General features: G+C 41.3%; 3 protein-coding genes across 5 annotated transcripts; all 3 read right to left on the bottom strand.

The window, feature by feature from the left end:
• Positions 1 to 13,104: 13,104 nt before the first annotated feature.
• Positions 13,105 to 17,873, bottom strand: LOC117130392. Its single transcript, XM_033283273.1, has 2 exons — positions 14,854 to 17,873; positions 13,105 to 13,601 (listed from the first exon to the last, which is right to left on the bottom strand). The coding sequence occupies exon 1, from the start codon at positions 15,625 to 15,627 to the stop codon at positions 14,869 to 14,871; it is 759 nt and encodes a 252-aa protein (XP_033139164.1). The 5' UTR covers positions 15,628 to 17,873; the 3' UTR covers positions 13,105 to 13,601; positions 14,854 to 14,868.
• A 12,842-nt stretch (positions 17,874 to 30,715) lies between these two features.
• Positions 30,716 to 35,085, bottom strand: LOC117130390. Of its 2 annotated transcripts, XM_033283270.1 has the most exons (7): positions 34,496 to 35,085; positions 32,778 to 34,404; positions 32,424 to 32,694; positions 32,069 to 32,318; positions 31,679 to 31,966; positions 31,497 to 31,602; positions 30,716 to 31,427 (listed from the first exon to the last, which is right to left on the bottom strand). In XM_033283270.1, the coding sequence occupies exons 1-7, from the start codon at positions 34,522 to 34,524 to the stop codon at positions 30,816 to 30,818; spliced, it is 3,183 nt and encodes a 1,060-aa protein (XP_033139161.1). In that variant the 5' UTR covers positions 34,525 to 35,085; the 3' UTR covers positions 30,716 to 30,815. The 2 variants fall into 2 exon arrangements, with proteins under 2 accessions (XP_033139161.1, XP_033139160.1); XM_033283269.1 differs by having other exon boundaries at positions 32,069 to 32,694.
• Positions 35,086 to 35,365: 280 nt separating this feature from the next.
• Positions 35,366 to 39,036, bottom strand: LOC117130391. 2 transcript variants are annotated; one of them, XM_033283272.1, is made up of 9 exons: positions 38,634 to 39,036; positions 37,645 to 38,435; positions 37,359 to 37,565; positions 37,189 to 37,278; positions 37,004 to 37,111; positions 36,690 to 36,923; positions 36,252 to 36,602; positions 35,862 to 36,173; positions 35,366 to 35,787 (listed from the first exon to the last, which is right to left on the bottom strand). In XM_033283272.1, exons 2-9 carry the CDS (start codon positions 38,419 to 38,421, stop codon positions 35,500 to 35,502), a joined length of 2,367 nt encoding a protein of 788 aa, XP_033139163.1. In that variant the 5' UTR covers positions 38,422 to 38,435; positions 38,634 to 39,036; the 3' UTR covers positions 35,366 to 35,499. The 2 variants fall into 2 exon arrangements, with proteins under 2 accessions (XP_033139163.1, XP_033139162.1); XM_033283271.1 differs by having other exon boundaries at positions 37,645 to 38,433; positions 38,607 to 39,034.
• Between the last annotated feature and the right edge of the window lie 18,582 nt (positions 39,037 to 57,618).

Raw genomic sequence — 57,618 nt, forward strand, 5'->3', positions numbered from 1 at the left:
GAACGACGAAGTATGAGATTTGAGAGCTCTGGCTGTGTATGTGTATGAGAAGCCATTAGAGGCAAAGAATAAGGTCTTGAACTAGTTGAATAAGAGGTCTGATGAAACTAGTATGAACTTGAATCAGAAACAAAGAGACTTAGAGAGATTAAGAGATTAGAGACTAAGAAAGGGGTAGATTAAGGGAATCTGATCAAGAACACACTTTTATATTTATGAAGGAGTTGGGGAAATCCCCCATACTCTCTTAAGAGAGTTACAAACGCCCATGAGGTCTTTATATAGGTTTTACACTCTTGCAAACTCATAAACCTATATCTAATGGATAGAAATAACTTAAGAGGAATGGATGGTGAGGATGAGTTGGTCTTGTTGTGATCTGAGTGATGTGTGCTGATTGGATGAGCTAAGCTGGCTCACTTTAATTCAAACAAGGCTGTGCTTTGATTGGTTCTTCTTAGGCTCCTTTGTATCTGTCCATAGATCAGTCTAGGTGCATGGTCGTGGCTGCCTTCTCTTTACAGCAACAGCCAGCCTGTCCATGCCCCAAAGTAACCAATCAGCTCCACAAAGCATCTTCTTGATTCCCTTTGACTAGATTCAAACCTTGGTGCCTTATCCATATACTATGCACACTCTTCACATCCTGAATAGTGACCCAAATAGTGAATAGTCAACCTGAATAGTGACTAGTGATTCACTATTCACTTTTACACCAACTTGCCCAAACTTCTCCAATCTTACTGTGGTAACTCTCCAAAGTTACTGTGGTAACTTTGGAGTTACTGTCTGACCCAAATCTTCTCTAAATGGTGTCTAAGTCCCTCCTGGACTTAACCCTATCTTTGCACACTCATCAGACCACTTCTGAAGCCTTAAGACTCTCCCAAAGCCTTAACATACAATCTCTGAAGATCTTGCCATGTCTTTGCACAAGCACCAACTCAACTCATCACTTTTGCTTCTCCACTTCTTCTCTTCAAGTTAACACTCCCCCTCAAGCTTGACTCTAGCTGATCCTAAGTCAAGCTTGGAACCTTGAAGAACTTCCTCATTAAAAACCTCACCAAGGAAAACCCTTTGGGACAAAACCTTGATGAGGGAAAAAGAGTAAAGTCTCCAAGGCCTAGGGATTGGCCAGTGAGTCTTTGTGCCTTACCAACAATGTAAGGGACACAAAGACTCTGGATCATGGCCTCTACAATCATCCCACGCCTTGTACTCTCCTTACTGCCTAATCTTGGTCTCTCCCCCTTTCACCTAACCTCTTGTTAGGTTGAAGTGCTCGGACACACCAGATCAGCCTCTTCTTGGAGATACAACTTCTCTTACTGAGTCTTGGCTGCTTCTTCTTCTTCTTATAGAGTCGCCACCTTGTTGCTTGAGCTACATGAGGATGCTTCAGCCACTCTCCAATCACCTCAACACTTGAAGCCGCCTTGGACATTGCTTCTTCATCCTTCATCATACTTCTCAACAGGTTGCTTCCTCTTCTAGAATAACCACCAAGCTCTCTTGGATCATGTAAGCTTCAACACTCCCCCTCAAGCTTGAGACTCTCACAGGAACAAGCTTGAATGGATTGCTTCATGATCCTCACACACACACCATTGCCGCTTCTCTTCTGATCTTGCCATCTTCATGGAATGCTTGTGGAAGCTTCAGCTATCTCTCCAATCACTTCACACTAGAAGCCGCCTTGATAGAGTTGCCTTCATCTTCTCACAGCCAAGAGTACTCTGTCTTAGTTTGAGTACTCTCTTGAATAGACTCGCCACAGCCTAAGCCCGGATGGCTCCTTCTTCAGATGGTTGCAATGGACTTCTTGGATCGCTTGGAAGCTCACTAAACTCCCCTCCTCAAGCTTGGATTGAGTATAGGTCCAAGCTTGCAAGTGAGCTTCAGTGAGACTTCACACCAGTGGCGCATCACCACTTCTTTCTCAACTCTCCATTGCTCCACACAATGGGCAAAGTCTTCCTCTTTCAACTCGGATGGATGGTGAACCAAGAACACCTCTGTGAACCTGAAACATCACTCAAAACTCCAGCAAAGATAAGACACAAGTGCATGGGGTCAACCCTTGATGCATCATCAAGTTTGAACACCAATGTCTTTAAGCAATGCAACAGATTAAACTAGACATTTTCAAGTTCTAATCTTTGCAAGCAAACTCTCTAAGCACTAGCATGATCCTAACAGATTCAATACAAGCTACTTAGGCAATTTTTAAAGCTTCTTTACTCAGCATTTAGACATGAATCTAATGCTTCAATGTAAGGACAGCCATTTGACAGTATGCACTAACCTTAATCAGTTTTAATTCATGAATGCAACAATACAATCCATCACACATTCATTTATAACTTAGGCTAAGCATTACTATCATCACTTATCATCAGACAATGCATTACTTTCAATCTGTTTTCAGTTCATGAGCTTCAAACAATATCATTTCACATTTAGCAAACTCATTACTTAACAGGAGCAAGCATTTTACTCTTTAAACACTAAACAAGCCTTTAAAGCATCCTGGGACAGATTCAACTAATTATATTTAGCAATCACCACATTATCCTCAGGTTTTTCAATCAATACACATCACACTAACCAGGCAATAACACAACACAAGCTCATTATCAAGAAGGTTTTAAGAATCGCTTACACAAGGAACCAGGTTGGTTCCTTAAGCCTCCAAAGGCAATCTGGCCATGATATGGTTGGATTCAAGAGTCTAGGTCGTCACCCAACTCCTTCTCCTTCAGTCCATGGCCTCCTTCTTGTTCTCACACCCAAAGACCCCTCCTTTCTTCATACTTCAAACCGGCTTCTCTTAGCTTCATCTTTCTTGTATCCGGATGTGATAAGCTCTTGGACAAGGAGCTTTGGCTTGAGGTTCATGACGCCTCTCCATCCTCCTCTGCTTCCAAAGAGACACTCTCCATCAGGTAAAGACAGGCACGGTTGAGAGATAAGGAGAACACTCCATGCTTCAAGCTCTTTCTTTCTTCAAGAACTGAACTCGGTGGTAATGTCTTCAAGGGTTTGGTTTGAGCTGAGATGAGAGCTGTGGATTTGCGGAAGCTCAGCTCAGGTTCTGATGAACCGGCTCTGATACCATATGAGATTTGAGAGCTCTGGCTGTGTATGTGTATGAGAAGCCATTAGAGGCAGAGAATAAGGTCTTGAACTAGTTGAATAAGAGGTCTGATGAAACTAGTATGAACTTGAATCAGAAACAAAGAGACTTAGAGAGATTAAGAGATTAGAGACTAAGAAAGGGGTAGATTAAGGGAATCTGATCAAGAACACACTTTTATATTTATGAAGGAGTTGGGAAAATCCCCCATACTCTCTTAAGAGAGTTACAAACGCCCATGAGGTCTTTATATAGGTTTTACACTCTTGCAAACTCATAAACCTATATCTAATGGATAGAAATAACTTAAGAGAAATGGATGGTGAGGATGAGTTGGTCTTGTTGTGATCTGAGTGATGTGTGCTGATTGGATGAGCTAAGCTGGCTCACTTTAATTCAAACAAGGCTGTGCTTTGATTGGTTCTTCTTAGGCTCCTTTGTATCTGTCATAGATCAGTCTAGGTGCATGGTCGTGGCTGCCTTCCTCTTTACAGCAACAGCCAGCCTGTCCATGCCCCAAAGTAACCAATCAGCTCCAACAGCATCTTCTTGATTCCCTTTGACTAGATTCAAACCTTGGTGCCTTATCCATATACTATGCACACTCTTCACATCCTGAATAGTGACCCAAATAGTGAATAGTCAACCTAAATAGTGACTAGTGATTCACTATTCACTTTTTACACCAACTTGCCCAAACTTCTCCAATCTTACTGTGGTAACTCTCCAAAGTTACTGTGGTAACTTTGGAGTTACTGTCTGACCCAAATCTTCTCTAAATGGTGTCTAAGTCCCTCCTGGACTTAACCCTATCTTTGCACACTCATCAGACCACTTCTGAAGCCTTAAGACTCTCCCAAAGCCTTAACATACAATCTCTGAAGATCTTGCCATGTCTTTGCACAAGCACCAACTCAACTCATCACTTTTGCTTCTCCACTTCTTCTCTTCAAGTTAACACGAAGAAGCTGTGCTATTCCCAAACTGGGAAACTGGAATCACCTGATTGAAAGAGGGATAACTTTTTTTCGCCAACTCCTATGAGATTTATTCAACTTCCTGGTGATTCTCCACCACTTTATGTATCCAAATAAGCTTCTCACAAAGTGATTCATCCTGGTTTGATTGGAACGACGAAGAAGCTGTGCTATTCCCAAACTGGGAAACTGGAATCACCTGATTTGAAAGTGGGATAACTTCTTCCGCCAACTCCTATGAGATTTATTCAACTTCCTGGTGATTCTCCACCACTTTATGTATCCAAATAAGCTTCTCACAAAGTGATTCATCCTGGTTTGATTGGAACGACGAAGAAGCTGTGCTATTCCCAAACTGGGAAACTGGAATCACCTGATTTGAAAGTGGGATAACATCTTCATGCCAACTCCTATGAGATTTATTCAACTTCCTGGTGATTCTCCACCACTTTATGTATCCAAATCAAGCTTCTCACAAAGTGATTCATCCTGGTTTGATTTGAACGACAGAGAAGCTGTCCTATTCCCAAACTGGGAAACTGGAATCACCTGATTTGAAAGTGGGATAACTTCTTCATCCCAACTCCTATGAGATTTATTCAACTTCCTGGTGATTCTCCACCACTTTATGTATCCAAATCAAGCTTCTCACAAAGTGATTCATCCTTGTTTGATTGGAACGACGATGAAGCTGTGCTATTCCCAAACTGGGAAACTGGAATCACCTGATTTGAAAGTGGGATAACTTCTTCTTGCCAACTCCTATGAGATTTATTCAACTTCCTGGTGATTCTCCACCACTTTATGTATCCAAATCAAGCTTCTCACAAAGTGATTCATCCTGGTTTGATTGGAACGACGAAGAAGCTGTGCTATTCCCAAACTGGGAAACTGGAATCACCTGATTTGAAAGTGGGAAAAACTCTTCATGCCAACTCCTATGAGATTTATTCAACTTCCTGGTGATTCTCCACCACTTTATGTATCCAAATCAAGTTTCTCACAAAGTGATTCATCCTGGTTTGATTTGAACGACAGAGAAGCTGTCCTATTCCCAAACTGGGAAACTGGAATCACCTGATTTGAAAGTGGGATAACTTCTTTTCGCCAACTCCTATGAGATTTATTCAACTTCCTGGTGATTCTCCACACTTTATGTATCCAAATCAAGCTTCTCACAAAGTGATTGATCCTGGTTTGATGGGAACGACGATGAAGCTGTGCTATTCCCAAACTGGGAAACTGGAATCACCTGATTTGAAAGTGGGATAACTTCTTCATCCCAACTCCTATGAGATTTATTCAACTTCCTGGTGATTCTCCACCACTTTATGTATCCAAATCAAGCTTCTCACAAAGTGATTCATCCTGGTTTGATTGGAACGACGATGAAGCTGTGCTATTCCCAAACTGGGAAACTGGAATCACCTGATTTGAAAGTGGGATAACTTCTTCATCCCAACTCCTATGAGATTTATTCAACTTCCTGGTCATTCTCCACCACTTTATGTATCCAAATCAAGCTTCTCACAAAGTGATTCATCCTGGTTTGACTGGAACGACGATGAAGCTGTGCTATTCCAAACTGGGAAACTGAAATCACCTGATTTAAAAGTGGGATAACTTCTTCATCCCAACTCCTATGAGATTTATTCAACTTCCTGGTGATTCTCCACCACTTTATGTATCCAAATCAAGCTTCTCACAAAGTGATTCATCCTGGTTTGATTGGAACGACGATGAAGCTGTGCTATTCCCAAACTGGGAAACTGGAATCACCTGATTTGAAAGTGGGATAACTTCTTCTTGCCAACTCCTATGAGATTTATTCAACTTCCTGGGTATTCTCCACCACTTTATGTATCCAAATCAAGCTTCTCACAAAGTGATTCATCCTGGTTTGATTGGAACGACGAAGAAGCTGTGCTATTCCCAAACTGGGAAACTGGAATCACCTGATTTGAAAGTGGGATAACATCTTCATGCCAACTCCTATGAGATTTATTCAACTTCCTGGTGATTCTCCACCACTTTATGTATCCAAATCAAGCTTCTCACAAAGTGATTCATCCTGGTTTGATTGAACGACAGAGAAGCTGTCCTATTCCCAAACTGGGAAACTGGAATCACCTGATTTGAAAGTGGGATAACTTCTTTTCGCCAACTCCTATGTGATTTATTCAACTTCCTGGTGATTCTCCACCACTTTATGTATCCAAATCAAGCTTCTCACAAAGTGAATCATCCTGGTTTGATGGGAACGACGATGAAGCTGTGCTATTCCCAAACTGGGAAACTGGAATCACCTGATTTGAAAGTGGGATAACTTCTTCATCCCAACTCCTATGAGATTTATTCAACTTCCTGGTGATTCTACACCACTAAATGTATCCAAATCAAGCTTCTCACAAAGTGATTCATCCTGGTTTGACTGGAACGACGATGAAGCTGTGCTATTCCCAAACTGGGAAACTGGAATCACCTGATTTAAAAGTGGGATAACTTCTTCATCCCAACTCCTATGAGATTTATTCAACTTCCTGGTCATTCTCCACCACTTTATGTATCCAAATCAAGCTTCTCACAAAGTGATTCATCCTGGTTTGATTGGAACGACGATGAAGCTGTGCTATTCCCAAACTGGGAAACTGGAATCACCTGATTTGAAAGTGGGATAACTTCTTCATCCCAACTCCTATGAGATTTATTCAACTTCCTGGTCATTCTCCACCACTTTATGTATCCAAATCAAGCTTCTCACAAAGTGATTCATCCTGGTTTGATTGGAACGACGATGAAGCTGTGCTATTCCCAAACTGGGAAACTGGAATCACCTGATTTGAAAGTGGGATAACTTCTTCTTGCCAACTCCTATGAGATTTATTCAACTTCCTGGGTATTCTCCACCACTTTATGTATCCAAATCAAGCTTCTCACAAAGTGATTCATCCTGGTTTGATTGGAACGACGAAGAAGCTGTGCTATTCCCAAACTGGGAAACTGGAATCACCTGATTTGAAAGTGGGAAAACATCTTCATGCCAACTCCTATGAGATTTATTCAACTTCCTGGTGATTCTCCACCATTTTATGTATCCAAATCAAGCTTCTCACAAAGTGATTCATCCTGGTTTGATTTGAACGACAGAGAAGCTGTCCTATTCCCAAACTGGGAAACTGGAATCACCTGATTTGAAAGTGGGATAACTTCTTTTCGCCAACTCCTATGAGATTTATTCAACTTCCTGGTGATTCTCCACCACTTTATGTATCCAAACAAAGCTTCTCACAAAGTGATTCATCCTGGTTTGATTTGAACGACGATGAAGCTGTGCTATTCCCAAACTGGGAAACTGGAATCACCTGATTTGAAAGTGGGATAACTTCTTCACGCCAACTCCTATGAGATTTATTCAACTTCCTGGTGATTCTCCACCACTTTATGTATCCAAATCAAGCTTCTCACAAAGTGATTCATCCTGGTTTGATTGGAACGACGAAGAAGCTGTGCTATTCCCAAACTGGGAAACTGGAATCACCTGATTTGAAAGTGGGATAACTTCTTTTCGCTAACTCCTATGAGATTTATTCAACTTCCTGGTGATTCTCCACCACTTTATGTATCCAAATCAAGCTTCTCACAAAGTGATTCATCCTGGTTTGATTTGAACGACGATGAAGCTGTGCTATTCCCAAACTGGGAAACTGGAATCACCTGATTTGAAAGTGGGATAACTTCTTCACGCTAACTCCTATGTGATTTATTCAACTTCCTGGTCATTCTCCACCACTTTATGAATCCAAATCAAAGCTTCTCACAAAGTGATTCATCCTGGTTTGATTGGAACGACGAAGAAGCTGTGCTATTCCCAAACTGGGAAACTGGAATCACCTGATTTGAAAGTGGGATAACATCTTCATGCCAACTCCTATGAGATTTATTCAACTTCCTGGTGATTCTCCACCACTTTATGTATCCAAATTAAGCTTCTCACAAAGTGATTCATCCTGGTTTGATTGGAACGACAGAGAAGCTGTCCTATTCCCAAACTGGGAAACTGGAATCACCTGATTTGAAAGTGGGATAACTTCTTCACGCCAACTCCTATGTGATTTATTCAACTTCCTGGTAATTCTCCACCACTTTATGTATCCAAATCAAGCTTCTCACAAAGTGAATCATCCTGGTTTGATGGGAACGACGATGAAGCTGTGATATTCCCAAACTGGGAAACTGGAATCACCTGATTTGAAAGTGCGATAACTTCTTCATCCCAACTCCTATGAGATTTATTCAACTTCCTGGTGATTCTACACCACTAAATGTATCCAAATCAAGCTTCTCACAAAGTGATTCATCCTGGTTTGACTGGAACGACGACGAAGCTGTGCTATTCCCAAACTGGGAAACTGGAATCACCTGATTTAAAAGTGGGATAACTTCTTCATCCCAACTCCTATGAGATTTATTCAACTTCCTGGTCATTCTCCACCACTTTATGTATCCAAATTAAGCTTCTCACAAAGTGATTCATCCTGGTTTGACTGGAACGACGATGAAGCTGTGCTATTCCCAAACTGGGAAACTGGAATCACCTGATTTCAAAGTAGGATAACTTCTTCATCCCAACTCCTATGAGATTTATTCAACTTCCTAGTCATTCTCCACCACTATATGTATCCAAATCAAGCTTCTCACAAAGTGATTCATCCTGGTTTGATTGGAACGACGATGAAGCTGTGCTATTCCCAAACTGGGAAACTGGAATCACCTGATTTGAAAGTGGGATAACTTCTTCTTGCCAACTCCTATGAGATTTATTCAACTTCCTGGGTATTCTCCACCACTTTATGTATCCAAATCAAGCTTCTCACAAAGTGATTCATCCTGGTTTGATTGGAACGACGAAGAAGCTGTGCTATTCCCAAACTGGGAAACTGGAATCACCTGATGTGAAAGTGGGATAACATCTTCATGCCAACTCCTATGAGATTTATTCAACTTCCTGGTGATTCTTCACCACTTTATGTATCCAAATCAAGCTTCTCACAAAGTGATTCATCCTGGTTTGATTTGAACGACAGAGAAGCTGTCCTATTCCCAAACTGGGAAACTGGAATCACCTGATTTGAAAGTGGGATAACTTCTTTTCGCCAACTCCTATGAGATTTATTCAACTTCCTGGTGATTCTCCACCACTTTATGTATCCAAACAAAGCTTCTCACAAAGTGATTCATCCTGGTTTGATTTGAACGACGATGAAGCTGTGCTATTCCCAAACTGGGAAACTGGAATCACCTGATTTGAAAGTGGGATAACTTCTTCACGCCAACTCCTATGTGATTTATTCAACTTCCTGGTGATTCTCAACCACTTTATGTATCCAAATCAAGCTTCTCACAAAGTGATTCATCCTGGTTTGATTGGAACGACGAAGAAGCTGTGCTATTCCCAAACTGGGAAACTGGAATCACCTGATTTGAAAGTGGGATAACTTCTTTTCGCCAACTCCTATGAGATTTATTCAACTTCCTGGTGATTCTCCACCACTTTATGTATCCAAATCAAGCTTCTCACAAAGTGATTCATCCTGGTTTGATTTGAACGACGATGAAGCTTATGAGATATGAGAGCTCTGGCTGTGTATGTGTATGAGAAGCCATTAGAGGCAAAGAATAAGGTCTTGAACTAGTTGAATAAGAGGTCTGATGAAACTAGTATGAACTTGAATCAGAAACAAAGAGACTTAGAGAGATTAAGAGATTAGAGACTAAGAAAGGGGTAGATTAAGGGAATCTGATCAAGAACACACTTTTATAAATATGAAGGAGATGGGGAAAACCCCCATACTCTCTTAAGAGTTTACAATCGACATTATGAGCTTTATATAGGCTTTTACATTTGCAATAACATAAAACCTAAATCTAATGGCTCATAATCTTCTTGGAGTTTGGATGGTTGAGATGGAGAGAGTTATGCTAGTCTTTATCTTCATGATAGTTCTTCTTATTGGCTGGTCTCTCTTTAACGTGTGATTGGATGCTTTAAGGCTTCTCTTCATCTTGCCATGTATCTGTCTAGATACATAGTCAAAGCACAGCTCATGGACAGCTTGCACAGCCAGCCTGTCTTATCTCCAAACGGTAACAAGAGAAAGCTAAAGCCATCCGCGCTCTTCTTGGATTTGAATATCCTCATGGCTCCTTTATACCTGAAGCCACACGAGTCTCTCCTTCCTTGAGACTCAAGTTTAGGTTGATCACAAACATTAGAGCATGTACGGATCATGCCATGTCCGTACACTGATGCCCTAAGTTTGCACCAAGCCTAAGACTCACAAATGGCCGAGTATGCTCCATCTGGTACGTACAGATCCGTACTGCGTCCGTACATGGCCGTACCGGCCTTGCCCTATCTTTGCACACTCGTCCATTTGCTCCTCAACATTCTTCTAAGTCTTTCCTAGACTTTGCCTTTGCATAGAACCACCATAGGAGACTTCTAGCTATCTTAAGACACTTCATAACTCTTGATAGGCAATCTCTTAAGCCCTTGCCCTATCTTTGCACCATCCTCAACTCAACTCACATCCTTTGCTTCTCCACTTCTTCTCTTCAAGTTAACACTCCCCCTCAAGCTTGACTCTAGCTGATCCTAAGTCAAGCTTGGAACCTTGAAGAACTTCCTCATTAAAAACCTCACCAAGGAAAACCCTTTGGGACAAAACCTTGATGAGGGAAAAAGAGTAAAGTCTCCAAGGCTTAGGGATTGGCCAGTGAGTCTTTGTGCCTTACCAACAATGTAAGGAACACAAAGACTCTGGATTTCGGCCCCTTCTATGAGATTTTCAGAGTACCAGTACTTGAGTGATGTAAGAACAGATGAGAGATTGTTGTGTGATGAAGTATGAAGAATAGAAATGAGTTTAAGAGAATCAAAGAGAGTATGGGAGAGACTGAGAACGTGTATGGGAGATTAGAGAGAGACTTAGTAACAAGAGAATAAGAACCAAGAACAAGTTTATGAAGAAGAGAGACTCTCTCAGCTTAAAGGTTTACAAAGTGATCATAAGAGACTTATATATGCCTTTACACAACTTATATCACAAACCTAGATCCTAAGGCTGTAATTAAAAGATAGAATGGATGGTAAGGATGAGAGAAGACTGGTCTTGATGTTTCTGGTGCTAGCTGGCGTGGCTGATTCAAATGGAAGGCTCAGATTGCTTCTTTTGAATGAAGGGAGGAGATGGGTCTTGGCTGTAAAGGTAAAGCTTCTTTTCCCTTTCCAGCCTGTCTCTTGGACCACAAGATGCTCAGGTATATTCCTTCCCTCCATAAGCCTTCAACGGTCACTTAAGATAGGATTGGATCAAAGTAAACCGCCCTCACATTGCTCATCTTTGATTTAAGCTGAACCGGGTGACTTGGGCGTGTGGAGTGGCCGTACGGTTGATGGTACGGACCTCCTGTCCGTACCACAATCCCTAACTATGCTCATTGCCTTATCTCCTTCTTGACTGATCCCAAACACCTTCATGATTCACCCTAGACCGTACAAGGCCGTACTGAACGCCCTATCTTTGCACCACACTTCCATCTTCTCTCTAACTCCTCCAAAGCCTTCACATGATCAGTCTAAGTCTTTCCTAGACTTAACTTCACAAGATAACTACTTCAGAACACTTCTGAAGCTTGATTGAACTCTTCTAGACATCTTCTAGAGCTTGCCCTATTGTTGTACAAGCTCTATCTTCTCTTCTGTTCAACACTCCCCCTCAAGCTTGACTTTAGGAGATCCTAAGCCAAGCTTGGAACTCTGAAGAGTCTCCCTCATTAAAAACCTTACAAGGAAAACCCATTGGGACAAAACCTTGCAAGGGAAAAAGAGTAGAGCTCTTCAAAGCCTAGGGATTAGCCAGTGAGCTCTTGTGCCTTAGAACCAGTGTGGTTGGACACAAGAAGCTCTGGATCACGGCCTAACAGGTGCAGCAACTCTTCACAGCTTTGCGCACACTTCACACTTCACACTTCAGCTTCACCTCTTCATGGAACCGGTTTGAAGTCTCCCCCTCTCAACTGACTTCACAGCCATCTTAGAGAAGCTAGGACACGACCAGATCATCTTCAAAACACTAGTGAGGCTGATCAACACTTCACACACGGCTTGCCCTCTTCCTAGAACTGGTTTGGATCTCCCCCTCTCAACAGACTTCTCAGCCATCTTAGAGAAGCTCGGAACTGACCAGGAACATCTTTAGTGAGGCTCAAGCAATGGTACCTGATACATTATCCCAAAGGTGCATCAGTACCTATCAAAAACAAGAAAATGAATATCCTGCATCACACTTGATGCACACAATCTCACAATTCAATCATAATCATCTTAAGTATCTTTTCAAGCACAAGCAATGAATAAGATGAATGAAAAAGATTGAAAAGAGTTTTAAAAGTCTAAGGGAACTTCCCTTGTGTTTTTGTGAGTTTCCTAACTCGGCCAATGCACCATCTTCATGGCATCATCAACTTCTTGGAACGGCAGAATGGATTCATCAGCTTCTCCTCAATCACCTCTCATTGAAGCCGCATTGATGGAGAGCTTTCTTCCTCACTCTCCAAGGCTGCTCTGAACAGCCTCTTGCCTAGACACGCCACTGACTTGGTCCGGTTGATGATCCTTGAAGAAGCTTTTGCAAAAGACTTTTTACTGACCATGGATCATATGCATTAAGACTCCCCCTCAAGCTTAGAACCGAGAATAGAAGGAGCTAAGCTTGTGATGATCCTATGCATCTCCATGGTCTAATAACGATCATCTTTCATGATAGCTTTCTTCTTGTGAGTTTACTCTCTTCCTTAACCAGGAACTAGGGTGTTTGAATCACCATAGAGAGTCTCACAAGACACACTTCTCATTGCATAATGACCCATGCTACACTTCCTGTAGTCTTTGGACTGGATATGTCCAATGGTATTATGCAATGGCCATCTCTCATTGCATAATCAATCACACTACACTTCCTGTAGATTATGGACTAACATGTCCTAGTGATGATATGCAATGGCACAAGACCTTTGTCACTACATTCTTGGCTGTTGGCGAGTTACATGTATCACTTTCCTTGTGTACCTAACACCACCACAACTCAATGCAAGATCAGATCATCCCATTGGGATCAAACCAAGATAATTTATCCTGTTTGATCACCAATGCTACAGCAGAATATAAACCTTGAAACAAGCCAATCAATCAAGGCAAGAACAAGCAGTTTTCAATCTCTAAAATGACAATGCAAGCTTTAAACAATACATTGACAATTTAGGCTCATTTTTAAATGCATCAATACATGAATGCACAATCCTAAAGCATTAACTATATGAATGCAACAGGTTCAATCCATGAGACATATTAATCAAGATTTAGACAATTTCTAAGGGTTAGGAGGTTTGCTTACAAACAAGAGATCCGAGCTGATCTCTTGAACCTCCATGGGCATGATCAGCTTGCAATGGTCTTGGTTTAAATTGCATCACCCTCCTGGTGATGCTCTTTCTTTGCATGTCGACTGTCCTCTCTACACTCATCTGATGTGTAGGCTATGGTGACTAAACCACCATGGACAGAACCACAAGTCATCTCTCCATTGTCACAACATCCTCTCTACCCTCTTTGGAGCAGGCTGTGGACTTCCCACAGAATGTTGGCAACAGGCTTCATTTTATCATTCTATTGTAATGATAGGGAGGAAACAGGTCTTGAACTTTAGCTCTTCAGGTTGGTCATTTGAATCCCCACCGCAAGCTTGAGACCGAGAATGAGGGAGATCCAAGCTTGAAATGAGCCTCAATGAACTTCAAGACCAGGAGCACATCACCCTAACAGCTGCGCTTAAATCACTGATCCACCCTTTTGCCTTCAGCTTCAAGTACCCTCAGATCACCAGCCTTCCTCATGGCTTAGATGGTGACCTTCTTCTTCTTGTGTGTCTTGAACCAGGAGCTCAACAACCTTGTGGCCTGCGCTTCTTAAACCGGCTTCTACACACAAGAACCTTCCCATTGCTCCACACAATGGTTGGTCTTTCGCTTGTATGTCTTGAACCAGGAGCTCAACAACCTCGTGGCCTGCGCTTCTTAAACCAGCTTCTACACACAAGTATCTTCCCATTGCTCCACACAATGGTTCAGGTCGTCCTCTTGTCTTGGATAGGTGGTGAGTAAAGAACACTTCTTGTGAACCTGAAACACCACTCAAACTCCAGCAAGGATAAGACACAAGAGTATTGGGATCAATCCTTGATTAATCATCAAGTTTGATTCTCAATCTCACAAGCATTGCAACAGATTAAAACAAGTCATTTTCAAGTTCTATCTTTGCAAGCAATCTCTCTAAGCACAAGCATTTTCAGATTATGCAAGCTACTTAGGCATTTTCTAATTGATGCTAGACTTTCATTGATGGATTAAACATAGGCATTAGCATCAGTAAACATAGACATGCTTATGTATGCAAACCAGCTTTTCAAAACATGTTGCAAGCAGTAGAGACATTCTACTCAATTCTACAACACATTCATGATGATTCAAGCTATGGCAACACACAAGACAATGCAATAACAAGACATGAGATTCTGGGACTCTAGACACCACTCACAGCACAATAAATAAAGACACAAGCTCTTATTAAGGGTTAGGAGGTTTGCTTACAAACAAGAGATCCGAGCTGATCTCTTGAACCTCCATGGGCACGGTTCACTTGAACTCGGCAGGTTTGAGGCTTGGATTCAGTATCCAACACCTCTCCTTGGTGTGCCCATCCCTCTTGCAATGCTCACACTTCAGGCCTCTCCTATCCCCCTTCTTGTAAGGCGCCTTGTTGGGCTGAGAGCTTCTTTCAGCTTGAGAAGCAAAGGAGAGTGTTTCCTTTGTTCCAAACAGCCCGATTGTTCCCTCCTCCTTTTGGACTTGGGAACACACTTCTTCAAGTGTTGGGAGCTTCTCAGACCTCAAGATATGTTGAATCAAGGCGCTGTAGGCAGGGCTGAGGGTGAGTAATAGGCCAAACACCTTGTCTTGCTCCCTTCTTTCAATCAACACCTCCGGATCAACAGATTGGGGTCTAAGCATCTCTAGCTCAGACCAAAGGGCTCTGAACTTGCCTAGATGCGCAGTGAACTCCTCATCCAAAAGGGATAGGATGTTGATGGACTTCTTGATCTCAAATACTCGGCTGATGTTGGAGATGTTCCCATATATCTTGTTAAGTGTACTCCAAAGGTCTTTAGCACTCTCACAGTATGAGTATGCTTCAAGGATGGATGGAGACAGTGAGCAATGGAGAATGGATAAGACCTTGAGGTCTTCTTGTTCCCACTTCTCCTCAGATACAGATTTGGAACCGGATTCACCATCTGCTGAGCTTTCATTTGAACCGGCAGTCTTGGAGAGCTTTGGAGCATCCGTGAGGCAATGGCTCCATAAGCCTCTCCCTCCTAGAGCTGTCTTCACCATGCGTGACCAGAGAAGGTAGTTGGGACCATTGAGAGTAACAGCAATGACAATGGTTCTTTTGGACTCTATGTTGAAGTCGGATGAACAAGACTGTCAAAGAACTCTTCAAGGTAGAAACTTGGGACAAGGTGAGCTGAATCTTCAAGGGCGTGAGCTTGGGAGCTTGTGGATGTAGCGGAAGTCTTCACCAGGAGTCTGAGCAACCTGGCTCTGATACCATATGAGATTTTCAGAGTACCAGTACTTGAGTGATGTAAGAACAGATGAGAGATTGTTGTGTGATGAAGTATGAAGAATAGAAATGAGTTTAATAGAATCAAAGAGAGTATGGGAGAGACTGAGAACGTGTATGGGAGATTAGAGAGAGACTTAGTAACAAGAGAATAAGAACCAAGAACAAGTTTATGAAGAAGAGAGACTCTCTCAGCTTAAAGGTTTACAAAGTGATCATAAGAGACTTATATATGCCTTTACACAACTTATATCACAAACCTAGATCCTAAGGCTGTAATTAAAAGATAGAATGGATGGTACGGATGAGAGAAGACTGGTCTTGATGTTTCTGGTGCTAGCTGGCGTGGCTGATTCAAATGGAAGGCTCAGATTGCTTCTTTTGAATGAAGGGAGGAGATGGGTCTTGGCTGTAAAGGTAAAGCTTCTTTTCCCTTTCCAGCCTGTCTCTTGGACCACAAGATGCTCAGGTATATTCCTTCCCTCCATAAGCCTTCAACGGTCACTTAAGATAGGATTGGATCAAAGTAAACCGCCCTCACATTGCTCATCTTTGATTTAAGCTGAACCGGGTGACTTGGGCGTGTGGAGTGGCCGTACGGTTGATGGTACGGACCTCCTGTCCGTACCACAATCCCTAACTATGCTCATTGCCTTATCTCCTTCTTGACTGATCCCAAACACCTTCATGATTCACCCTAGACCGTACAAGGCCGTACTGAACACCCTATCTTTGCACCACACTTCCATCTTCTCTCTAACTCCTCCAAAGCTTTCACATGATCAGTCTAAGTCTTTCCTAGACTTAACTTCACAAGATAACTACTTCAGAACACTTCTGAAGCTTGATTGAACTCTTCTAGACATCTTCTAGAGCTTGCCCTATTGTTGTACAAGCTCTATCTTCTCTTCTGTTCAACACCTTCTTGTGATGCAAGGTAGATCACATCTTCTCTTGCTCATCAATCTTCATCTTGTAATAGCTGAGCCTTGGCTGCTTCTTCTTCTAGAGTTTCCACCTTGTTCTAAAGCTTCATGATCAGATGCCTCAGCCTGTAGTACCAAGGCTGCTCTGCTCTGGCCGCTTTGGAGATTGCTTCACCATCCTCCATCTTGCTTCACAAACCGGTATGCTCCTCTTCTTGAATAACCGCCAAGTGCTCTCATCAAGAAGCCTTCTCAACACTCCCCCTCAAGCTTGACCATGTGGAACAAGTCAAGCTTGGAAGGAGAGCTTCTTGATTCTCTACATTTGCTCACTGCCGTCCACCTTCTTGAACCGGCACCTTTGTGATCATTTGAAGTCTTCTCAACACTCCCCCTCAAGCTTGACCATGTGGAACAAGTCAAGCTTGGGAGAGCAGCTTCATGATCACACCATCAGACCCTTGCAGCACTTCTTCAACTCGCCATCTTCAGGGAATGCTCTTGTGGAACTTTCTTCTTCTGCTCACTTAACTCCCCTCCTCAAGCTTGGATAGAATGAGGGTCCAAGCTTGGAAGTGAGCAGCCGTGAGTCTTCACTAACCAGTGGCTCATAACCACTTCAGTAACCGCTCTCCATTGCTCATGACAATGGGCAATGCCTTCCTCTTTCTCTTGGATTGGTGAAGAACTAAGAACACTCCTTGTGCACCTGAAACACCACTCAACCTCCAGAGAAGATTAGACATAGGTGCATTGGGTCAGTCCTTGATTCCACATCAAGCTTGAACACCAATGTCTCACTAAAGAAATGCAAGACCAAACAAGACACCCAAGTTTCAAATCATTGCAAGCTTAGCTCTCTAAGTTCTAGTATGATCCTACAGATTCATTACAAGACACTTAGGCAATTTTTGACAGCTACTTTACTCAGCATTTAGACATGAATCTAATGCTTCAATGTAAGACAGCCATTTGACAGTATGCACTAACCTTAATCAGTTTTAATTCATGAATGCAACAATACAATTCATCACACATTCATTTATAACTTAGGCTAAGCATTACTATCATCACTTAACATAAGACAATGCATTACTTTCAATCTGTTTTCAGTTCATGAGCTTCAAACAATATCATTTCACATTTGGCAAACTCATTACTTAACAGGAGCAAGCATTTTACTCTTTAAACACTAAACAAGCCTTTAAAGCATCCTGGGACAGATTCAACTAGTTATATTTAGCAATCACATTATCCTCAGGTTTTTCAATCTATATACACTTTTGTGTATTAGAGCATGATTCAATCAATCAGGGATAATCAGATGAAAAGATTAAAGAGATTAAGAGATTTTAGTGAGAGAATAAAGAGAGAGACTCAAAACTCCATTAGATTGATTAATGAGAGAGTTTACAACACATATAGATTAGGGATACATAATTTCGTCCAGGTTCAGTCTAGCTAGGATAAGAGGCATGTGTAGTCAAAGATGCTTGATTCAAACTGGTCAATAAGGTTCCTCACATGCTTGGGTATCTTGCTTTAGCTTTCCAGCTGGTGCCAGCCTGTCTAAAGCTCTCTAGCCTTGACCAGACCTTATCCAAACTCCTCCTTACTTATCCAGACTCCTCCTGGCGTGTTTCACTCTCCAAATGGATGCAAGGTAACTTCCCAAGTCTTTTAACTCAGTTACCACAGTAACAATAAAGTTACTGTGGTAAATCTCCAAAGTTACAGCCTGCTCCAAATCCCTTCCTCTATCCATGTATCAACTCTTCATCTCCTCATCTCAACACTCCCCCTCAAGCTTGACCATGTGGAACAAGTCAAGCTTGGAAACCATGAAGACCTCCCTCATTAAAAACCTCACCAAAGAAAACCCATTGGGAAAAAACTTTGATGAGGGAAAAAGAGTGGAGACTCCATGGTTAAAGGGCTCAGCTCCTGGGAGTAAGATCAATGAGTCCAAGCCTGGATAGTATGGACTCCATTGTCTTCAATCTCGCTGCCTTAGTAAACACATCTGCAAGCTGATCTTCACTTCTTGTATAACATGGCAGAATCACTCCTAAGATAATCATCTGCCTCACCTTATGGCAATCCACCTCTATGTGCTTTGTTCTCTCATGAAACACTGAGTTGGAGGCAATGTGGATAGCTGCTTGATTGTCACAATGCATAGTCATAGGAGTACTCTGCTCAATCTCTAGATGCTTCAAGATCCCCTTGATCCACACCAACTCGTTTATCAGCTTCAGCATGGCTCTATACTCAGCTTCAGCACTTGAACAAGAGATAACCTTCTGCTTCTTACTCTTCCAAGTAACCAAGTTTCCTCCAATGAATGTACAATACCCAGTAGTTGATCTCCTGTCCACTCTATCTCCTGCCCAATCAGCATCACAATACCCAATCACTTCTGTACTGCCATTACAACCCATCCAAACTCCTTGTCCAGCCGTCCCACTCAGATACCTCAGTATCCTATCAACCATCTTCCAGTGATGGACCTTTGGCGCCTGCATATGCTGACTCACTTGGTTCACAGCAAAACATATATCTGGTCTGGTGATGGTCAAGTAGATCAGCTTACCAACCATCTTCCTGTATAGCTTAGGATCTTCAAACAGCTGCTTCTCTTCAACCTCCCCCTCACGCAGAACTTTATATCCCTCCTCAAGGGGTGTCTTAGCTATCTTTCCTCCAAGTACATCAGTCTCCTTCAACATATCCATAGTATACTTCCTTTGAGACATAAACAAACCCTCCTTTGATCTGCATATCTCAATTCCCAGAAAATACTTCATCTCTCCCAAATCCTTGATGTCAAACACAGATTTGAGAAACTCCTTAGTAGCCTGAATCCCTGCCTTATCACTTCCTGTGATAATCAAATCATCCACATACACTAGAATCACAATGCTCCCTGAAGGTCCTGTCAAGGTGAAGAGAGTGTGATCTAGTTCAGACTTCCTAAAGCCTCTCTCATTGAGTGTTGTACTCAGCTTCCTGTACCAAGCTCTTGTTGAGATGAGTTGAGACATTTGAGGTAAAGACACAAAGGAGTTGAGAACATAAAGAGAGCAAAGAGGTGAAGAGGAGGAATGGGTTGATCATCCGTACAAGGCCGTACAAGTGATCATCCGTACAAGGTAAAAGAGACCAAGTAACTATCCAAGTAACTCCCATGTACTGAGCTTAAGTTACACTCGGCCAAGACCTTATCCGAACGTTGAGAGGATAAGGGAGACGCGGCTTGACAGCTAGGACAGGCTGGCAAGAGCTGGAAAGGAAGAGCATCTAGTCTTGGATCAAGAAGATGCTCCAAACGTGTGAAGACACTCATTGGCCGGTTCAAATTAAAGCTTAGGCTCCTCTTTGACTCTACATGCTTACTTAGCTTTATGATTTCGAAAACCCTAAGTGTATGGACCTATATATATGTAATCTCATCCATTAATAAAGATTAGACAGTTCTAAACAATCTTTCTCTTTACTCATTTCACTATGATTCTCCATTAGTCTCTAAGTTGTCTCTTATTCTCCTTCTCTAATCCTTTCTAAACTCAGATAATCCTTTACATTCCTAAAAGTCATAGCTCTAGGTGACTGTTTCAACCCATATATTGCTTTCTTCAATCTCAAAACATTCCCTGGCTTTACTAGATGCTCAAGACCAGGAGGTGGATGCATGTATACTTCATCTTCAAGTTCACCTTGCAAGAAAGCATTCTTCACATCCATTTGCCACAAATCCCACTCCAAGTTTGTTGCAATAGATAACACAATTCGAATTGTGTGAAGCTTGGCCACTGGTGCAAAAGTATCAATGTAATCTTCCCCATAAGTCTGTGTAAATCCTCTTGCAACCAGCCTAGTCTTGCGCCTATCTATCTCCCCATTTGCAAGGTACTTGATGGTGAAGATCCATCTGCTTGAAACTGCCTTCTTCCCTTTAGGTAACTCACTCTCATACCAAGTATCATTCCTGATCATTGCATCCCTTTCATCTCCTACTGAATCTCTCCAAACCTTGTGCTTCATAGCTTCTTCATAAGATCTTGGTATCTCATTCTCATCCAAGTTACACATAAACACCATGTGCTCTTCTGGATATTCTGAAAAGGAACACACGGCTTGAGAAGGATGCTCCACAGCCTGGGCATTGTAGTACACTCTCGTGTTTGCCCAGTTGGAAGCATCCCTCTTTATCCTTGTGCTCCTCCGCAAGACCTGAACCTGATCCTCAGCTTGAACCTCTGTTTCTGTCTCACTCACCTCCTCCGGATCATGAACCTCTCCCTGCTCATCCACACGGACCTGAGGAGCATTCTCTACTTCTTCTGTCACCTCTTGATCATGATGACCTGAATCCCCTTGGTGCTGCTCTTGCACTCCTGATTCAGACTCATTTCCCCCCTCATGATCAAGTGGAGTTGTTCTTTTAGCTTCTCTGACTTTATCTTGGAACATGTTTACCCCAAGCCTTTCCAAGATGTTCCTCAGATTCTCTGCCATGTTTCTTGGTTCTTGAGACAGATCTTCCAAGTCTTCCCAATTCTTTTCTTCATAATATCCCTTTGTCTCCATGAACTTAACATCTCTAGACACCAACACTCTCCTGGTTGCTGGATCATAGCACTTGTACCCCTTCTGAGTTACTGAGTACCCAATGAGCATTGCTTTAGTGCTCTTTGCCTCCAACTTGTTTCTCTTTTCTCCTGGAACCCAGACATAACATAGACATCCAAAGACACGCAGATGATCTATGTATGGCTTGCTCTTGTTCAGCACCTCAAACGGAGATAGATTCTTCAATACCTTAGTTGGAATCCGATTGATAAGATAGCATGCAGTCTGAACAGCATCCCCCCAAAACTTCTTTGGAACATTAGCATGATACATCATGGATCTAGCCACCTCCATCAGATGCCTATTCTTCCTCTCAGCTACCCCATTCTGCTGTGGTGTGTAAGGACAACTGGTCTGATGCACTATCCCATGTTTAGCCAAGTGATTCTTGAAGGCATGAATGGTGTATTCTCCTCCATTATCAGACCGTAGTACCTTCACAGTAGCATTGTAATGATTAGTTACATATGCTTGGAAGTTGACAAAAGCCTCAAAAACTCTATCCTTAGATGGCATCAATGTGATCCATGTATACTTAGACTTCTCATCTATGAATGTCACAAAGTACTTCTGGTTTTCTCTAGACATACATGGGGCTGTCCACACATCAGAATGAACAAGATCAAAGCAATTTGCATATATGGTCTCTGATGTGGGAAAAACAGTTCTACAGTGCTTCCCTAAGATGCAAGCTTCACATTCCAAGTTATTGAATGACATATTAGGCTTAATCAATTCAATTGCACGAGCATGAGGATGTCCTAATCTAGCATACCAAGTAATACTATCACACCTATCAGCAGTACTACTCAAGCATACAGAATCAATAGGGTTAGAGTTCTTAGCTGTTTGGAGATAATATAACTGATTCTTGCTGTCCCCTCTACCAATAACTCTCCCAGTCTTCAAGTCTTGAAACTCAACCTCATTTGGCCTGAATACCACTTGACAATCAAGATCAACTGTGGCCTTCTTCACTGATATCAGGTTTGAAGTGAACTGAGGCAAATAGAACGCAGGTGAGTCCTTCTCAAACAGCTTGAGGTTTCCCACTCCTTCTATTGGGATCCTAGCACCATTAGCTATCATGACACTCCCTGTTGCAGCCTTGACTCCACTTATCAGACTCCTATCACTGATCATATGATGTGTTGCTCCAGAATCAATGATAATGGGTTTGGATGTGGATGCTAAGGCAGGAGCACCCTGTCTCCAGGTTGTAGCCAAAGCATACACATACTTGACAAACCCATCCCATTCTTTCTTTGTGATAGGATCATCTGCTCCTTTGATCTCCTGCTCCTTCATAACCATACTATCCTCCACTGAGTTACTCATATAGGCAGAGTAAGAACACTCTCCTCTTACCACTTGTTGAGCCACCTCCTTGACCATCTTCAAGCTCATCTTATCAGTTAGATAACCAGACTCCCTGTTCTTCTTCCAAGCCTTTCCCATCTTCAGCCACACTCTAGAAAGCTTTCTCAGCCTTCCCTTCTTACAGCTTGTACCACCTTCCCACTGATTTGATCTCTTGTTCTCTTCCCACACATCACACGCCTGAAGAGTGAGAACCCAAATCTCCTTCACAAGAAAGCTAAAGAACACATCTTGTTTCCTCCTTTCCTTAATGACTCTCGGATCAGCTGTGCTTGGTCTCAGCACATCCAGCTCCATCCATCCTTCTCTCAGCCTTCCCACAAGCTGATACAACTCATCCTTTCCTTGTCTCAAGCCACGGATCACTCTCTTGTCTCCACTGACCTTCACAAGTTTGGACCTTTCTTCATAAGCTTCTTCAATCCCACTCTCTAAAGTGGTTTCTTGATCAGCTTCATCTTCACTTTTCAGATTCCTTGTCTGACCTTCTTCAGTAGCCATTTCCACTAAAGGCTTCCCCTTTACATGACTACACCATAACCCACAGCTTTCCAAAGCTCTCTTTGCCCATCTTGACCAATCGCCATCCCTCTCTTCTTCAAGCTCCATGGTTGTACTAGATCTGTGCTTCATTTCCATGTTGAGATAGTTTGAATCCATCAGAATATCTCACACCACTCAGATAATAAAAACCAGAACTCAAAAACACCAAGAACACTCAAGAACACTCAAGAACATCCAGATTTTTATGAAAAAACGAAATCACACTCTCCCCTTTTTAGCAAACTGGCTCTGATACCATATACACTTTTGTGTATTAGAGCATGATTCAATCAATCAGGGATAATCAGATGAAAAGATTAAAGAGATTAAGAGATTTTAGTGAGAGAATAAAGAGAGAGACTCAAAACTCCATTAGATTGATTAATGAGAGAGTTTACAACACATATAGATTAGGGATACATAATTTCGTCCAGGTTCAGTCTAGCTAGGATAAGAGGCATGTGTAGTCAAAGATGTTTGATTCAAACTGGCCAATAAGGTTCCTCACATGCTTGGGTATCTTGCTTTAGCTTTCCAGCTGGTGCCAGCCTGTCTAAAGCTCTCTAGCCTTGACCAGACCTTATCCAAACTCCTCCTTACTTATCCAGACTCCTCCTGGCGTGTTTCACTCTCCAAATGGATGCAAGGTAACTTCCCAAGTCTTTTAACTCAGTTACCACAGTAACAATAAGGTTACTGTGGTAAATCTCCAAAGTTACTGCCTGCTCCAAATCCCTTCCTCTATCCATGTATCAACTCTTCATCTCCTCATCTCAACAATCTATACACATCACAATACACAACTCATCTTATCATCTGCTCATCATTAAGAAGGTTTTAAGAATCGTTTACCACAAGGAACCAGATTGGTTCCTTAACCTTTCATGAAACCGGCCATGCTTTGTTGGACTTGAGAGTGTGGATCGTCACCCACCTCCTTCACCTTCAGTTCATGGCCTCCATCTTGTACCATCAGCTTCAAAGACCCCTCGTTTCTTCATCTCCACTAGGCGCCAAGCTCTTGACACCATCTTCTTTGGAACCGGATGTGTTCTTCTCTTGGACAAGGCGCCTTGGTACAAGGATAGCTAGGCCTTGTCCATACACCTCTGCTTCCAAGGAGAATCACCATCAGGACAGGAAGAGAACAGGATGAGGAACCATGAGAACTCGCCAAGCTTCAGTCTTCTTCTTCATAAGGAGCTGAACCGGATGGAGAGAGCTTCAATGGTTTGGATTTGAGCTGAGGAGAGAGCAGTGTGTTTGCGGAAGCTTCAGCTCAGGTTCTGATGAACCTGGCTTTGATACCATATGAGATTTGAGAGCTCTGGCTGTGTATGTGTATGAGAAGCCATTAGAGGCAAAGAATAAGATCTTGAACTAGTTGAATAAGAGGTCTGATGAAACTAGTATGAACTTGAATCAGAAACAAAGAGACTTAGAGAGATTAAGAGATTAGAGACTAAGAAAGGGGTAGATTAAGGGAATCTGATCAAGAACACACTTTTATAAATATGAAGGAGATGGGGAAAACCCCCATACTCTCTTAAGAGTTTACAATCGACATTATGAGCTTTATATAGGCTTTTACATTTGCAATAACATAAAACCTAAATCTAATGGCTCATAATTATGATTTTAGAGAGTAGAATAGGTATTGAGAGATTAAGAGAGATTTGGTAAGAGATTAAGAGAAGTTTAGAAGAGATTGTGAGAGAAATGGGGAGATTAAGTATGATCCATGATGAACAAGAGAGAGACTAGAGAGAGAGTAACATAACTCGCTTAAATTCATTAATGAGAGAGTGTTTACAATATATAGGAGTGTGATACTAGGGTTTAAGAAGAGACTAAGCATGTGAGGTCAAGTCTAAGGGAGCCTTTAATTTGAACCGGACCAATGAGCCTCTCCACACGCGTGGTCACTATGCTAAAAGTGAACCTTATCCTTCCAGCCTGTGCCAGCCTGTAGAGATGCTCTTCCTCTATCCATAAACGGTCATATGCCTTCTTTGGTCAAGGCAAAACATGATCAGACCGTGAACTTCTTCTTGCGGTAACATTTCTTTACCGCTTGGTCGATACCGTCTGTACGGCCGTACGGCCATGGTACGGACCTGTACGGACCGGTACGGACGGTTCTCCCTAAGGCCAATCCTTCTCCTCTTCTCCACATCACAACCTCTTCAACCCTGAACAACTCTCCTTATATTCCTCAGCTCATCTCAACACTCCCCCTCAAGCTTGACCATGTGGAACAAGTCAAGCTTGGAAGGATCATGAGCTCCTCCTCATTAAAAACCTCATCAAAGAAAACCCATTGGGACAAAACTCTGATGAGGGAAAAAGAGTAAGGACCTCATGATCAGGAGAGTGTATAGATCAGCCCTTAGGCGAAAGATCAAGGAGTCCCAACCTTATGTGAATTGACTCCATTGTCTTTTGCCTAGCCGCCTTAGTGAATACATCTGCCAACTGATCCTCACTCCTTGTGTAGCACGGCAGTATCACTCCCAAGACTATCATCTGCCTCACTTTATGACAGTCCACTTCAATATGCTTGGTTCTTTCATGGAACACCGAGTTTGTGGCTATGTGAATGGCTGCTTGATTGTCACAGTGCATGGTCATTGGTGTTGCTTGCTCAATCTCCAAGTGCTTCAGTATTCCTTTAATCCATACCAACTCATTTGTGAGCTTTAGCATTGCTCTATACTCAGCCTCGGCACTTGAGCATGACACCACCTTCTGCTTCTTACTCTTCCAAGTAACCATGTTTCCACCAATGAATGTGCAATAGCCGGTTGTAGATCTTCTATCTGTTCTGTCTCCAGCCCAATCTGCATCACAATATCCCACTGCTTCAGTACTCCCGTTACAACCCATCCATATACCAAGCCCTTGAGTTCCATTCAGATACATGAGAACTCTTTCTACCATGCGCCAGTGATGCTCTCTTGGAGCTTGCACATGCTGACTCACTTGGTTCACAGCAAAACAGATGTCTGGCCTAGTGATGGTTAGATAGATCAGCTTCCCCACAAGCTTCCTGTATAGCTTTGGATCATGAAATAGCTTACTATCTTCTAGCTCCCCCTCACGTGGAGCTTTATACCCATCCTCCATGGGCATCTTGGCTGTCTTTCCACCATACGCACCAGCCTCCTTCAACAGATCCAAGATATACTTCCTTTGTGAGATGAACAACCCTTCTTCTGATCTGCACAGCTCAATTCCAAGGAAGTACTTCATTTCTCCCAAGTCTTTGATGTCAAACACAGATTTCAGAAACTCCTTGGTCTCCTTGATTCCAACCTTATCACTGCCTGTGATAACTATGTCATCCACATATACAAGAAGCACAACAATGCCAGCAGGTGTAGTAAGAGTGAAGAGAGTGTGATCAAGCTTTGATTTCCTGAAACCTCTTCCATTTAGAGTTGTGCTCAGCTTGTGATACCATGCCCTTGGTGATTGCTTCAACCCATAGATGGCCTTCTTCAATCTCAGCACATTCCCTGGTTTCACCATCCCTTCTAGGCCCGGAGGTGGTAGCATGTAAACTTCATCTTCTAACTCTCCTTGGAGAAATGCATTCTTAACATCCATCTGCCAAAGATCCCACCCAAGGTTAGTAGCCACTGATAGGACTATTCGAATGGTGTGTAGCTTTGCAACTGGAGCAAATGTATCAATGTAGTCTTCTCCATAAGTCTGAGTGAACCCTCTTGCTACCAGTCTAGTCTTCTTCCTCTCAATCGACCCATCAGCCTTGTACTTGACTGTAAAGATCCATCTACTAGACACAGCCTTCTTCCCTTTTGGTAGTTCACTCTCATACCATGTGTCATTCTTTATCATAGCTCCTGCCTCAGCTCCTACTGATTCCTTCCATTCCTTATCTTCCATTGCCTCTTCATAGCTTCTTGGAATGTGATTCTTATCTAAGTTTACCATAAATGCACAATGTGCTTCTGGATATTGAGCAAAGGAACACACAGCCTGAGTAGGATGCTTCACAGCTTGGGCATTGTAGTACACTCTCGTGTTTACCCAACTGGAAGGATCCTTCCTCAGCCTTGTACTCCTTCTCAACACTGGCCCTTCTTGTGCCATCTCTTGTTCTTCTTCTACTTGTGGAGTCACTGCTTCAGTCTGTTCTTCAGCTTCAGCTCTAGCCTCTCCTTGTCTCTGATCTTCTTCATTCAGTTCTTCCCTTGCTGATCCTTCTCCACTTTGGACAGGAGAATCAGTTCCTCTGTTTCCTAGCTCACCGGCCTCTTCTAAGCCTTGGTCCTCTAGTTCAGATACTGATTCACTTCTCCCCTCATGTGCAAAGTGGGATGGTTCTTCTGCTGCAGCTGGAGTAGGTTCTGGACGCCTACTCTGATCCTGGGACACTCCAATTCCGAGCCCCTCTAGGATGTTTCTCAAGCAAGCAGCTATTTCTGATGGCTGGGAGAGATCCTCCAAGTCTTCCCATGTCTGCTCATCATAGTATCCTTTGTCTTCCATGAATCTGACATCCCTTGACACTAGGACTCTCCTAGCTGTAGGATCATAGCATTTGTATCCCTTCTGTGAAGTGGAATACCCAATCATCATAGCCTTGGTGCTCTTTGCTTCTAGTTTGTTTCTCTGCTCGCCTGGTACAAGAACATAACACACGCATCCAAAGGTCCTCAGGTGATCCAAGACTGGCCTGCTCTTGTTGAGTACCTCAAATGGAGATTGATCTGCCAAGATCCTGGTTGGTATCCTGTTGATCAGGTAGCACGCAGTCATCACAGCATCACTCCAATACCTCTTGGGAACCCCTTTGTGGAACATCATGGACCGGGACACCTCCATGAGATGTCTGTTCTTCCTTTCCGCAACTCCATTCTGCTGTGGAGTGTATGGGCAGCTAGTCTGGTGAAGAATCCCATGTTGAGCAAGGTGATCACGAAATGCATGCCCAGTATACTCCCCACCATTATCAGACCTGAAAATCTTAATCTTGGCATGATATTGGTTAGTCACATAGGCTTGAAAATTTTTAAATGCATCAAGGACCCTATTTTTAGTTTTAATCAATGTTAACCAGGTGTATTTGGATTTTTCATCAATGAATGTGACATAATACTTGTAATCATCCCTAGATAAGCAAGGTGCCGTCCAAACATCAGAGTGAATTAAATCAAAGCAGTTTGCATACAGAGTAGATGATCTCTGAAAAACAGTCTTACAATGTTTGCCCAAAATACATGCCTCACAATCATTATTTTTAAACATGACACCTGGTAACATAATGCTTAAGGCCCTAACATGTGGATGTCCTAGCCTAGCATGCCACAGAGCATCAGTACTTAAGGAAGAAACAGAACTAAACGAGAAACAATAACTAGAAATAGGTGCAAGGTCTTCAATCATGTAAAGATCCCCCTTGGTTGCTCCTTGCCCAATCAACTTACTGCTCTTAATATCCTGAAACTTAACATCATTAGGACTGAAAATAACATTGCATTGAAGATCAGTAGTGCATTTCTTAACTGATAAAAGATTAGAGGTGAACTCAGGCATGTAAAAAGCTTTTGAATCCTTATTAAACAAGTTCAGTTTACCAATGCCCCTAATGGGAATTCTATCTCCATTTGCAATCATAACATGTCCAAGGGCAGGTTCTATGTCTTTTATCAGATTGTTATCACTAATCATGTGATGAGATGCACCAGAGTCAATTATCAATGGTTTATGCAAGCTCCTAGCAGTCTTGGTTCTAGATGTTTCATTTTCAGCTTTCAGGCTCTTAACTACTCCTAACAATCTATCAGTTATGCTAGTATGAGCAGTGGCAGTACATGAGATTTTAAAAATGTCTAACAGTTTATCAGAGATACTAGGTAATGTATGAGCAGAGTATGAGTATCCAAGAGTGTTGCCTAGCATTTTACCAGACTCCTTGAGGGCTCGGATGAAAGCCTCAAAGTCAGCCTTGGTGATCACCTCCTGAGAAGTTAGAGCTCTGCCTTCACTTTCACCCGCCTTGACATTTGGACTAGCCCCTGATGAGCCGGCACCACTTGCTTCAGCAGAAAGGTGAGCCTTAGCTTCTCTATCCTTGTTGAACTTGCTAGGCCTGAGGTGTGGATGTAGGATCCAGCACTGACTCTTCTTATGCCCCTGCCGCTTGCAATGCTCACAGCTTCCCTCATACTTCTCATACTTCCTTCCATCTCCACGGTATGCTGCCTTGTTTGCTTGCGCCTCTTCTGCTTTATGAGCCGTGGACATTCCCTTCTTGCCTCCAAACAACCCAAGAGAGCCTTCCTCCTTCTGAAGTTGTGCGCATACCTCCTCCATGGATGGGAGAGTAGGTGATCTCAGGATATGCTTGATCACACCCTGGTAGCTTTCATCTAGAGTCATCAATAGCCCAAACACCTGATCTTGCTCTCTCCTCTCAATGAGCGATTCCTCATCAGTTGTGTTGGGTCTAAGACTCTCAAGTTCGGACCACAAAGCTCCAAACTTCCCCATGTGCTTGGTGAGATCTTCTCCATCTTGCCTCAAGACACTGATGGTTTGCTTCAGATCAAACACCCGGCTTATGTTGGACTTGTTTCCATACCTCTTATGGAGCATGTCCCAAAGGCGCTTAGGAGTCTCAAAGTGCACGTAAGCTTCAAGTATGGGGAGCTCCAGGGAGGCATGGAGCACAGACAGCACCATCAAATCCTCTTGGACCCATCTCTTTGCTTCAGCTACCGCAAGAGTCTTCCCGTCGCCTTCTTCTTCATCTTCTTTGGCCACTGGCTCCGGACCATCATCTGTGATGTGGTTCCACAGCCCTAGCCTTCCAATGGTAGTCCTCACCAACTGGGACCACATCAAGTAGTTCGAGCCTCCCTTCAGTGCAACCGGAACCGTCACCAGTTTGCTAAAGTTGGTCGTCTCCATCTCCTCTTCTTTATCACACAAGAACAAACTCGCAAATGTAAAGAAACACTACAGGAAATAAGGGTTTTGATGGCACCGCTAAAGCGCTATAAGACGCTACCATAGCGTTGTAGAAAGCGCTCCAATATCGCCCGCGATAATAGGTCTCGTACATTTCATAGCGGATTTTTGTTGTGCTATTGATATTTTATTATTAATAGCGGTTCTTGATATGCAATTGTAAATTTGTATTATAGCGTCGCCAAAATGATATTATAAGTTTTTAACTATAGCATTTTTTAAAATTAAATATAGCGATTTGTAATTACTATTGTCGTCTTCTATCAATAGCAATATTTGAACATTTCATTGCATTTTTTATATGCAATTGTTTCATTTTGTTTATAACAAATTTTATTTAATATTTTGATTTTTAAAATAATAGAGAATCAAAAAATGTAAAATAAAAATTAATTCTAATTAAAATTCGAAGAAAATTAAAATATTCGAAAATAAAAAATATATTCAATTCTCACAAATTTTCCATGCAAAAAAAATCAATCAGCAACTATAATTCCATCACAATCATCTCTAACACAAAAACTTTCATCATCAGACAATTGCTCTGTATCATCAAATTCCTGTGCGAGTAATGGTGCTCCGACAACGTCTTCCTCTGTCTCGAGTTCATGATATCCTCTCGGTGGTGCTCTCATAACAACATACCAAGGCGATTCTTCATCTTCTCTAGAGTAAAATACCTGTTTTGCTTGTGATGGTAGAATGTATGGATCTTGTAAATATGGCGTTTGGTTGACATGAAGATTGACAAGGGTGAAACCATCTTCTTCCTTAACACCGTAGCCTCTGTTCGCCCAATTACACTTGAATAAAGGAACGCTGAACATGTGGTAATCGAGAAGAATGATCTCTGTTATCACTCCATAATATGTGACCATATCGGCTGTATGTCTTGTATCTCTTGCAGAAGATCTACACATGCTGAAAGCTTCGTAAGTGACTCCACTATTCTGAGTCTTTCGCTTAACGGATTGTATGTGAAATCGGTTCCCGTTAATGACAAAACCTTTAATGGTATGAGCAGTAAACCTTGGTCCAAAGGCCAACCACCTCAGCTTCGTAGAATGCTCCTTTGAGTTAGAAGGTATCTAACAAGGATGTAAAACTGTGTGAGCTATGTGAATAGAAAAGTGAACAGATAGTGAAGTTGTACAAACCTTATTCTTCACCCATTCAGCAAATTGTTGGGTGTGATGCTTCCATAACAAAGTTTCATTTGTTGCTAATCGAACATCATTATCTTGCAGTTCTTGTAAGTGCATCCTGGTTCTCATAACAAAGTAGAGAGTTATCAGACTGATAAAAAAAATCTGAATTTGAGAGGGACAATAGAACTTACTCAACATAGGGATCCATAATAGCCATATTCATCAAAACATATCGATGTGCTATGTCTCTATCTTTCTCTGAAAGAATAAGCTCTGTTCCCTTTTGCAGTGGTCGACCTTCAAGAACCATTCCATCAGACTGAATATCTTCATTACGGTTAAGTACTTCTTCAACTGGTACAGAATTCTTTAGGAACTCTAAACAAAAGGCTATGCATTCTCCAGCTAAGTACCCCTCAGCCATACATGCTTCTGGCCTAGCAAAATTCTTTACATATGCCTTGAGTGTTTTCATGTATCTACAGCTCAAACAATATAGCAATAGTTACAAACCTCAGTTGATTGGAAAAACAGTTCAGGATATAAACAATTTACATTACGCGAACAAAATGAAAACAAACCTCTCAAACGGATACATCCAACGAAAGTGCACAGGACCTCCCAAACGTGCCTCTCTTGCTAGGTGTAAAGGAAGGTGGAACATGATATCAAAGAGCGATGGAGGAAAGAACCGCTCGAGTTGGCACATTGTCTCCACAAACTCATTTTCCAAAGTTATCAGCTTCTCCGCGTCAATAGCACGCTGACACAATCTGTTGAAGTAGTTACATACTCGAGTTACTGCCACTCTTGGTCCTCTTGGAAGCAACCCTCGTAACGCAGCAGGTAACAGATTTTGGATTAGTACATGATGATCATGGGACTTAAGACTTCCAATCATAGGAGGGTTAATTGAAACAACATTTGCAATATTACCGCAGTAGCCGTCAGGGCCTCTAAACGCAGACAACCTTTGACAAAATATCTTTTTCTCTTCCTTACTGAGCCAATAAGTTGCTGGAGGCAAGTAGAATCTCTTTCCCCGTACCTGTGTGTGCAAGTTTTTCCGGATTCCAATATCTTCTAAGTCCTGTCTCGCTTTGAGGCCATCTTTTGACTTAGCACTCTGCATCAGCGTTGATAATAATGCATCAGACAAGTTCTTTTCCACGTGCATGACGTCGATGTTGTGACGCACCGGCAAATCCTAACACATTGAAAACAGAATGATCAGTTAATGGATAAACAAAATGTGACAATCGTATCTCAGTCTAACAATAGCTATAATACCTTCCAGTACGGTAAATCGAAGAATATTGATCGTTTCTTCCACCTCCATTGATCACTCGTTTCATCATTTTCTTCGTCTTCAGCCACCTCATCTTCTGAGACAACATTTCTCTTCCTTTTTTTTTTCTTTGCTAAAGATCTTCCAAAGTCATTCCTGAAGTTCTTTAGTGTTGCAAATATTTCTGCACCGGTTTGAATCCTGTTTGCAGTCCCCTTCTCCACTGTATTATCAAACCATCCTTTCCTGCGTCTGTAGTGATGTCCAGGGCTTAGTCGCTTCCTATTCCCCAAATACACATACTTGCGACTAAACTTGAGCCACCTATTTGGTGTATCCTTTCCACAAACATTGCATGCTTGTTTCCCTTTAACTTTACAACCTGCCAAACTACCTAGAGCCGGGTAGTCGCTTATAGTCCACAACAACATAGCTTTTAGTGTGAACTTCTCTTTCAGGAATGAGTCGTATACCTGAATCCCCTCACTCCACAATTCTTGTAAGTCTTCAACCAGTGGCTCTAGATAAACATCAATGTTGTTGCTCGGAGCCGTCGGTCCAGGGATCAACATAGTCAACATGACGTTCTCAGCCTTCATACACAGAGTTGGTGGCAAGTTGTAATTGACTAACAACACTGGCCAAGTACTATACTTTGTGTTCTGGATAGAGAAAGGGTTCATACCATCTGTTGACAGGCCGAGTCGAAGGTTTCTTGCTTCACTAGCAAACTCTGGCCACTTATTATTCACTTGAGCCCAAGATAACGAGTCAACAGGATGTCGCATTATACCATCTTCAGTGGCATTGTTGGCATGCCATCGCAAATCCTCAGCCATCCTTGCTGATCTAAACATCCTCTTGAATCTGTCTTTGATCGGAAAATACCGTAGGACCTTTGCAGGAATTCCTTTCTTTTCTTCATTACTGTGCTTATCAATTTCCCATCTAGAAGCACTACATCTTGGGCAGGTTTCCAACTCCTCATATTGCTTCCTATAGAGAATACAATCGTTCTTGCACGCATGAATCATTTCGTAGCCAAACCCAAAAATCTTCAAGAACTTCTTAATCGAATCAGTCGACTTTGGTAGTACATTACCTTCTGGTAGCATGTCATGTAATGCTGACAGTAGCTGATCAAAGTAAGCCTCTGACATTCCACTCTTTACTTTGATGCGGTAAAGGGCCATGATCGCAGAAACTTTGGTATGCTTGCTACATGTCAAGTACAATGGAGTTTCAGCATCTCTCAACTTCTTCCTAAACTCCGAGTCTTCATCAGGTTCACCATGTACAGGCTCTCCTCCAGTGTCATCAGAAGGCGGTTCATCAGGTTCACCACTATCAAAATAAGCCGTCCTTAGCAAACCATAAGCCTCTGTTTCTGATTGAGGGACACTATCAGTCATATCAGACCTTCTCTCACCATGAAGACTCCAACAAGAACTCCTCATATACTTCTTATCCATACCCCTAATCACAAGATGCTCCGTTACTTTGTCTAAAACTTGATGGGAAAGGTTTCTGCAGTGAGTACAGGGACATAATATTTCTGTCGGATCTCCTAACCTCCTCGCTGATGCAGTAACAAAGCCTGTTGCTCCTTCGAAATATTCGAGGCTAGCCCTATATATATATATAAGGAACAGAATCAGAACAACAAATTTGGAACAGAAGAAGAACTCGTCATGAATTAAAATGTCGAAAAGATTACTACCTTGGAAGCCAAACCCATGCTTTTTCCATATCAGAACAATATAACTTCGAGGGAAATCGACTGAAACCTTCGATTTTCGAAAAGGAGGCGTCAGCAAAAGGAACTAAACCTAGATTTGAGTTATCGCAGAAGGAGAATGAACAGATCTCCGATGGAAAGACGGATATTGAAAGATTAAAAAATCAGATCCTACGGCTTCTATGAAGGCACGTCATCTATCCCCACCATTCCTTCTTATTGGTTTATGTACAATTCTATATTAATTTATTTTTAAATTACGAAAAATGCATAAAAATGATGGGAAATTATGTTATAAACACAATTTAAATTTTTTGAATCCCTATATGATGATAGGGTTGAATCTCTATATGATGATATGGTTGAATCCCTTAAATTTGTTACAATAGGGTTGAATCCCTAAATAAACCCTAAAATCTAAATTGTATAAATTTTTATGAACAATTTATTTGTAAAAATTGTGATGGAACACTTAAATTGTATAAATTATTGGTTTATGTACAATTCTATATTAATTTATTTTTAAATTACGAAAAATGCATAAAAATGATGGGAAATTATGTTATAAACACAATTTAAATTTTTTGAATCCCTATATGATGATAGGGTTGAATCTCTATATGATGATATGGTTGAATCCCTTAAATTTGTTACAATAGGGTTGAATCCCTAAATAAACCCTAAAATCTAAATTGTATAAATTTTTATGAACAATTTATTTGTAAAAATTGTGATGGAACACTTAAATTGTATAAATTATTGGTTTATGTACAATTCTATATTAATTTATTTTTATGTAAAAATTTTAAAGGACAACTTATTTTTATAATTTATATATATGCCAAGCCTACATAATCTTATTAGAAATATGTCTTAACAACCAAACAAAATATGTCTTACAACCAAACAAGCAAAATATGTCTTAAAACAAAACAAGCATACTCCGATCCATAAATATGTCTTTGAGAACACTCGATCGAGTACATTTAAACATACAGAATCTTATCATTTGGCCAAGCCACTGTGCTGCCCACAGCATCTGATATGTCTTCCAGAAAAGAGTTTGGTCTCCATAGAGATGCATCTTCAATCAAGGCCACTTCAACCCAGACCCGACTTGCATTGGGACCTAACGGGACGTGATGGACTAAACACAATGGATCAGTACTACTTACTCTGCCTTCTGCGACTTTCCGTCCTGAGTTGTTGTGGTCCAACAAGATGCACTTCTTTTTACTACCTGAACGGGTGGAACTAGTGCTGCCACTTGGACTCTACAAGCACAACAAATACATCACACCAACTACATCTAAATAAGTTTGTAAAAGAGAGAAGTTTGTAAATTTACCAATGAAGGCCTTCTGACACTAGCTTCCCCTTCATCTTCAGGAACTTTAATTACTGATACATTATGGAGCGGCCATGCGATCTTTTCATTAACAGCATCACTCATTGTTGTCATGTCACTTGTTGGCCTCCATAGAAAAGCTTTCCCATTAATCACCTTAGCAACTCTCATAACTACAGCATTCGGACCCAAAGGAACATTGTTCACCATCTCATATGGGTCAGTCGAACCCATAAAACCTTCAGCGATTACCTCGACGCCCTTAACCCAATCGTAGATCTTGCACCTTTCAAGATCATCTACGGTAGTATTCTATATTGACAATGCATATGGTTAGTATCATGTTGAATTTTATAATACAAACGTAAGTATACGTGCTAATGGAATGACCTTTGATCCTAACACATCCGAGGAAACTGGATGGTTGTTCGATGCACTATCTAGTATCAGTTTATCAATTGGCCATGGAATTTTGCATCCCGCTGCTTCCTGAAGATTACGCACATCCGTAGTTGGCCTCCAAACAGATGCCTTCGGGTTTGATACCGACTTTACAACAACCGCCGCGGCGTTAGGACCAATCGGAATACGACCAATCTTGTATGTACCTTCAGCAGAGCAGAATTCTCCTTCAGCGACAACAACATCTTTTGACTCACACCAATCAAGTAGTTGAACTCTAGTTCCTTCTTTGTATACATAACTAGCCTCAGATGGAGAAACACAATCATCATTGTTTTTCTGTAAAAACATAAAATGAATCATTGATTTTATATCAATCAAGGAAATTCTACATTATATAACCAGTTAAAACTAAAGAAAATTCACCTTATTTCCAGCTAAGTTACGGACCAGAATCTTCAAGTCTTTAATCTCGCTTTCCAAGTCGGCAAGTTTGGAGTCTCTAGCTGACAAGAATGCTAGTTTCGTAGCAGTAATCCCTCTTCCCAACCCTCTGACTCGTCCAGGTTTGTCTACTCCCAACACTTGACTAACAGCATCTTCTTTTATATTAACACTGGATGTGGAGTCCATTTGACTATCAAGTGAAATTATTTTTTCCTGAGACAAACACAATATAAGTTATGATCCTTTTCAATACCAAAAAGAGTAACTTAATTAATCAGACAATGAAACCTTACAATGGTTTCAGCAAACTCAGGTCTAACAGGTCTACCATCAGAGTGAGTGTGTCCTGCTATCCAGACCTTGCTCCGGCTAATCTTCTTAGGGTCTTCACTCTTTTTTTTCTACAAGAGTGATATATTGTTTTACTTATCAGTTTGTTCTATCTTCAGATATAATATAATTACATACTGTGACTTACCATTTCACAAGCTAGACGATTCATTCCTCTACGACTAGTGGTGTGAGGAATCTGAGCTCTCCTTAGTGCTCTGTACTTTTCACTCTTTGCCTACAATATCATTAAATCAAATTTGATCAATCAAATCTCCGAAGTAAACACTTAAAAACCAAATGCTCTGTATATTTCACCTTGAACACAGACGAAGTCCTACTCTTAACCCAAGCGCTCCAAACCTGAACAGATCGAATGTTGCTTGGTTTCAGTGCTGCTCTCTCTGTGGAGCTTTTTGCATTTCGCAGTTGTGATACAAGCCTTGACTTTCCAGATCTCCACAAACAGCCCATCTGTTTGAAGACTGAATCTTTTTGCCACTCTTCTTTCAAATCAAACCTCGCCTGCAGTAATGTATGCAAATGCCACACATTATAATCCTTACAAAGATATTATACAATAGACTTAAGGGCATATATATACCTGAATTTCCTCCCATAGTGTGTCCTTTGTCTGCTTATCAAGATTCCTCCAATCATCAAGAAGTACAGTCACATGTTCGCGTACAAGGGGTCCAAGGAATGATGAAAGTGTCACTGATCCAGGACCTACATGTTCGCCAAGCTCAGTGAATGACACAGAAACCTTCTCTTGATGATCCTTGGCCACTTTACGCATCTTTGTGGGTCCTCTTTTCTTCTTTTGTTTTCCATCAGATGGCGATGCTTCTGCTCCTGAAATGCCATTCTCAGTTTCAATGTCAGCTTCTCTCGGCTGAGAAGGTTCTTGAGTAACTCCATTCTCCGGTTCCATGTCAGCTTCTCTCGACTGAGAAGGTTCTTGAGTAAATCCATTCTCAGGTTCCATGTCAGCTTCTCTCGGCTGAGAAGGTTCTTGAGTAACTCCATTTTCAGCTTCCATGTCAGCTTCTCTCGGCTGAGAAGGTTCTTCAGTAACTCCATTCTCAGACTGAGACTGTTCTTCAGCAATGACATTCTCAACTTCAATTTCCACATGTGGATCATCACCATCACCATCACCATCCGCCTCATTAACATCTTCAGAAACCTTTGTCGGGACTTCGTCAGCACTTTCTTGCCTTATCTCAATGTTTTCTTCTTCAATAGCAACTTCTTTTCCCTTATTTAACTTACGCATTTTCGTACTCTTTCTGGTTATCTCAATGAACTCTGTTTCTGCTTCCAGACCTTGGGAACGTCTGCTTCTTCTAACCATTCCTCCTCGTGTCTTCGGCCCCATGTTAATTTGTTCCTAAAAAAAAATCACTTTTGAGATCTATTGAGATAATAAGCAATCGATTAATTTTCATGATTGTAGATTGTAAAAATGGAAGACGATAGATACATATCTATTGAGATAATAAGCAATCGATTATTATCATGATGCATGCAAGTTAAAGAAGACAGAGATCAAAGAAGACAAACCTGAGATCGAAGAAGACAAAGAAGACAGAGATCGATGAAGACAAAGAAGACAGAGATCGATGATTCCGAAGGGGTCTCACGAAGAACACCTTGGGAGAGAAAATGCAGAGACGATATTCTTTTGTTTTAATGAAAAAGTACTAAATATTCTTTGCTTTGGTCAAAGATATATTTCCCACAAAATTTATCATTCGCGGGTTTTAATAAAAAAATAAGCGGTCGAGGATACCATAACGATTATTCTTTCTCAGTGCTATAATCTAAAGATCAAAATCCCAAAAACATGCGCGCTTGCAAATTTCATTTTGCCGCTCCAGATATAATAGCTTTTTACTTAAAGAAACGCTATTATATTTCTAGCCACAAACATACAATAGCACAAACTTCTTTTCCGCTATATTACATTGCTATTAAAACCCTTATTTCCTGTAGTGAAAGGAACAAGGATCTCTCAATACCAAAGCCAACCTGGCTCTGATACCATATGATTTTAGAGAGTAGAATAGGTATTGAGAGATTAAGAGAGATTTGGTAAGAGATTAAGAGAAGTTTAGAAGAGATTGTGAGAGAAATGGGGAGATTAAGTATGATCCATGATGAACAAGAGAGAGACTAGAGAGAGAGTAACATAACTCGCTTAAATTCATTAATGAGAGAGTGTTTACAATATATGGAGTGTGATACTAGGGTTTAAGAAGAGACTAAGCATGTGAGGTCAAGTCTAAGGGAGCCTTAATTTGAACCGGACCAATGAGCCTCTCCACACGCGTGGTCACTATGCTAAAAGTGAACCTTATCCTTCCCTCCTGTGCCAGCCTGTAGAGATGCTCTTCCTCTATCCATAAACGGTCATATGCCTTTCTTGGTCAAGGCAAAACATGATCAGACCGTGAACTTCTTCTTGCGGTAACATTTCTTTACCGCTTGGTCGATACCGTCTGTACGGCCGTACGGCCATGGTACGGACCTGTACGGACCGGTACGGACGGTTCTCCCTAAGGCCAATCCTTCTCCTCTTCTCCACATCACAACCTCTTCAACCCTGAACAACTCTCCTTATATTCCTCAGCTCATCTCAACAATAATCTTCTTGGAGTTTGGATGGTTGAGATGGAGAGAGTTATGCTAGTCTTTATCTTCATGATAGTTCTTCTTATTGGCTGGTCTCTCGTTAGCGTGTGATTGGATGCTTTAAGGCTTCTCTTCATCTTGCCATGTATCTGTCTAGATACATAGTCAAAGCACAGCTCATGGACAGCTTGCACAGCCAGCCTGTCTTATCTCCAAACGGTAACAAGAGAAAGCTAAAGCCATCCGCGCCCTTCTTGGATTTGAATATCCTCATGGCTCCTTTATACCTAAAGCCACACGAGTCTCTCCTCCTTGAGACTCAATTTTAGGTTGATCACAAAACATTAGAGCATGTACGGATCATGCCATGTCCGTACACTGATGCCCTAAGTTTGCACCAAGCCTAAGACTCACAAATGGCCGAGTATGCTCCATCTGTACGTACAGATCCGTACTGCATCGTACATGGCCGTACCGGCCTTGCCCTATCTTTGCACAGTCGTCCATTTGCTCCTCAACATTCTTCTAAGACTTTCCTAGACTTTGCCCTTGCATAGAACCACCATAGGAGACTTCTAGCTATCTTAAGACACTTCATAACTCTTGATAGGCAATCTCTTAAGCCCTTCCCCTATCTTTGCACCATCCTCAACTCAACTCACATCCTTTGCTTCTCCACTTCTTCTCTTCAAGTTAACAAAGCTGTGCTATTCCCAAACTGGGAAACTGGAATCACCTGATTTGAAAGTGGGATAACTTCTTCACGCCAACTGCTATGTGATTTATTCAACTTCCTGGTCATTCTCCACCACTTTATGTATCCAGATCAAGCTTCTCACAAACTGATTCATCCTGGTTTGATTGGAACGACGAAGAAGCTGTGCTATTCCCAAACTGGGAAACTGGAATCACCTGATTTGAAAGTGGGATAACATCTTCATGCCAACTCCTATGAGATTTATTCAACTTCCTGGTGATTCTCCACCACTTTATGTATCCAAATCAAGCTTCTCACAAAGTGATTCATCCTGGTTTGATTTGAACGACAGAGAAGCTGTCCTATTCCCAAACTGGGAAACTGGAATCACCTGATTTAAAAGTAGGATAACTTCTTCATCCCAACTCCTATGAGATTTATTCGACTTCCTGGTCATTCTCCACCACTTTATGTATCCAAATCAAGCTTCTCACAAAGTGATTCATTCTGGTTTGATTGGAACGACGATGAAGCTGTTCTATTCCCAAACTGGGAAACTGGAATCACCTGATTTGAAAGTGGGATAACTTCTTCTTGCCAACTCCTATGAGATTTATTCAACTTCCTGGGTATTCTCCACCACTTTATGTATCCAAATCAAGCTTCTCACAAAGTGATTCATCCTGGTTTGATTGGAACGACGAAGAAGCTGTGCTATTCCCAAACTGGGAAATGGAATCACCTGATTTGAAAGTGGATAACATCTTCATGCCAACTCCTATGAGATTTATTCAACTTCTGGTGATTCTCCACCACTTTATGTATCCAAATCAAGCTTCTCACACAAGTGATTCATCCTGGTTTGATTGAACGACAGAGAGCTGTCCTATTCCCAAACTGGGAAACTGGAATCACCTGATTTGAAAGTGGGATAACTTCTTTTCGCCAACTCCTATGTGATTTATTCAACTTCCTGGTGATTCTCCACAACTTTATGTATCCAAATCAAGCTTCTCACAAAGTGAATCATCCTGGTTTGATGGGAACGACGATGAAGCTGTGCTATTCCCAAACTGGGAAACTGGAATCACCTGATTTGAAAGTGCGATAACTTCTTCATCCCAACTCCTATGAGATTTATTCAACTTCCTGGTGATTCTACACCACTAAATGTATCCAAATCAAGCTTCTCACAAAGTGATTCATCCTGGTTTGACTGGAACGACGATGAAGCTGTGCTATTCCCAAACTGGGAAACTGGAATCACCTGATTTAAAAGTGGGATAACTTCTTCATCCCAACTCCTATGAGATTTATTCAACTTCCTGGTCATTCTCCACCACTTTATGTATCCAAATCAAGCTTCTCACAAAGTGATTCATCCTGGTTTGACTGGAACGACGATGAAGCTGTGCTATTCCCAAATTGGGAAACTGGAATCACCTGATTTAACAGTAGGATAACTTCTTCATCCCAACTCCTATGAGATTTATTCAACTTCCTGGTCATTCTCCACCACTTTATGTATCCAAATCAAGCTTCTCACAAAGTGTTTCATCCTGGTTTTATTGGAACGACGATGAAGCTGTTCTATTCCCAAACTGGGAAACTGGAATCACCTGATTTGAAAGTGGGATAACTTCTTCTTGCCAACTCCTATGAGATTTATTCAACTTCCTGGGTATTCTCCACCACTTTATGTATCCAAATCAAGCTTCTCACAAAGTGATTCATCCTGGTTTGATTGGAACGATGAAGAAGCTGTGCTATTCCCAAACTGGGAAACTGGAATCACCTGATTTGAAAGTGGGATAACATCTTCATGCCAACTCCTATGAGATTTATTCAACTTCCTGGTGATTCTCCACCACTTTATGTATCCAAATCAAGCTTCTCACAAAGTGATTCATCCTGGTTTGATTTGAACGACAGAGAAGCTGTCCTATTCCCAAACTGGGAAACTGGAATCACCTGATTTGAAAGTGGGATAACTTCTTTTCGCCAACTCCTATGTGATTTATTCAACTTCCTGGTGATTCTCCACAACTTTATGTATCCAAATCAAGCTTCTCACAAAGTGAATCATCCTGGTTTGATGGGAACGACGATGAAGCTGTGCTATTCCCAAACTGGGAAACTGGAATCACCTGATTTGAAAGTGCGATAACTTCTTCATCCCAACTCCTATGAGATTTATTCAACTTCCTGGTGATTCTACACCACTTTATGTATTCAAATCAAGCTTTCACAAAAGTGATTCATCCTGGTTTGACTGGAACGACGATGAAGCTGTGCTATTCCCAAACTGGGAAACTGGAATCACCTGATTTAAAAGTGGGATAACTTCTTCATCCCAACTCCTATGAGATTTATTCAACTTCCTGGTGATTCTACACCACTAAATGTATCCAAATCAAGCTTCTCACAAAGTGATTCATCCTGGTTTGACTGGAACGACGATGAAGCTCTGCTATTCCCAAACTGGGAAACTGGAATCACCTGATTTGAAAGTGCGATAACTTCTTCATCCCAACTCCTATGAGATTTATTCAACTTCCTGGTGATTCTACACCACTAAATGTATCCAAATCAAGCTTCTCACAAAGTGATTCATCCTGGTTTGATTGGAACGACGAAGAAGCTGTGCTATTCCCAAACTGGGAAACTGGAATCACCTGATTTGAAAGTGGGATAACAACTTCATGCCAACTCCTATGAGATTTATTCAACTTCCTGGTGATTCTCCACCACTTTATGTATCCAAATCAAGCTTCTCACAAAGTGATTCATCCTGGTTTGATTGGAACGACGAAGAAGCAGTGCTATTCCCAAACTGGGAAACTGGAATCACCTGATTTGAAAGTGGGATAACATCTTCATGCCAACTCCTATGAGATTTATTCAACTTCCTGGTGATTCTACACCACTAAATGTATCCAAATCAAGCTTCTCACAAAGTGATTCATCCTGGTTTGACTGGAACGACAGAGAAGCTGTCCTATTCCCAAACTGGGAAACTGGAATCACCTGATTTGAAAGTGGGATAACTTCTTTTCGCCAACTCCCTGTGATTTATTCAACTTCCTGGTGATTCTCCACAACTTTATGTATCCAAATCAAGCTTCTCACAAAGTGAATCATCCTGGTTTGATGGGAACGACGATGAAGCTGTGCTATCCCAAACTGGGGGAAACTGGAATCACCTGATTTGAAAGTGCGATAACTTCTTCATCCCAACTCCTATGAGATTTATTCAACTTCCTGGTGATTCTACACCACTAAATGTATCCAAATCAAGCTTCTCAGAAAGTGATTCATCCTGGTTTGATTGGAACGACGAAGAAGCTGTGCTATTCCCAAACTGGGAAACTGGAATCACCTGATTTAAAAGTAGGATAACTTCTTCATCCCAACTCCTATGAGATATATTCAACTTCCTGGTCATTCTCCACCACTTTATGTATCCGAATCAAGCTTCTCACAAAGTGATTCATCCTGGTTTGATTGGAACGACGATGAAGCTGTGCTATTCCCAAACTGGGAAACTGGAATCACCTGATTTGAAAGTGGGATAACTTCTTCTTGCCAACTCCTATGAGATTTATTCAACTTCCTGGGTATTCTCCACCACTTTATGTATCCAAATCAAGCTTCTCACAAAGTGATTCATCCTGGTTTGATTGGAACGACGAAGAAGCTGTGCTATTCCCAAACTGGGAAACTGGAATCACCTGATTTGGAAGTGGGATAACATCTTCATGCCAACTCCTATGAGATTTATTCAACTTCCTGGTGATTCTCCACCACTTTATGTATCCAAATAAAGCTTATCACAAAGTGATTCATCCTGGTTTGATTTGAACGACAGAGAAGCTGTCCTATTCCCAAACTGGGAAAATGTAATCACCTGATTTGAAAGTGGGATAACTTCATTTTTCCAACTCCTATGAGATTTATTCAACTTCCTGGTGATTCTCCACCACTTTATGCATCCAAATAAAACTTCTCACAAAGTGATTCATCCTGGTTTGATTGAACGACGAGACGATGAAGCTGTGCTATTCCCAAACTGGGAAACTGGAATCACCTGATTTGAAAGTGGGATAACATTTCATGCCAACTCCTATGAGATTTATTCAACTTCCTGGTGATTCTCCACCACTTTATGTATCCAAATAAAGCTTTCACAAAGTGATTCATCCTGGTTTGATTTGAACGACAGAGAAGCTGTCCTATTCCCAAACTGGGAAACTGGAATCACCTGATTTGAAGTGGGATAACTTCTTTTCGCCAACTCCTATGTGATTTATTCAAATTCCTGGTGATTCTCCACAACTTTATGTATCCAAATCAAGCTTCTCACAAAGTGAATCATACTGGTTTGATGGAATGACGATGAAGCTGTCTATTCCCAAAATGTGGAAACTGGAATCACCTGATTTGAAAGTGCGATAACTTCTTCATCCAACTCCTATGAGATTTATTCAACTTCCTGGTGATTTTACACCACTAAATGTATCCAAATCAAGCTTCTCACAAAGTGATTCATCTGGTTTGACTGGAACGACGATGAAGCTGTGCTATTCCCAAACTGGGAAACTGGAATCACCTGATTTAAAAGTGGGATAACTTCTTCATCCCAACTCCTATGAGATTTATTCAACTTCCTGGTGATTCTACACCACTAAATGTATCCAAATCAAGCTTCTCACAAAGTGATTCATCCTGGTTTGACTGGAACGACGATGAAGCTCTGCTATTCCAAACTTGGAAACTGGAATCACTGATTTGAAAGTGGGATAACTTCTTCATCCCAACTCTATGAGATTTATTCAACTTCCTGGTGATTCTACCACTAATGTATCCAAATCAAGCTTCTCACAAAGTGATTCATCCTGGTTTGATTGGAACGACGAAGAAGCTGTGCTATTCCCAAACTGGGAAACTGGAATCACCTGATTTGAAAGTGGGATAACAACTTCATGCCAACTCCTATGAGATTTATTCAACTTCCTGGTGATTCTCCACCACTTTATGTATCCAAATCAAGCTTCTCACAACGTGATTCATCCTGGTTTGATTGGAACGACGCGAAGAAGCAGTGCTATTCCCAAACTGGGAAACTGGAATCACCTGATTTGAAAGTGGGATAACATCTTCATGCCAACTCCTATGAGATTTATTCAACTTCCTGGTGATTCTACACCACTAAATGTATCCAAATCAAGCTTCTCACAAAGTGATTCATCCTGGTTTGACTGGAACGACAGAGAAGCTGTCCTATTCCCAAACTGGGAAACTGGAATCACCTGATTTGAAAGTGGGATAACTTCTTTTCGCCAACTCCTATGTGATTTATTCAACTTCCTGGTGATTCTCCACAACTTTATGTATCCAAATCAAGCTTCTCACAAAGTGAATCATCCTGGTTTGATGGGAACGACGATGAAGCTGTGCTATTCCCAAACTGGGAAACTGGAATCACCTGATTTGAAAGTGCGATAACTTCTTCATCCCAACTCCTATGAGATTTATTCAACTTCCTGGTGATTCTACACCACTAAATGTATCCAAATCAAGCTTCTCAGAAAGTGATTCATCCTGGTTTGATTGGAACGACGAAGAAGCTGTGCTATTCCCAAACTGGGAAACTGGAATCACCTGATTTAAAAGTAGGATAACTTCTTCATCCCAACTCCTATGAGATATATTCAACTTCCTGGTCATTCTCCACCACTTTATGTATCCGAATCAAGCTTCTCACAAAGTGATTCATCCTGGTTTGATTGGAACGACGATGAAGCTGTGCTATTCCCAAACTGGGAAACTGGAATCACCTGATTTGAAAGTGGGATAACTTTCTCTGCCAACTCCTATGAGATTTATTCAACTTCCTGGGTATTCTCCACCACTTATGTATCCCAAATCAAGCTTCTCACAAAGTGATTCATCCTGGTTTGATTGGAACGACGAAAAGCTGTGCTATTCCCAAACTGGGAAACTGGAATCACCTGATTTGGAAGTGGGATAACATCTTCATGCCAACTCTATGAGATTTATTCAACTTTCTGGTGATTCTCCACCACTTTATGTATCCAAATCAAGCCTATCACAAAGTGATCATCCTGGTTTGATTTGAACGACAGAGAAGCTGTCCTATTCCCAAACTGGAAAATGGATCACCTGATTTGAAAGTGGGATAACTTCATTTTTCCAACTCCTATGAGATTTATTCAACTTCCTGGTGATTCTCCACCACTTTATGCATCCAAATAAAACTTCTCACAAAGTGATTCATCCTGGTTTGATTTGAACGACGATGAAGCTGTGCTATTCCCAAACTGGGAAACTGGAATCACCTGATTTGAAAGTGGGATAACATCTTCATGCCAACTCCTATGAGATTTATTCAACTTCCTGGTGATTCTCCACCACTTTATGTATCCAAATCAAGCTTCTCACAAAGTGATTCATCCTGGTTTGATTTGAACGACAGAGAAGCTGTCCTATTCCCAAACTGGGAAACTGGAATCACCTGATTTGAAAGTGGGATAACTTCTTTTCGCCAACTCCTATGAGATTTATTCAACTTCCTGGTGATTCTCCACAACTTTATGTATCCAAATCAAGCTTCTCACAAAGTGAATCATCTGGTTTGATGGAATGACGATGAAGCTGTGCTATTCCCAAACTGGGAAACTGGAATCACCTGATTGAAAAGTGCGATAACTTCTTCATCCAACTCCTATGAGATTTATTCAACTTCCTGGTCATTCTCCACCACTTTATGTATCCAAATCAAGCTTCTCACAAAGTGATTCATCCTGGTTGACTGGAACGACATGAAGCTGAAGAAGCTGCTATTCCCAAACTGGGAAACTGGAATCACCTGATTTAAAAGTGGATAACTTCTTCATCCCAACTCCTATGAGATTTATTCAACTTCCTGGTCATTCTCCACCACTTTATGTATCCAAATCAAGCTTCTCACAAAGTGATTCATCCTGGTTTGATTGGAACGACGATGAAGCTGTGCTATTCCCAAACTGGGAAACTGGAATCACCTGATTTGAAAGTGGGATAACTTCTTCATCCCAACTCCTATGAGATTTATTCAACTTCCTGGGTATTCTCCACCACTTTATGTATCCAAATCAAGCTTCTCACAAAGTTATTCAATCTGGTTTGATTGGAACGACGATGAAGCTGTTCTATTCCCAAACTGGGAAACTGGAATCACCTGATTTGAAAGTGGGATAACTTCTTCTTGCCAACTCCTATGAGATTTATTCAACTTCCTGGGTATTCTCCACCACTTTATGTATCCAAATCAAGCTTCTCACAAAGTTATTCATCCTGGTTTGATTGGAACGACGAAGAAGCTGTGCTATTCCCAAACTGGGAAACTGGAATCACCTGATTTGAAAGTGGGATAACTTCTTCATGCCAACTCCTATGAGATTTATTCAACTTCCTGGTGATTTCCACCACTTTATGTATCCAAATCAAGCTTCTCACAAAGTGATTCATCCTGGTTTGATTTGAACGACAGAGAAGCTGTCCTATTCCCAAACTGGGAAACTGGAATCACCTGATTTGAAAGTGGGATAACTTCTTTTCGCCAACTCCTATGTGATTTATTCAACTTCCTGGTGATTCTCCACAACTTTATGTATCCAAATCAAGCTTCTCACAAAGTGATTCATCCTGGTTTGATTGGAACGACGATGAAGCTGTGCTATTCCCAAACTGGGAAACTGGAATCACCTGATTTGAAAGTGGGATAACTTCTTCATCCCAACTCCTATGAGATTTATTCAACTTCCTGGTGATTCTACACCACTAATGTATCCAAATCAAGCTTCTCACAAAGTGATTCATCCTGGTTTGATTGGAACGACGATGAAGCTGTGTTATTCCCAAACTGGGAAACTGGAATCACCTGATTAAAAGTGGGATAACTTCTTCATCCGAACTCCTATGAGATTTATTCAACTTCCTGGTGATTCTACACCACTTAATGTATCCAAATCAAGCTTCTCACAAAGTGATTCATCCTGGTTTGACTGGAACGACGATGAAGCTGTGCTATTCCCAAACTGGGAAACTGGAATCACCTGATTTGAAAGTGGGATAACTTCTTCATCCCAACTCCTATGAGATTTATTCAACTTCCTGGTGATTCTACACCACTAAATGTATCCAAATCAAGCTTCTCACAAAGTGATTCATCCTGGTTTGACTGGAACGACGATGAAGCTGTGCTATTCCCAAACTGGGAAACTGGAATCACCTGATTTGAAAGTGGGATAACTTCTTCATCCCAACTCCTATGAGATTTATTCAACTTCCTGGTGATTCTCCACCACTTTATGTATCCAAATCAAGCTTCTCACAAAGTGATTCATCCTGGTTTGACTGGAACGACGATGAAGCTGTGCTATTCCCAAACTGGGAAACTGGAATCACCTGATTTAAAAGTAGGATAACTTCTTCATCCCAACTCCTATGAGATTTATTCAACTTCCTGGTCATTCTCCACCACTTTATGTATCCAAATCAAGCTTCTCAAAGTGATTCATCCTGGTTTGATTGGAACGACGATGAAGCTGTGCTAGTCCCAAACTGGAAAACTGGAATCACCTGATTTGAAAGTGGGATAACTTCTTCATGCCAACTCCTATGAGATTTATTCAACTTCCTGGTATTCTCCACCACTTTATGTATCCAAATCAAGCTTCTCACAAAGTGATTCATCCTGGTTTGATTGGAACGACGAAGAAGCTGTGCTATTCCCAAACTGGGAAACTGGAATCACCTGATTTGAAAGTGGGATAACTTCTTTTCGCCAACTCCTATGAGATTTATTCAACTTCCTGGTGATTCTCCAAACTTTATGTATCCAAATCAAGCTTCTCACAAAGTGAATCATCCTGGTTTGATGGAACGACGATGAAGATGTGCTATTCCCAAACTGGGAAACTGGAATCACTTGATTTGAAAGTGCGATAACTTCTTCATCCCAACTCCTATGATTTATTCAACTTTCTGGTGATTCTACACCACTAAATGTATCCAAATCAAGCTTCTCACAAAGTGATTCATCCTGGTTTGACTGGAACGACGATAAAGCTGTGCTATTCCCAAACTGGAAACTGGAATCACCTGATTTAAAAGTGGGATAACTTCTTCATCCAAACTCCTATGAGATTATTCAACTTCCTGGTGATTCTCCACCACTTTATGTATCCAAATCAAGCTTCTCACAAAGTGATTCATCCTGGTTTGATGGAACGACGATGAAGCTGTGCTATTCCCAAACTGGGAAACTAGAATCACCTGATTTAAAAGTAGGATAACTTCTTCATCCCAACTCCTATGAGATTTATTAACTTCCTGGTCATTCTCCACCACTTTATGTATCCAAATCAAGCTTCTCACAAAGTGATTCATCCTGGTTTGATTGGAACGACGATGAAGCTGTGCTATTCCCAAACTGGGAACTGGAATCACCTGATTTGAAAGTGGGATACTTCTTCTTGCCAACTCCTATGAGATTTATTCAACTTCCTGGTGATTCTCCACCACTTTATGTATCCAAATCAAGCTTCTCACAAAGTGATTCATCCTGGTTTGATTGGAACGACGAAGAAGCTGTGCTATTCCCAAACTGGAAACTGGAATCACCTGATTTGAAAGTGGGATAACAACTTCATGCCAACTCCTATGAGATTTATTCAACTTCCTGGTGATTCTCCACCACTTTATGTATCCAAATCAAGCTTCTCACAAAGTGATTCATCCTGGTTTGATTTGAACGACAAGAAGCTGTCCTATTCCCAAACTGAAACTGGATCACCTGATTTGAAAGTGGGATAACTTCTTTTCGCCAACTCCTATGTGATTTATTCAACTTCCCTTGGTGATTCCCACACACTTTATGTATCCAAATCAAACTTCTCACAAAGTGAATCCGGATCCTGGTTTGATTGGGCCCCGACGATGAAGCTGTGCTATTCCCAAACTGGGAAACTGGAATCACCTGATTTGAAAGTGCGATAACTTCTTCATCCCAACTCCTATGAGATTTATTCAACTTCCTGGTGACTCTACACCACTAAATGTATCCAAATCAAGCTTCTCACAAAGTGATTCATCCTGGTTTGACTGGAACGACGATGAAGCTGTGCTATTCCCAAACTGGGAAACTGGAATCACCTGAATTAAAAGTGGGATAACTTCTTCATCCCAACTCCTATGAGATTTATTCAACTTCCTGGTCATTCTCCACCACTTTATGTATCCAAATCAAGCTTCTCACAAAGTGATTCATCCTGGTTTGACTGGAACGACGATGAAGCTGTGCTATTCCCAAACTGGGAAACTGGAATCACCTGTTTTAAAAGTAGGATAACTTTTTCATCCCAACTCCTATGAGATATATTCAACTTCCTGGTCATTCTCCACCACTTTATGTATCCAAATCAAGCTTCTCACAAAGTGATTCATCCTGGTTTGATTGGAACGACGATGAAGCTGTGCTATTCCCAAACTGGGAAACTGGAATCACCTGATTTGAAAGTGGGATAACTTCTTCTTGCCAACTCCTATGAGATTTATTCAACTTCCTGGGTATTCTCCACCACTTTATGTATCCAAATAAAGCTTCTCACAAAGTGATTCATCGTGGTTTGATTGGAACGACGAAGAAGCTGTGCTATTCCCAAACTGGGAAACTGGAATCACCTGATTTGAAAGTGGGATAACATCTTCATGCCAACTCCTATGAGATTTATTCAACTTCCTGGTGATTCTCCACCACTTTATGTATCCAAATCAAGCTTCTCACAAAGTGATTCATCCTGGTTTGATTTGAACGACAAGAAGCTGTCCTATTCCCAAACTGGGAAACTGGAATCACCTGATTTGAAAGTGGGATAACTTCTTTTCGCAACCTCTGTGATTTATTCAACTTCCTGGTGATTCTCCACAACTTTATGTATCCAAATCAAGCTTCTCACAAAGTGAATCATCCTGGTTTGATGGGAACGACGATGAAGCTGTGCTATTCCCAAACTGGGAAACTGGAATCACCTGATTTGAAAGTGGGATAACTTCTTCATCCCAACTCCTATGAGATTTATTCAACTTCCTGGTGATTCTACACCACTAAATGTATCCAAATCAAGCTTCTCACAAAGTGATTCATCCTGTTTTGACTGGAACGACGATGAAGCTGTGCTATTCCCAAACTGGGAAACTGGAATCACCTGATTTAAAAGTGGGATAACTTCTTCATCCCAACTCCTATGAGATTTATTCAACTTCCTGGTGATTCTACACCACTAAATGTATCCAAATCAAGCTTCTCACAAAGTGATTCATCCTGGTTTGACTGGAACGACGATGAAGCTGTGCTATTCCCAAACTGGGAAACTGGAATCACCTGATTTGAAAGTGCGATAACTTCTTCATCCCAACTCCTATGAGATTTATTCAACTTCCTGGTGATTCTACACCACTAAATGTATCCAAATCAAGCTTCTCACAAAGTGATTCATCCTGGTTTGACTGGAACGACGATGAAGCTGTGCTATTCCCAAACTGGGAAACTGGAATCACCTGATTTAAAAGTGGGATAACTTCTTCATCCCAACTCCTATGAGATTAATTCAACTTCCTGGTCATTCTCCACCACTTTATGTATCCAAATCAAGCTTCTCACAAAGTGATTCATCCTGGTTTGACTGGAACGACGATGAAGCTGTGCTATTCCCAAACTGGGAAACTGGAATCACCTGATTTAAAAGTAGGATAACTTCTTCATCCCAACTCCTATGAGATTTATTCAACTTCCTGGTCATTTTCCACCACTTTATGTATCCAAATCAAGCTTCTCACAAAGTGATTCATCCTGGTTTGATGGAACGACGATGAAGCTGTGCTATTCCCAAACTGGAAAACTGGAATCACCTGATTTGAAAGTGGGATAACTTCTTCTTGCCAACTCCTATGAGATTTATTCAACTTCCTGGGTATTCTCCACCACTTTATGTATCCAAATCAAGCTTCTCACAAAGTGATTCATCCTGGTTTGATTGGAACGACGAAGAAGCTGTGCTATTCCCAAACTGGGAAACTGGAATCACCTGATTTGAAAGTGGGATAACTTCTTTTCGCCAACTCCTTTGTGATTTATTCAACTTCCTGGTGATTCTCCAAAACTTTATGTATCCAAATCAAGCTTCTCACAAAGTGAATCATCCTGGTTTGATGGGAACGACGATGAAGCTGTGCTATTCCCAAACTGGGAAACTGGAATCACTTGATTTGAAAGTGCGATAACTTCTTCATCCCAACTCCTATGATATTTATTCAACTTTCTGGTGATTCTACACCACTAAATGTATCCAAATCAAGCTTCTCACAAAGTGATTCATCCTGGTTTGACTGGAACGACGATAAAGCTGTGCTATTCCCAAACAGGGAAACTAGAATCACCTGATTTAAAAGTGGGATAACTTCTTCATCCCAACTCCTATGAGATTAATTCAACTTCCTGGTCATTCTCCACCACTTTATGTATCCAAATCAAGCTTCTCACAAAGTGATTCATCCTGGTTGACTGAACGACGATGAAGCTGTGCTATTCCCAAACTGGGAAACTGGAATCACCTGATTTAAAAGTAGATAACTTCTTCATCCCAACTCCTATGAGATTTATTTAACTTCCTGGTATTCTCCACCACTTTATGTATCCAAATCAAGCTTCTCACAAAGTGATTCATCCTGGTTTGATTGGAACGACGATGAAGCTGTGCTATTCCCAAACTGGGAAACTGGAATCACCTGATTTGAAAGTGGGATAACTTCTTCTTGCCAACTCCTATGAGATTTATTCAACTTCCTTGGTATTCTCCACCACTTTATGTATCCAAATCAAGCTTCTCACAAAGTGATTCATCCTGGTTTGATTGGAACGACGAAGAAGCTGTGCTATTCCCAAACTGGGAAACTGGAATCACCTGATTTGAAAGTGGGATAACATCTTCATGCCAACTCCTATGAGATTTATTCAACTTCCTGGTGATCTCCCACCACTTTATGTATCCAAATCAAGCTTCTCACAAAGTGATTCATCCTGGTTTGATGATGAACGACAGAGAAGCTGTCCTATTCCCAAACTGGGAAACTGGAATCACCTGATTTGAAAGTGGGATAACTTCTTTTCGCCACTCCTATGAGATTTATTCAACTTCCTGGTGATTCTCACAACTTTATGTATCCAAATCAAGCTTCTCACAAAGTGAATCATCCTGGTTTGATGGGAACGACGATGAAGCTGTGCTATTCCCAACTGGGAAACTGGAATCACCTGATTTGAAAGTGGGATAACTTCTTCATCCCAACTCCTATGAGATTTATTCAACTTCCTGGTGATCTACACACTTTAATGTATCCAAATCAAGCTTCTCACAAAGTGATTCATCCTGGTTTGACTGGAACGACGATGAAGCTGTGCTATTCCCAACTGGGAAACTGGAATCACCTGATTAAAAGTGGGATAACTTCTTCATCCCAACTCCTATGAGATTTATTCAACTTCCTGGTCATTCTCCACCACTTTATGTATCCAAATCAAGCTTCTCACAAGTGATTCATCCTGGTTTGACTGGAACGACGATGAAGCTGTGCTATTCCCAAACTGGAAACTGGAATCACCTGATTTTAAAGTAGGATAACTTCTTTTCATCCCAACTCCTATGAGATATATTCAACTTCCTGGTCATTCTCCACCACTTTATATCCAAATCAAGCTTCTCACAAAGTGATTCATCCTGGTTTGATTGGAACGACGATGAAGCTGTGCTATTCCCAAACTGGGAAACTGGAATCACCTGATTTGAAGTGGGATAACTTCTTCTTGCCAACTCCTATGAGATTTATTCAACTTCCTGGGTATTCTCCACCACTTTATGTATCCAAATAAAGCTTCTCACAAAGTGATTCATCCTGGTTTGATTGGAACGACGAAGAAGCTGTGCTATTCCCAAACTGGGAAACTGGAATCAACTGATTTGAAAGTGGGATAACTTCTTCATCCCAACTCCTATGAGATTTATTCAACTTCCTGGTCATTCTCCACCACTTTATGTATCCAAATCAAGCTTCTCACAAAGTGATTCATCCTGGTTTGATTTGAACGACAGAGAAGCTGTCCTATTCCCAAACTGGGAAACTGGAATCACCTGATTTGAAAGTGGGATAACTTCTTTTCGCCAAACTCCTATGAGATTTATTCAACTTCCTGGTGATTCTCCACAACTTATGTATCCAAATCAAGCTTCTCACAAAGTGATTCATCCTGGTTTGATGGGAACGACGATGAAGCTGTGCTATTCCCAAACTGGGAAACTGGAATCACCTGATTTGAAAGTGGATAACTTCTTCATCCCAACTCCTATGAGATTTATTCAACTTCCTGGTGATTCTACACCACTTAATGTATCCAAATCAAGCTTCTCACAAAGTGATTCATCCTGGTTTGACGGAACGACGATGAAGCTGTGCTATTCCCAAACTGGGAAACTGGAATCACCTGATTTGAAAGTGGGATAACTTCTTCACCAATCCTATGAGATTTATTCAACTTCCTGGTGATTCTCCACCACTTTATGTATCCAAATCAAGCTTCTCACAAAGTGATTCATCCTGGTTTGACTGGAACGACGATGAAGCTGTGCTATCCCAAACTGGGAAACTGGAATCACCTGATTTGAAAGTGGGATAACTTCTTCATCCCACTCCTATGAGATTTAATTCAACTTCCTGGTGATTCTACACCACTAATGTATCCAAATCAAGCTTCTCACAAAGTGATTCATCCTGGTTGATTGGAACGACGATGAAGCTGTGCTATTCCCAAACTGGGAAACTGGAATCACCTGATTTAAAGTGGGATAACTTCTTCATCCCAACTCCTATGAGATTTATTCAACTTCCTGGTGATTCTCCACCACTTTATGTATCCAAATCAAGCTTCTCACAAAGTGATTCATCCTGGTTTGATTGGAACGACGATGAAGCTGTCTATTCCCAAACTGGGAAACTGGAATCACCTGATTTGAAAGTGGATAACTTCTTCATCCCAACTCCTATGAGATTTATTCAACTTCCTGGTGATTCTCCACCACTTTATGTATCCAAATCAAGCTTCTCACAAAGTGATTCATCCTGGTTTGATTGGAACGACGATGAAGCTGTGCTATTCCCAAACTGGGAAACTGGAATCACCTGATTTGAAAGTGGGATAACTTCTTCATGCCAACTCCTATGAGATTTATTCAACTTCCTGGTGATTCTCCACCACTTTATGTATCCAAATCAAGCTTCTCACAAAGTGATTCATCCTGGTTGATTGGAACGACGAAGAAGCTGTGCTATTCCCAACTGGGAACTGGAATCACCTGATTTGAAAGTGGGATAAACTTCTTTTCGCCAACTCCTATGAGATTTATTCAACTTCCTGGTGATTCTCCACCACTTTATGTATCCAAATCAAGCTTCTCACAAAGTGATTCATCCTGGTTTGATTGGAACGACGAGAAGCTGTGCTATTCCCAAACTGGGAAACTGGAATCACCTGATTTGAAAGTGGGATAACTTCTTCATCCCAACTCCTATGAGATTTATTCAACTTCCTGGTGATTCTCCACCACTTTATGTATCCAAATCAAGCTTCCCAAAAGTGATTCATCCTGGTTTGATTGGAACGACGATAAGCTGTGCTATTCCCAAACTGGGAAACTGGAATCACCTGATTTGAAAGTGGGATAACTTTCTTCATCCCAACTCCTATGAGATTTATTCAACTTCCTGGTGATTCTCCACCACTTTATTTATTCAAATCAAGCTTCTCACAAAGTGATTCATCCTGGTTTGATTGGAACGACGATGAAGCTGTGCTATTCCCAAACTGGGCTACTGGAATCACCTGATTTGAAAGTGGGATAACTTCTTCATCCCAACTCCTATGAGTTTTATTCAACTTCCTGGTGATTCTCCACCACTTTATGTATCCAAATCAAGCTTCTCACAAAGTTATTCATCCTGGTTTGATTGGAACGACGAAGATGCTGTGCTATTCCCAAACTGGGAAATTGGAATCACCTGATTTGAAAGTGGGATAACTTCTTCATCCAAACTCCTAAGATTTATTTCAACTTCCTGGTGATTCTCCACCACTTTATGTATCCAAATCAAGCTTCTCACAAAGTGATTCATCCTGGTTTGATTTGAACGACGAGAAGCTGTGCTATTCCAAACTGGGAAACTGGAATCACCTGATTTGAAAGTGGGATAACTTCTTTTCGCCAACTCCTATGAGATTTATTCAACTTCCTGGTGATTCTCCCCAACTTTATGTATCCAAATCAAGCTTCTCACAAAGTGATTCATCCTGGTTTGATGGAACGACGATGAAGCTGTGCTATTCCCAAACTGGGAAACTGGAATCACCTGATTTGAAAGTGGGATAACTCTTCATCCCAACTCCTATGAGATTTATTCAACTTCCTGGTGATTCTCCACACTAAATGTATCCAAATCAAGCTTCTCACAAAGTGATTCATCCTGGTTTGACTGGAACGACGATGAAGCTGTGCTATTCCCAAACTGGGAAACTGGAATCACCTGATTTAAAAAGTGGGATAACTTCTTCATCCCAACTCCTATGAGATTATTCAACTTCCTGGTCATTCTCCACCACACTTTATGTATCCAAATCAAGCTTCTCACAAAGTGATTCATCCTGGTTTGACTGGAACGACGAGAAGCTGTGCTATTCCCAAACTGGGAAACTGGAATCACCTGATTTAAAAGTAGGATAACTTTTTCATCCAAACTCCTATGAGATATTATTCAACTTCCTGGTGATTCTCCACCACTTTATGTATCCAAATCAAGCTTCTCACAAAGTGATTCATCCTGGTTTGATTGGAACGACGATGCTGTGCTATTCCCAAACTGGGAAACTGGAATCACCTGATTATGAAGTGGGATAACTTCTTCTTGCCAACTCCTATGAGATTTAGTCAACTTCCGGGGGATTCTCCACCACTTTATGTATCCAAATCAAGCTTCTCACAAATGATTCATCCTGGTTTGAATTGAACGACGAAGAAGCTGTGCTATTCCCAAACTGGGAACTGGAATCACCTGATTTGAAAGTGGGATACTCTTCAT

The sequence above is a fragment of the Brassica rapa genome, unplaced genomic scaffold (assembly GCF_000309985.2).
Source record: "Brassica rapa cultivar Chiifu-401-42 unplaced genomic scaffold, CAAS_Brap_v3.01 Scaffold0438, whole genome shotgun sequence".
Taxonomy (NCBI): Eukaryota; Viridiplantae; Streptophyta; class Magnoliopsida; order Brassicales; family Brassicaceae; genus Brassica; species Brassica rapa.

Bases quoted from the DNA above. Each gene is read 5' to 3' on its own strand.
- LOC117130392 (XM_033283273.1), bottom strand. From the start codon at position 15,627: ATGGTGAAGACAGCTCTAGGAGGGAGAGGCTTATGGAGCCATTGCCTC.
- LOC117130390 (XM_033283269.1), bottom strand. From the start codon at position 34,524: ATGGAAAAAGCATGGGTTTGGCTTCCAAG. The intron at 32,695-32,777 runs GTATTATAGCTA...TCAATGTGTTAG, and splicing joins TCGATTTACCGTACTGGAAG to GATTTGCCGGTGCGTCACAA. The intron at 31,967-32,068 runs GTTTGTTTTCAT...TTTGAGCTGTAG, and splicing joins TGGATGTATCCGTTTGAGAG to ATACATGAAAACACTCAAGG.
- LOC117130391 (XM_033283272.1), bottom strand. From the start codon at position 38,421: ATGGGGCCGAAGACACGAGGAGGAATGGTTAGAAGAAGCAGACGTTCC. The intron at 36,174-36,251 runs GTCATTCCATTA...TTGTCAATATAG, and splicing joins CGGATGTGTTAGGATCAAAG to AATACTACCGTAGATGATCT. The intron at 35,788-35,861 runs GTAAATTTACAA...TTGTGCTTGTAG, and splicing joins GTGTCAGAAGGCCTTCATTG to AGTCCAAGTGGCAGCACTAG.